We start from the raw sequence: 72,089 nt of genomic DNA, 5'->3' as shown, positions 1-72,089 counted from the left end.
GGCCTCGCATTGGGTTTGGATTTGATCTGCGTCTTTACCCATACTTGGCCAATAAAAGCCTACCCTTTGAAGTCTACGGTAAAGATTGACTTCTTCGTAGGATCCGCAAGTCTTATTATGCACTTCCTTCAACTTTCTCTAGGCTTCCTCTTGCCTGACACATCTAGACAAGGCCCCACCTGGCATACTGCGGTACAATTCTCCTCTTACCAGGGCGTAATCTTTTAGCACCCTTAATTTTGCCATGTCTTCTTCCTTCATCAAGGCCTCTTTTATAGGAATCCTCCAATCTTCCTCACATTGTTCCTCTTGGAACATTTCCTTTAACATCTCGATAATAGACTATTTCCTCTTGCTAACTTCTATCTTGGTGCTATTCCCTTCAAAAATTATTTGTGACCCTAACGTGGCCAACGCATTTTCATACCGGTTCTCATTCCTTGGGGCATGCTCTATTTCAAAAGTTGAAAACTTTTCCTCCATCCTTTGGACTGTTGTTCTATATAAGGCTAAACTGGGTTCCTTCAGGGATAAGCTTCCCTTGGTCTGGCAGACTACCAAGTTCAAATCACCCATTACTTTTAAATGCTTGATCTCTATTTCAAGAGTCGTGGCTAACCCAGTTAGGTAGGCCTCATATTCCGCCGTGTTGTTTGAACAAGGGAATTCCAATTTGAGTGAGAGTGCAACAGCTTTGTCTTCTTCATGATACAAGACTACTCCCACTCCACCTAATTGGGTGGTAGAGGACCCATCAAACTTCATCACCCATTGCTCTCTGACTTCTTCTGCCATAGCTACTTCTCTTGGGACCTCGTTGTCCAACGAGAATTCTTCTTCTCCCGGGAATTGTGCCAGCAAGTCAGCTATAGCTTGGCTCTTTATTGCTTTGGGCGTTCCCGTTTTCAAGTTGTATTGCGACAATTGTAGCAACCACTAGGATATTCTGCCAGAGAGAATCGGCTGCCACAACAAAGCTTTGATTGCACGAGACTTAGTCATCAGCCATACCTCGTAGGCCGAGAAGTAGTGGCACAGCCTTTGCAAAGCGTACACTATGGCCAAGCATGATCTTTCTGCCCTTGGATAACAAGTTTCTATATCCTTTAGGGCACAACTGATGTAGTAAACTGGTTGCTCAATGCCACCTCCATCTTCTTGGGTAATCAATGCACCTATAGCATACGAGTTGGTGGCTAGGTAGAGCAACAATGGCTTCTTGTGAATTAGGGCTTGCTTAGTGGGGACGTTCATCATAATCTACTGTAGCATTTTGAAGGCCACCTGCTATGCCTCTCCCTACTCGAAGCTTTGTCCTTTTTTGTCCCAAGAAACTTTTCAACTCCTTCATTGTGGCTGGAGGTTTCATGGTAGCTATAGTCGTAGCTTTGGCCGTGTCTACATCTATTCCTCTACAATGAACTAAGAAACCCAAGAATTTCCCGAAGGACACTCCGAATGCACACTTGAGAGGGTTCATTCTCAGTTTGAAAGCTCTACACCTTTCAAATAGGCTTCTCAAAACTTGGGCATGCTCTTCTCACTTCTTTGATTTCACTACTATGTCATCCACATAGTCCTCCAGTTTATGATGCATTATGTTGTGGAATATAGCCGTCATTGTCCGTTGATAAGTTGCACCCGCATTTTTCAACCCAAAAGGCATCACGGTGTAGTGGAAGTTGCCTATAGGTGTTCTGAAAGCAGTTTTCTCTGCATCCTTTGGTGCCATTTTGATCTGATTGTACCCATTGAACCTGTCCATGAATGAAAACATGGCGCTTCCTGCCGCAAAATCTATCAGTAAATCCATATTTTGCAGTGGGAATTCATCCTTTAGGCAAACTCTGTTGAGGTTTCTGAAATCTACGCAACACCTTATCTGCCCGTTCTTCTTTTTTACTTGCACTATGTTAGATAACCAACGCGGATGTTAAATGGGCTTAATGAATCTTGCGGCCAACAATTTCTACACCTCCTTAACTATTTGCCCTTCTATCTTAGTGTGGAATATCCTAGCCCGGGATCCAATCCTAGTATTTCACTGTAATCCCATGCGAAGACATCTTTGAATTCCTTCAGCAATAGTATCAAGTCTGATTTCTCCTTTTTTGACAGTCGTGAACTGATTGAGATGGGTCTTAGTTTCTGTGGGTTAGATCCCAGGTCAACTTCATCCAACTTTTCTTCTGCCAAAACCTGTGCATTTCTTTCTACCACGAATTCCTCGTCTTTCTCTTTACTAATTTCTTCCCCTAAGCCTTCTTGAGCCACGTAACACACTAAGCTTTTGTGTTACCCCTCTTGTTTGGGGCCCGTTTGCATTTCACACGTGGGCCCTGCGCTCCTTCAAAACTTATATACAATCCTGCCATCAGGGCCTCGGATCTGGATGCATTGTGGTGTGTCATTTGGCTCCGCAGCGAGCGCTTCCTTCCTTTTATTCCTCTAAGATAGTAACTCCCTCAAATCAGGTTCTAGGTCACCCTAGATGTCTTCCCACTTAGGAACGAAGGTGCCTCGCGGTTTTAACACTGAGCTCTCTCCAGATGGCGCTTATTGGTCGTAGAACTTAGTTTCTACTAGATGGGCTTCTACTTGCTTAAATGGCAATGGATTTGCTGCTATGCGTAGCATCCTGTCATTCAATCTCCCTTTCATGGACTGGTGGTAGGTGGACGGTACTAATCGATGCTTATGCAACCATGGCCTCCCCAAAAGCATGTGATATGAGACCTCCGTTTTTACCACGTGGAACTAAGCTATGGAAGCAATGAGGCCCACCTTCAGCCATAGCTGGATGTGGCCTCCAGTGTATTCACCCCTTTCTCCAAATCCTGTCACTTCCGTTGGGTACCCCTAAATCTTCCTCTCCGAAATTCTCGCCACTTGTAAGGTGCTTAATGGGATGGTATTTATAGAAGTGCATGTATCCACCAAGGCCTTCTTGATGGGGATTTGGTTTATAGATGCTGCCAAGTAAAGGGGCCTCTTATGATCTAAGTATCCCACCTCCATATCTTCATCACTAAAAGTGATCTCACTTAATTCCTACAGGAGAGACCTGTCAATTGTGACTTCTACTATTTGACACTCTATCCCTACTCCAGAGGCAATGCTTACCAGGGCTTCCGTGGCTATCGTTCGCTCTTTTGCTGTGAGCCCCAATTGGTCGAATAAATTCCTAAACTTGGAATTCTGTTGTAAGGTGGTAATTGCTGCGACAAGCAGGGCTGGATTCTCTTCTTCGTCCTCCCTTAGATCCGCACAAATCACAACTGCTGCTACACCATTCCCTTTGTGGTTTGGGAGTGGGTTTCTTTGAACTTCCGGCTGGGATAGCTTGAAAGTCCATGCCATGATTCTGCAGTGTACCAATCTACGGAGTGCCCAACATTCTGCGGTAGGGTGTTGCACGAAGTTGTGCAAGCAGCAGAAGCATGGGTCCCTCCACTCTTCTTTTATAGGTTCTTTGGAAACCTGATTGGGCTTGAAGACCCCGTCTGCTATCCATTTATCTAGGAGCACATCCAACGCCTTTGGGGTGCATAGTAATGGTGGAGGGGTATCGTACTCCCTCCCGTCAGCTTTCCTTTTTCTTTCGCCAGTGGATACTGCCATAGCCTGTGGGGCGTTTCTTTTGTTAGAACTTGGCTTTACTGACTGAGCAGTCTTTCTGGCCTTTTGCAATAATTTTGCAAATAGGGAGATTTCCAAGTTTTCCAAAACTGCTTTGTACTCCATGATCATGTTTGTCATACACATTTCTACCAATGTCTTTTCCTCACAATGATCATAGTAGTCAAGTGCTATGTCTCTAAACCTTTTGATCTACTCCATTAGATCCTCACCACTTCTTTGCTTGGTTGCTTGCAAGGTCGCAAGTGTTAGTGTTTCTTCTCCATGGAAGTATTTAGTGCAAAATACGTCCACCATGTAATCCCAAGTCGGGATTGATCCTGGCTTTAGACAGATGTACCAAGTATAGGCACGGTCACATAGTGATTTGGAAAATTCCTGAAGACATAAGTCCTCGTTTGCAGCGTAAGGGCCAAGAGTGTCAATAAACTTGCTTATGTGCTCGACAACACTTCCCTTCCTGCCGTCATACTGTGCAAAAACTCGTGGTTCATACCTCTCAGGGTATGGTTTACTAAGTACTTTCAATGGGTAAGGAGGTCATCGAGCATAAAATCTCTCCTTTGGCGCTCTGGCCCTCTCCTACTCTAAGAGAGCCACTACTTAAGCCATAGTGATGAAACTTTGTTCCGCATTCTGCGGAGCACCTCCAACCAGTGCCTCATCTTTGTTTGCCGCATGCTCTGGGACATGCTGACTTCCTTTCTCCTTTGTCTTATCTATTTTCAGCTGGCAAATCTCCATCATCTACTACTGTGAATGTTGTAGCTCTTGTAACACCTTAATAAAAACATTGGCATTGTCAGTGGGTACCCTTGGTTGTGGTTGGGGTTCAGCCCCCACTCCGTTGATGCCTTCAACCTAGTTGGGCTACTGTTGGTGAGGCATTGTTGGCCTAGACTCTACTTATGAGGGCACGACACTCATGTTGCACGTCGTCCTGGACTTTGGAGGCATTTGTTTACGGGGACTTCTGTTTTTTGTCCCGATCTGTCTTCCAACTCCCTAGTGGAGTCACCAATTTAAATGTGGTGGGCCTTTTGTGACTTTGGGCTAGGCTGCCTCCTGCTATACTGGGCCCAAGTATTCTAGATAAGAGAGTCGGGACCAGCCTAACTACAACTCACTTTGGTCTAGCTTTTGCGCAAACTATGCCTCGTTTGCCGAAACTTTAGTCACATACCTGTGGCAGGTGAAGTTGTCGCAGAAAAAGTTATGGCAGAATGGGGGCAACAAAAAACAATGATAAGCAAGATACATTATTGTTAAGCAAACTAAGTAAGCAATTCTCATTAAAATAAGAGAAAAGAATAAGTTGTAAGTATAATAATAAAGTCTGGAGGGGAAAAAGATATCAGTAAAGTTAGAGACAGAAGATTGTTAGTTTGCCAGATTCAATTTTGTTACGGGACTATCGCCAAGGAGGGAACCATTTCCTCAATACGGGTAACCTTGTAGGAAGATCCTGTCGCGAAAATTACACACTTTGAGGGAACGGACTTGAATGGATTATACCCAAACATATTCTTTTTCTTTAGCAGAAGGTAGGCTTTGAGAGGGAGAGAAGGAAAGAAAAGCTATTGGTGCATGCCTGCCATTCTACTCTCTTTCACTTTTTCTTTAACTCTCTGTTTCTTTTCCTCTGTTTCACTATTTCAATTTTTTCTTTTGTTTTCTTTCTTTCTTTTGTGTTTTCTTGTGCGATATGATGGTGATCACTCTTGTGGTGATTGCTACTGTTGCCGACCTCTCTACTATGCACGGCAAAGGCCCTTTATCTACTGCCTGCCGTGACTGTTTTTTTACCATTTTGCCCCTTGACAACCTTTGTCTAGTCTGGGTGTCCTTGCTGACCACCACTGGTTTGTCAGCTACCCAACCACCACCATTTACCTGTACTGACTGTGCCACTCCCCATTACCAGACAAAGAAGGCTATTTTGTTTGTTTGCTCACAACGGCATTCTAATCTACTACGGTGTGGATGTTCTCTCTTCCTATCTCTCATGGCATGCACCTAGTGGTTTCAGCTCATCCTCCCTCTTTTGAGTGATATGTCATCCTAGCAGGACATTTCCCTTAAAAGAGCTTGAGTGGGAACCCTAGAATAGGCTTCCCCTTCTCCCCACCGCCAGACAATACCTCTCTTACTTCTGACCCATGACCCACCACTCCTATATTGGCTGGGTATAGGCTAGTAGTGTCTGGATCTTGTGCGTGCTCCACTTCCTGTATATGTCCAAAACCTATCCATTGCTCATGCGTTTGCCATGGTTTGGGGCTCGCCTGTGCACTTTGCCGCCCATCCTTGACCTCTTATGGCGTGAACTATCCTCTGGACTTTCCTTCTTTGTTGGCCTACTTCTTTTCAAGGGCTGGGCCTTGCTTGGGTTTTTCTCCTTTTAGGCCATTCCTTGCTCCACTCGTAGTCCTGTTGCAATTGCTATCGTATCACTCTACTATTCTTACCACATTGTTATTTGACCCATGTCTGTTGGGCCTGTTTGGGCCTGCTGCTCATCCTTCTTTCAATGACTTTGTGGGGTCATTCATTCTACTTTTGGGATTTCTTAGCCCATTGCATTGCTTGTGGGCTCTTTTGTCCCATTTCTTTCTCCTTGGGCATCCTCAGCTCATTTCCTAATTCTACATTCTCATAGGCACTTTGCTAACTCTTTTGGGCTTCCTTTGCCCAATTACTTTATTCTTCATCCTTGGGACTCATGGGCTTTCCATCAACCCCTTTCTTTCTTACTTCATTACTTCAGGTCTATTGTGACACATTCTTGCTTTTCTTTATTACCTAATGCCCATGGGTTTACTACTTCCTTTTTTGGGCTCATCTGGGCCCATTTGCTTTTCTTAAGACCCATTTATTTATTTTATGGGCCTATGATCCATTATTCCTACCATTGATTGTTCTTTCCTATCAATTCACTAACTCTCTTCCTGGCCATATTATTGGGCTTCTTCCTGCTGCTGAGCTTTCAAAAATGAGCACCAACAATGTTAAACTTTCCATGCCGAGTTACTATATAGTCAATTAATACTTCCTCAAAAAAAAAAAAAAGTCAATTAATAAATCTAGTATGTGACTCATGCTTTTGCACGGAAATGATCAATTGTAGTTTTGTTATCAGTGTTAAGCTTGGGTTATTAAACAATTTCATGATATTGTTTTTGTCAAGTTTCTCATCATTACACATATTTTATTGTATACAGAAATATTTAATAGTAGATTCTTTATAAAAGTTATAATATATCTTCACATTATTGGCTAGGGAACCTCCATTATCTCTTTGATTATGTGGCAAAGAAAGTACGGAGAAGTGTTGGGATGTACGGTGTATGGAAAAACTACTAACCACTATAGTAAGTATCACATATTTAAAACACATGTATGCATAATATACTTTGACACGAAGGCCGCTAGGGGTCTTTCTTTTGGCAACACCATTCTATGTACAACATATAAATATTTGGATTCCCTGAGCCAGCAAGCTTCAAATGTCTTCCATTACAACTATTATTTGTCAAGGCACAAGCCTCTTTCTTATAAATATATCCTTCGCCAGTCTATTCGCAAATAAGTAAATAATTTAATGGAAGCCTTGCTCTTGCCTTCTGCATAACCTCCCATGGAACTATATCAGTGCAACGATATTCCTATATAGATCCATAAATTTCCTCTCTTTTTTTTCTTTTTTTTTTTAAGCCATGGTCTCGTATAAGGGGTGGGAAAAACCAGCAAGCAGAATTCTAAATGGTTAAATTACATGACATTAATCACTAATAATGGAGAGTTCTTGAGCAAGTAGAATGACTAAAGGGCTGTTTGGATTTGTTGTGTTCCATCACCCATCACTCAAAATTGGTGGGTCCCACAGCAGGTTGGTTTGTTTGGATTTGTTTTCAGTTTTTGTTTCCATCACTTAATTCTCTGATTTTTGAGTGATGAGTTATGGAAACTGAAAACACATTTTGGATGTTTTCAAGTTATAGAAATAGAGTTATGTGGCATTTTTTGTAATTTTACTCAATCGGATGGGACCCACCTTATGCCTTATCTCATCAATCTGACTTCATGCACTTGTGCTCTCCCCCTCTCTCTCTCATCTTTTTTTTTTCCTCTTCAAACACACATGAATCTAACCCAATTTCTTCAAATAATCCACTTTTTATCGAAACCAAACCTATCCAAGAGCTAATTATAGTAATCTAAAGCAAAATCCAACTTGAAAACACAAATTTGGTCCCAAAAACAGTTTAATTAAGCTCCAAAATTTGGAAAATTTGTAAAAAAAATAAAAAAAAAATGAAAACGATTGTTAATCCTAGAGAGAGATCAGAGCCTTCTCAGATATAAGAAGTAGAAGAACGAAGATTCAAACATCGAAAACCCTAGCTCCGATCTTAGATCAAACCAAACCAAAAGCCCAAACAAAAAAGAAAAAGGGATCTCTCTCTCTCTCCAAAATCTCCTCCCCAGCTCAGCGATTGAGATTAACTAAGAAAACAAAAGAAAGAAAACCTAACACTGCGTTTCATAGCCGAGAAAACAAAGGAAAAAATCCCACATTTTTTTTTCCACTTGAACATTAAAATTAAAAAAAATTAATTTTAGTGGGAAAACAAATGATGAATATTGTTGTCGTTGTTGTAGGCTGGCTTAGCTGGTAACGAAGATGAAGAAGAAAAAGGAAATCGTGAGAGAGGAGATCATTCGGGACAAATCAAGGAAATGGGTCACCTTTCTTCACTCTTCATTGGCGCTGCTAGGTCACGATGAAGGAGATTGCGCCGCTGATACAAGTCGCAGAGATGGGTCAAGAGGCCTTGGTGATAATGGAGATTGGCGTTCGAGCTTTTTTATCTTTATGGGTTCGGGTTTGTGTTTTGGGAGAGTAACAGGGCTGTGTTAGGATTAGTGCCCTTAGATTCTATTGTATAATGCTATGTATGATATTATGTATAACATTATGTATGACATGATGTATAACTTAATATTGTAATTGATAAAGTTGTTTTATTATAATCTAAAATAATGATAACATGAATATTGGACATTATCATATAGTCCATGAGATGCATAGTATGTGATTTATGTGAAAAGTCACAGAAGATATAAATCACAAGTTCTTTGTAAACTCAGAATTATTGTTCGTAGTCGGTGATGAAATTGGGCATTTTATCTACAAAGACTATAACATATCAACTAAGATGATTTGTCTTGATCATGGAAGTGTAAAATTCTAGTTGATATGTTTTAAGGGTTAAGACATATTGAACTGGATCGCTATGAGATTTATTATTCTCCTAACGACTGTTAAATGAATAATAAATCTCACGACTTCTATTTACATGAACTCTTAATTCTAAAAGAATAATGAACCTGATCATGAAATGTAGGTTGCTTTGATATATCAGGAGTGAGATCTAAAGTAACGGTCAAAACCTCAATATGTTGAGCAGCCACATTTAGTGTTGATGGAACATATATTCTCAAGATGGAATTCATAGTATCTTAATCGAGATATAAAATATTCCCTTGAGATAAGTTTAATGGGTTCAGTTATTCAGAGAGTTAGGCCTAACCGCTTTAGTAAGAAGTTACTAAAGTATATATTTATGAATTGGATTTCATAAATATATAATGAATAACTTTAAAGGATTAAACCGGGTACTCAAGGATAAAATGTAATAATTTATAAAGTGACAGTCTACATTCATGACTTTGTATTACTACGAATATTTTATAAATGGGTTGCATGTATAATAAAGTCTTGGGATATAATTTATAAATAAGACCTAAAGTGCAACTATATTTATATAGTGGTATTAAATATAGTTAATGGTAACTTTGGCACTTGCGTTTGGGTCATATTAATATGGGTGAAACATCTACTTCTCAACCTAAGTCGAAAGGCAAGGGTAAGAAGAAGAAGAAGAAGGATTTCACCAAGCAAGAGGGTAAACAAATTACCTTAGGGGTTGCCAACAAAGAAAAGAAAGCCAAAGGAAAATGTTTTCATTGTGGTGAGAAATGATATTAGAAGAGGAATTGTCTAAAGTTCAAAGCTGCCAAGAATAAGGGTATGAAAAGTTCCTCTCTTCTTGAAATATGTTTGGTACAGAATCCCACGAATTCCTGGTATGTGGATTCAGGTTGTACTAATCATATCTGCAATTCTTTGCAGGGGTTTCAAGAGACTAGAAAGCTGAATGAAAGGGGAGTTGTTTCTTACTTTGGCTGATGGGAGCTGGATTCCGGTTGTAACTATTGGAGTTGTTAATTATGCTTTGAGTCTAGGGTTTTAATATTGGAAGATTTTCTTTATGTACCTAATGTTCGTAGGAATTTAATTTCTGCAACTTATTTAGGTAAACATAGATATTGTGTTATCCTTAAAGGAAATGTTGTAATAAAGAAGGGTAAAGTGTTTATCTGTTCTGGCAATATTGTGGATGGTCTTTATATTTTAACTCTTGATAAACATGAATTATATAATTCTGAATTAGATAATAATTCACATGTAAAATAATTAAAGAGAAAGTTTCCTTCTACTAGTGAAGCATATCTTTGGCACTTGCGTTTGGGTCATATTAATTCAAACAGTATTCAAAGACTTATCAAAGATGGACTCTTAGGGCCCATGGACTATGATGGTTTTCCAGTTTGCGAATCTTGTTTGGAAGGTAAAATGACCAAACAACATTTTAATGCAAAAGGTAGAAGAGCCCAAGATTTGCTAGAATTAGTACATTCAGATGTATGTGGTCTCATGTCAATCCAAGCAAGAGGTGGTTATGAGTATTTCATTACTTTCACTGATGATTACTCTAGTTTTGGTTATGTGTACCTAATGAAACGGAAGTCCGAAACTTTTGAAAAGTTCAAAGAGTTTAGGGCTGAAGTTGAGAATCAATTAGGTAAACACATAAAGGTCATTCGATCTGATTGAGGTGACGAATACCTTCTTAGGAATTTCAAGGATTACTTGACTGAAAATGAGATTATATCCCAATTGACTGCACTTGGAACTCCACAACAAAATGGTGTAGTAGAAAGAAGGAATAGGACTCTTTTAGATATGGTTAGATCCATGTTGAGTTATTCGACTCTACCAATTTCCTTTTAGAGATATGCCTTAAGTACTGCAAATTATCTTCTAAATTCAGTACCTTCGAAATCTGTTCCTAAACCACCTGTAGAGTTGTGGAATGGGTGTAAGCCTAATATAAGACATCTCCATATTTGGGGTTGTCCAGTACATGTGTTAAAAGGAAAGTCTGACAAATTACAATCTAAAACAGAAGTGGTATTTTTTGTAGGGTATCCAAAAGGAACTGTTGGAGGTTTATTCTATAGTCATAAGGATAATAAAATGTTTATTAGCACAAGTACCAAATTCTTGGAAAATGACTACATGAATAATTTTACTCCTAGAAGTAGAGTTGTATTGGCTGAAATGAAAACCAATGGATGAATTAGGGATGATGTGGTTGTATTAGATACACCACAAGATACTACTCATGAGATGTCTAGTACTCAGGTGCCTCGTCGTAGTAGGAGAATTGTTCGACCTCCTATAAGATATATAGATTTGGGAGAAACTTATGAAGCTATCTCAAAAGAGGCTGAATCGGATCCTTACACTTATGAAGAAGCAATGAATGATATAGATGCACTTCATTGGGTTCGAGCTATGAAATTTGAATTAGATTCGATGAATTGTAATCAAGTTTGGGATCTTATAGAGGCGTCTAACGGCATTAAACTTGTTGGTTGCAAATGGGTTTACAAGAGGAAGAAAGGGATAGATGGAAATGTTGAAACCTTTAAAGCAAGACTAGTGGCAAAAGGGTATACACAAAAAGAAGGTATTGATTATGAAAAAACCTTTTCACCAGTAGCAATGCTTAAATTTATCAAAATTCTCTTATCCATTGATGCTCATTATGATTATGAGATTTGGCAAATAAATGTCAAGACTGCATTTTTAATGGCAATCTTGAAGAAGAAATCTATATGATACAACCGGAAGGTTTCATAGCAAAAAACCGAGAGCATATGGTATGCAAGTTGAAAAGGTCCATTTATGGACTTAAGAAAGCATCTAGGTCATGGAACATCAGATTTGATCAAGCAATCAAGTCATTTGGTTTTTAACAAAATCTTGATGAATTATGTGTGTACAAAAGACATCGAGATAAAGTAGTAATGTTCCTAGTCCTTTATGTTGATGATATTTTACTCATTAGGAATGATGTAGGGGTAATGTCATCGGTAAAGGTTTGGTTGTCAAGCCAATTTGATATGAAGGACTTGGGTGAGGCTAACTTTATTCTAGGGATCAAGCTTTGGCGAGATCGCAAGAATAAGATGTTAGGGTTATCACAAGTTGGATATATAGATAAGGTTCTAGAACGGTTTAGCATGCAAAACTCCAAGAAATGATTGCTTCCTTTTAGACTTGGAGTTCTTCTATCTGACAACTAAAGGCCTAAGACTCAAGAGGAAGAAAATATAATGAGACAAGTTCCTTATGCTTCTGCAGTGGGAAGTCTCATGTATGCCATGCTTTGTACTAGACCAGATATCTATTATTCAGTTGGCATGGTCGGCCGATATCAATCAAATCCAAGACCAAAACATTGGCAAGCTGTAAAGCATATTCTCAAGTATCTTAGGAGAACGAGAGATTATATGATTGTTTACCGGTGTGAGGATTTATTTCCCATTGGATATACAAATTCAGATTTTCAATCAGACCTTGATTTCAGAAAGTCCACTTCAAGTTATGTGTTCATCTTGGGAGGTCGAGCCATAAGTTGGAGGAGTGTTAAGTAATCTTATATTGCGGGCTCCACCATGGAAGCTGAATATGTTGCTGCTTGTGAGGTGGCAAAGCAAGTTGTTTGGCTCAAGAAATTCGTTTTTGATCTTGGTGTTGTGAGAATGGAGCAAGTTCATATCACATTGTTTTGCGACAATAGTAGAGTGGTTGCACAATCCAAAAATCCAAGGAATCATAAGAAAAGAAAGAACATTGAGAGAAAGTACCACAGCATTCGAGACATTGTTTCTCGTGAAGATGTAGTAGTAGCAAAGATTGAAAGTGCAAAGAATCTAGCGGATCCCTTTACCAAAATCTTGGCCAAAAGAACTTTCGAGTCACATTTGGAGGAGAATGGAGTTAGATTAGTGCACAATAGTCTTTAGGGCAAGTGGGAGATTGCTAGGATTAATGCCCTTAAATCCTATTGTATAATACTATGTATGACATAATGTATGACTTAATATTGTGATTGATAAAGTTGTTTTATTATAATCTAAAATAATGGTAACATGAATATTGGACATTATCATATAGTCCATGAGATGCATAGTATGTGATTTATGTGAAAAGTCACAGAAGATATAAATCACAAGTTTTTTGTAAACTCAGAATTATAGTTCGTAGTCGGTGATGAAATTAGGTATTTCATCTGCGAAGACTATAACATATCAATTAAGATGATTTGTCTTGATCATGAAAGTGTAGACTTCTAGTTGATATGTTGACATGTTTTAAGAGTTAAGACATATTGAACTGGACCGTTGTGAAATTTATTATTCTCCTAACGACTGTTAAATGAATAATAAATCTCACGACTTCTATTTACACGAACTTTTAATCCTAAAAGGATAATGGACCTAATCATGAAATGTAGGTTGCTTTGATACATTAGGAGTGAGATCTAAAGTAACGGTCAAAACATCAGTATGTTGGGCAGCCACATTTAGTGTTGACAGAACATATATTCTCAAGATAGAATTTATAGTCTCTTAATCAAGATATAAAATATTCTCTTAAAATAAGTTTAATGAATTCAGTTATTCAGAGAGTTAGGTCTAACCACTTTGGTAAGAAGTTACTAAAGTATATATTTATGAAATTGGATTTCATAAATATATAACGAATAATTTTAAATGATTAAACCGGGTACTCAAGGATAAGATGTAGTAATTTACAAAGTGGCAGTCTACATTCATGTCTTTGTATTACTACAAATATTTTATGAAGGGGTTGCATGTATAATAAAGTCTTGAGATATAATTTATAAATAAGGCCTAGAGTGCAGCTATATTTATATGGTGGTATTAAATATAGTTAATGGTAACTTTGGACTTGTCAAGAGTTGACAAAAAAGCCCAAGGCCCATTGGAGCTAGTGTCTTATTGGTCCCTTTTGGTCTCACTCCAAGCCACATACTAAAGCCCAATTGGAAAGGCTCAAAAGGCTAGCCCGATTAGATAATCAGTTATAAGGAGAGAAACATATATAATTTATATATGTGAAAAAGAGAGACATTAGTGTGAAATGGTGTGCATGTGAGAGTGAGACATTCTATCATTCTCCCTTAGAAACTGATTGAGAGACCACACTTCTTGGACGTAAAGTGGAATTGGAGTGAAGATTAAAAGTATTCCCGAGTACTTTTGATTCTTGTTTTGAATTTCACCACACCAAGGTACGCTCTCTTGTTCTAGAATTCTGAAATTTACATAGTACATGTTATCAATTGCGAATGAAGTAGATCCATTAATTTTTCGCTGCGTATGTTTTGTATGTGATGCAAACATGTATTTTCCATTAGGCTAAAGGGGTGAAGGGGAAATGAAAAGTGAAGAAAATGGTGGGGAATGAGGGTGAGGCGGGGTAGGCTAATGGAAGTCTCTAACCAAGTGCTCAAGTATGGGTCCCATAAAAGGTACAAATATTTGAGTGATAAGAAGTTGAAAACAGTGTGACAAATGTGCAGTGTTTAGGAAATTGGGGTATTTTAAGTGATAAGTGATGAGTGACGAAAATTGATTGAGGAGTGATGAGTGATGGTTTTTTTAAAAACCAAACAGCCTCTAATTTGTCAAGTTTTTGGACTACGAAATGCGAGCATAGACCTAGTATATATAAAAAAAAAATTGTGAAACATAGACTACCTAAGCATAGAACCAATCAATAGTCCTTTGCAATTGGTTAACCTGTCAAATTGTTAAAACTTGACTCCCCATTAGTGACTTGCTTATGTGGCTATTAAGTGACATGCTGGCGTGCTGATATATCTATTTTTTGTTCTACCAAATCAGCCCTCAAAACAACAACGTTTCAAAGAAAGCACAAAACACAATTCTCTTACAACCCCATTACACCAAAACTCAACTCAATTCCCAAATCAAACATAGATCTTTGTCTAAGTAGTCACTAACCCGTGCAATGCACGAGAAAGTTTTATATCAAAAAAATTCCAAACTTAGAATTCAATCAACATACCTCATATTCAAACTGATCCTTTTAATTTAATCATAATATGCGAAATAGGTTCGTTGAAGAGTTGGTTAACTGTATGGCTTCAAGACACCTCAGTCCTCACTATCAACCATTGAACAAAAGTTTCAGAGAATTCAAGTCCTACCCAAGAAAATAGGATTTTTATGAATCCTTATATCTACATAAATCATAATCCAATTTATCCAAAATTACTGTATCTGAAAATTCAACTAAAAATTTTCTCAAATTTGAATCACATACACAAACCAAAATTCAATATACATATAGTTCAAAAGAAACCAATGCCGAAAAACCCATTCCCGTCTTTCTTTTCCTTCACTGCTTCTTCTATAAGTGGGTTTGTAAATCTCATTGATTGTGCCATTCTTTTCGTTTTTCATCATCATTCAATCTTAATCAAAACCAATAATCCAAATATCTTAATCAAAGACAAAATGCTATAATCACACGCACATATATCATACCAAGACCTCAAAATGATTTATATACAGAGATATAGCATGTTATGAATATATCATATAATAACTTTTATACAATTAGAATTTGACATAATCAATTGTGAACTTGAACTATTACAACTCTTTCTAGAATAAAGTAGAATCAATTTGTAACTTATGCATGTTATTTGAAAAGCGAAAACAATTACTTGTACATGGTGAATCATATGCATTTTCTGGTTTAAGTCTTAGACCAGTTCATTACTTCAATTCTATGTAAATATTTTAGTTTTAATCTAGTCTTAGGCTACCAATCCTAAAGCTAATTATCAACAAAGCTCCTAATTTTATCTTTGCTTTTAACTCTAGATTCCTCTATGAGTTGGACCAACGCCTTGAGCAAATTTTAAAGTCCGCATCTTTGGCTAAAATTAATCTCCCATTTGATCGGGGGAGCATAAGAAAATCCTAATACAAACTGTGTGCCTCCACCTGTAGAAAAGGATCACTGAGATACTGGCTCTTAGTAGGAGCTGGTGATTTCCAGCTCTCCCCATCTGGCTACCATCAGCCAGCTCTTTACGTTGTTGTCATGCAAAATGAATCTTCATTTGCTTCAATTGGCATTAAAGTAATAACTTCATCAGCTCCAATAAAACCCCCTCAATTTGCTACCATGAAAAGTGTGAATTACCTAAATGTGCTTTCAATCTTAAATCCCATTTACACAAATTTTTCCTGTTCAAAAATACTTGCCATGTTTGGGTTTAAGTAACACCCACCATGCTTGGTTTGTTAATTGTCAATAGCATTTTTGGTTTGTCACATGGGTGGTGAGTCAATGTGTTAGTGATTCCTTTGACAACTAAAAACCATGAAGTTGACTTAAACTAATGTAAAAGTATAACTATCAAATTATCAAAAAAGAAAAATGCAAAAGTGAGTGAGACATTTTGTCAAACACATGGTGTACATGTTTAAAATGGGAATGAAAGGATAGTTTAACAACATGAATCCACCAAAAAAATATAGAAAAATGCAAAAGTAAGTGAGACATTTTGTGAAACACATAGTGTACATATTCTAAATGGGAATGAAAGGATAGTTTAACAACATGAATCCACCCACAAAAACACAGAACTGTCAAAGGAAGTTTCAACTTTCAATTCTATGTAAATATTCTCATGAGAATAATCTAATTTTACGTCAATGTTATAAAAAATCAAGCCACATACATATTGTTCTAATCATGTAGAAATTAATGATCTCCTCCATGTGCTTTTTTTTTTAAAGAAGTATTGGGTTTTGTAATTTCTATTTGATGGGAAAAAAGAGATTTATTATGTGTAAAAATGTGGAAGCTCTAAAAAAGGTCAAAGGCTTTGATTTTATACCCAAAAAGCAAAATAAAGATGGTGTGTGGGTGCTTTTTTTTCTTGGACACAGGCTCAAGTATGAACAAGGATCCTGGGCCCAATACTTATTGTTTTAAGGGACTAGGCTTGGTTCACCGCAGCTAAATGGGGCTAATTACAAACTAAGTTGTGCGCAAGTCACATAAAGCTTCTCAAGGCAAAAATGCGATTTCTCCTAAGCAACAAAATACCATTATAAGTGTTTTAGTGTCATAAAATGACCTTTTACTCTTACGAAACAAGTAAAATAATTATTCATAATATTCACAACGAGAAAGAGATTGAAATAGAATATTTAAGGCTTATCTTTTATTGTGTAAACATTTAAAAGAGTTCCTTCACTTGGTACCCCGGAGATACTATCATGGTACCCCAGACGTACTGTAGTGGTACCCCAGACGTACTAGGCTTTTAATTCTAGAATGCTGATTCTCAGAACTATACGTATTATGTAATAGAGTTTTGTCATTTCCCCTTGCCTCTATAGGTCCTGCATAAGAACACACTATACAATGCACATATCTTCAAATAATTGTTAGTTTCTTAGGTTAGGATATACATTTTAATACATATACATATATGTAAATGAATTTCATAAGAATGAGTCAGCCACGAGAACTCTGGCCCCAATTCTCACAGACTTAGTGCTTTTGCACAAGACTTGTGGGATTTGGAACTCAAATCCAAGTGGCTTTGCTTGGGCATTGCCTTCCAAGATAGTGAGGTGAGGATGATTTTTTGGGAGAGAGAGATGTCTGATGTGTGCATGTTTTGGCATATGTTTCTTTGGAGGCTAAGTGATATTGTGAATGATCTCAAGGATATTGTACAAATTCCTCCACCTTGGCTCTCTTATTTTCTTTCTTTCTTTCTCCTCCTTGCTGGGCTATTAAAGCTCTAATTTGAACCTTTGAACTCTCCCTTTTCCCTCCATCTGAATCCCTCTTTTCCCCCTATATGCTATGCCTTAGTGTTCCTTTTATAATGGACATGGTCTAGTACCTCGGGCGAGGACGTCATTGGCCTGCTAGATAAAACCATGTCCTCTAGAACCTGAAAAGGTGCATTGGGCAGAGGTTTAGCTTATTTAGACAATTATAACTCAAAAGGGGCATTTGGCTTTAGCTATAAATGAAAGATTCCTTCTTGGAAAGTCAAATGAGTGGGTGAACTACTCAATGCAATGGATGGCATCTTTGGTTGAAAGTGAGAATTGAGAGGAAATTGTGGGGAGGTGTCATGCACATGGGGGAACTGAGTTTTTCCATTGGTTCATGCATTCCAAGCAAATATATGAACCAAGGGAAACCTTTAGGATCCTCCTTTCACTAGAAATCACTCCCCTACTGACCAAACCACTTCTCCCTTACTTTCCACTCCAGATCCCACAGGCTTAGAGCATGGGTTACAAAGAAAATTCCTATTTTGCTGAATTTTTTAATGGATTTTTTGCTAGAAATCTGAACATACATCTTGGTTTTCCCATGTGTTAGCCATGGTCTTCTTCTCAGGGCTTCAAAAGGACACATCAAGGTCCTAAGGCCTTGATGTTCTTCTTGCTGCATATCACTCTTATAGTGATGTCTCTAAATCTCCTAATATTAAACTTGGTTGTAGAGATTCTTGTTGTAACGTAATTAAATCTATTAAAATGTTAACCAAAAGTAAAGAAAATGATGATTTACTATTAACAATGATAAGTAAAGTTGAAGACCCTAATTTACAGAAAGAATATTTTGATAAGTTTATGAAAAACATAACAAAAGATGAAAAGGTTATAAAACCTAAATCTACGATAAGTTTTGAAGAAACTCTAAAAAGATTTAATAAAAATAAATCAAAAGAGATAACTGTTAATGATCTTCAACATGAAATAAAAACTGTTAAACAAGAAATAATTCAGTTAAGAAATGATGTTAAAACTATTAAACATGATAATGATCATCTTAAACAAGAATTGTTAATTCTAAAGATTGATAAAAATATGGATAAACACCAATCTGATGATGATGAGCAAAAAGATGGAGATGAATCCGATCAACAAGCTTCTCCTTCTAGTAACGTTTCTGATCGTGTCTTGATTAATTTGATTGATAATCAATTGTCTCTTGTTAAACATATGCTGCCCAAATGGTACACTAAGGTCAAAATTGTTGTTGCTCATGATTATGCTTTTGATGCTGTTGCTATGATTGATTTTGGTGCTGATGTTAATTGTATTCAAGAAGGGCTGATTCCTTCTAGATATTTTGAAAAATCTACTGAAAGATTAGTTTCTTCTAATGGAACTAAAATGAAAATCAAGTATGAATTGAACAATGCTTATGTTTGCCATGATAATGTTTGCTTTAAGATTCCCTCTGTGCTTGTTAAAAATGTGACTGATAAAGTGATTCTTGGTTTACCTTTTATTAACTCTTTATACCCTTTTCTTACTGAAGATAATGGAATTACTACTGATCCTTTTGGACAAAAAGTAAAATTCAAATTTTGTTCAAAGAATGAAACTTGTGATTCTTTTAATCTGATCCATGCTAAAGTCAAACACCTTAACTTCCTTCAACAAGAAGTTAGGTACAAGAAAATTGTTGATCAACTCTCTGATAAATTACTTCAATCCAAAATTGTTAATTTTCAAAAAATATTATTGAGTGATGTTTGTTCTGAAATTCCTAATGCTTTTTGGCACAGAAAGAAACATATTGTTAACTTACCTTATGCTAAAGATTTTAGTGAAAAGAATATTCCTACTAAAGCTCGTCTTATTCAAATGAATGCTGAAACTGTTGAATTTTGTAAAAATGAGATCAATGATTTTCTCAAGAAAAAACTTATTAGGAACAGCAAGGCTCCTTGGTCTTGCGCTGCTTTCTATGTTCATAAAAATGCTAAGCTTGAGAGAGGCACCCCTTGCCTTGTGATTAACTACAAACCTTTGAACAATGTCTTAGAGTGGATCAGGTACCCTATCCTCAATAAGAACGATCTTGTTCATAAGCTGAGTGATACTGTAATATTCTCCAAATTTGAGATGAAATCTAGATTTTGGCAAGTTCAAATTAGTGAGAAGGATAGGTATAAAACTGCTTTTACCACACCTTTTGGTCACTATGAGTGGAATGTTATGCATTTTGGTCTCAAAAATGCTCCTAGTGAATTCCAAAACATTATGAATGATATCTTCAATTCTTTCAGCCATTTCACTATTGTTTACATTGATGATGTTTTGATCTTCTCCAAATCTATTAATGAACACTGGAAACATTTGTACTCGTTTCTAGACACTATCAAAAGAAATGGTCTTGTTGTCTCTGCTAAAAAAACTCAAACTGTTTCAAACCAAAGTCAGATTTCTCTGTTATGATATTTTCGAAGGACAGATCCATCCTATTGATAGAGCCATTCAATTTGCTGATAAATTTCCTGATGAAATTATTGATAAAACTCAACTTCAAAGATTTCTTGGTTCCTTAAATTATGTTGCTGATTTTTACAGAAATCTAAGGAAACAATGTAAACCACTTTTTGATCGGTTACAAAGTAATCCTCCTCCTTGAACTGATATTCATACTTCTCTTCTTAAACAAATCAAATCCCATGTTAAAAATATGCCTTGTCTTGGTATCCCAACTGTTAATGCCTTCAAAATTATTGAAACTGACGCCTCTGACATTGGTTATAGAGGTATTCTGAAACAAAGAGTTTCACCTGATTATTCTGAGCAAATTGTTCGCTTCTACTCTAGAGTCTGGAATGCTGCACAATTAAATTATAGTACTATAAAGAAAGAAATTTTATCTATAGTTCTATGTATTTCAAAATTTCAAAGTGATTAATTTAATCAGAAGTTTTTGCTAAGAATTGATTGCAAAAGCGCCAAATACGTTATTGAAAAATATGTTGAAAATATTGCTTCAAAACATATTTTTGCTAGATGGCAAGCTATTTTAAGTGTTTTTTATTTTCATATTGAATATATTAAAGGTTCTCAAAACTCTATTCCTAATTTTCTTACCCGTGAATTCCTGCAGTGCCACAATGGCAAGTAGAGGATCCAAAGATAAAGGTCCTGCAGCTACACCCAACCAAATTGTTAAAAAAGAGCCTGTCTCCCCTAGAGAAATGGATAACCGTTTTACCACCTTAGGATCAATTCCTAAGCCTAATTATTCCTCTGTTTTGGCCTCTGCTTATGATCCCTATCCTCTAACCCCTATTCACCAACCTGTCCAAACTATTTACCCAAGACAAGCCAATGCCCCCCAGTATGTTAAAAAACAATATTCCCAAAACTTGTTTTTTGTTCAACCAAACAGAGCGGCAATCAAGAATCCACTCCATATTGCAAAAGGTTACTTCCCACCTTTATTCCACTGGATTCCTAAGCACGGTGGTAAAAAGTTAGAATTTTATTCTGACATTTTAAGCCAAGAAGATGCCACTGTTATTAAAACCATTTTTGATTTAAATGATAAATCCAAAATTATTTACCACAGTGTTTACTTGAAAAGTATTGCTACTAAAGCCAGTTGGGGACACTCCCCTGCCTCTACAAAGAGACTCCCTAAGCACTCCGTTCCATATTCATACCATGATTTCATTGACGCTTGGTTCAGATTCATGCTTCACCAAAATGAAACAATGACTCATTCATGGTTTATTAACTTTGATAAAGAATTTGACAACAATGCTGATTTGCCTATTTGGTTCATCCGTTGGTGGAATCAATTTGGTCCTGATATTGATATCTTCTCCAAACCTCTTGTTGACTGTTTCAATTTTTGGAAACAAAGCTTTAAGGTAAATGCTCATAATGCCAAATTTCCTGCCCTTCTCCACTTTGTTAAACGTTTCAGAATCCCCTGGATTCTAAAGTGGCAATATGAGAAAGAAGGTGATATTCTTACTAGACATTGGTATGTTAAATGGTGGGACAAGTTTGGTTACGTTTCACAAATACTGGACACTGCTTACTGGAGACCACCTCCCAAGCATCTAATCTCTAGCACCCAGTCTACTTCCAAGGCTCCCTCTACTTCACAAGCCTCGGATATTGATAACTTGAGTAAAGATGATCTATATGCCTTTCTCAAGAAAAAGATTGAAGAAGAGAAGGAGGCTGAAAACAAAAATTCTGAAGAAGAAGGATCTGTTGCCGAAAGCCCTTATTACCCTTACCCCCAACCTTATCCAAAAGATTGGTTTGGGCATGATGAAGAATATGATGAAAATACTCCTGACCTAGGAGCCTGTTGATTCCCATATTTTTCTGGCCTGCACAATGGCTACTGATGTTACAATATTTACTCAAAGAGTAAAAATATTTACTGCTGCTTTCCATGATTACAATGATTCCTTTATTGACTACTTTTGGCACTACCAGCCAAACTGCTTTTGGTCTCAAAAGACGACTTGATTCCTTCTGCAAATTACGCTCCTGATACCCTTCACGGGTCCTGATATGAATAGTAAAAAATCACTATTCACTTTGTACTATTCACTGCTTTATTTACCTATATAAGGGGGGTTGTTCCTTATTGAAAAACTCAGAATTCTCTTGTAGGATTTCCTTTAGAACTCTCTCTAGGACTTCCCTTAGTTCAGAATACCTCACTGATTACACAAAGCTTGTAACTAGAACCAGAACTAGCTTTCAAGCCTTGTACTACTATCCATGTTGATTACTATCCTTGTTGATCATTGTAATCTTGTAACTACTACTACTATAAGTGTTTTGAAGTACATTCAATAAACACTTCTGTTTTCAATACTTTGAATTATTTTTGATATACAACTACTTGGCTAGTTCTACCGCTTTACTTTCAATTATCATTTACTTTGAATAAACACTTCTGTTTTCAATACTTTGAATTATTTTTAATATACAACTGCTTGGTTGGTTCTACCGCCTTACTTTCAATTATCATTTACTTTGAATTATTCTATCTATCTGTTATCTGTTGTGCTTCCTCCTTCTGCGTTGTCGTCCTTCTTTTGTAAATTAGGGTCTTCAATTTTACATATCATTTTTAATAGTAAATCATCATTTTCTTTACTTTTGGTTAACATTTTAACAGATTTAATCACGTTACAACAAGAATCTCTACAACCAAGTTTAATATTAGGAGATTTAGAAACATCACTACAAGAGTGATAATCAGAATCAGATGAGGAGGAGAAATCCTCTTCAAAGGAATCAGTTGAAGCAGCAGATTCAAGAATCTGAAATAGTTCATTTTGATCATTATTATTAATGTTTAACATGTTCAACTTATTTTTCAATTTACCAGGTTCTTGGTTACAGTCTTTACTGAAATGGCCAAATTTGCCACAGTTAAAGCATATACCTTTACCTGATCTCTGTTTATCATGTTTTCGAAAAGCTGATTTGTTTTTAGCATAAAAATCATTGGGTTTAACAAAGTGGGTTCTGTATCTTTTATGCTTTTTATGGGAATAACTTTTGTAAACCTTATCATGTTTACTTTTTCCTTTTTGCCTAGAATGAGCAATAGGAGGTAAACCATATTATTCATAGAAATTATCCATTTCATATTTAGCTTTCTTTTTATCTTCTAACAGTTGTTTTAACCATTTTTCATCATTGCACATATTAATTCCAAGTTTTTTTAATAGTGCTGAAAATATCACCATAAGTTAAATTATCAAAATCAATAGAATCATTCTTACCAATTAATTCATTTTTGACCTTATGAGCAAAGATAGGAGGTAGACCGTCAATAAACCTCTCTTTCCAATAAGGCTTCGTAGAGTCTTTTCTGAGCATGACTCTGGAAATAAACACATCTTGGTACCATCTATAATCAGACATAGTAGGACATCTCAAATTATTCAAATAATCAGAAATTTAAGACAAAATATTAGATGAAGTACCAACAAAATGTTTAAGAATTGTGTAAACCAAAGTATTGACACCATCAGGAACACCATGGTTAATATTTTCATCAAAAATGGGCATACCATCAGTATTTCTTTTAACAGCATGTTTAATAGACTCTCTGGATTCTTCTGTGAGATGTGAGTCCCACGAACCTCGAAGAAAACCAGTAAAGCCAGATGCAAGCAAATCAACAATATCAAGGTGATCAAGATTGTCATGGTTATTCATGTATGCAATACCAACCATAGACATGTGAGCCATTTTGTTAATAATTTCTTGTTCGGACAAACCATCAATATTCCATTCATAAATTTGTTCGGACAAGCCATTTTGTTAAATTCTTTCTCCAAACTACAAATCAAGAGGAGTAGGTTTAGAATACCAATTTTTTGTAAAAGACGTGGGATTGGGTTTTCCAACAAATCTTTTAATTTCAAGTAAACTTAAACCATCATCAAAAGCATTTTTTAAAGAATCAGAAGATAATGAGTCAAAACTTGTGTCTTCATCAAAAACAATTTCTTTCTCATTTCTTGAAATAGCACAAGCAGCGCTTCTAGAAGTAGAAGTTTGCTCAGTTTTGACTTTTAAATCAGCAAGCATTTTTTCAATTTTTTCAACAGTTGATCCTTGGGAGTTAACTAAATCAAAAGTCTTATTCTGAGAAGTTTTAAAACCAATAGTTTTTCTTTGACTAGGTAAATCAATCAAAGGTTTCTCAGGTTTTAGAACAGCAGTTTTTTCAACAATTTTTTCTTCAATACGGTCAAGCTGTTGACCAATAATATGCAAAGATTCATTAGCAAAATTGTTTTGTTCAATAATGGCAGAAACAGGGGTTAAATCATCAGCAATTTTGAAAGGGGAGGCTTTTACCTCAGTGCTTTCTTTATCATTTTTGCAAGTAATCAAAACAGTTTCAAGGGGTGGATGACTGGATTTAACAATGGTTTTATCTGGTTTGACAAAAGCAGATTTTCTTATTACGTTCAAGTAATTGGTATGAACCTCATTTCTTGAAACATAATAATTCTCAAGATAATCAAAAAACAAAATATGTTGTTTTAACAAATTCATTTTTTCTCTCCATTTCCTTTTGATTCTATCTTTTCCAGACTGAGCAAAAGTACTTTGGTAATACTTCATTTTATCACGGTTTGCTTTAGAAAAGAATTCATTATTAAAGCAACCATATCAATTTGAAAAGCAGGGATTTCAAAATCCATATCCATTCGATTAATCACATGTAATTGATTTTCAAAATCAAGGTTTTCAATAGGTGGAAAATCATATCTAGAAGAAGCATAAGATTTAGCATCTTCTTCTTCTTTGTTAATATCAGAAGGAAATTCAGGTTTTGTTGAATAATAAGTATTGCTAACTTGGGAATTGTTGCTAGCAACTCCTTTTAGCTTCAAATCACGTGGTTCAAAATTCTTTTTCAAAAATTCATCAACATCAGAATTTCTCTTAACAAAACTTTCAGATCCAGCAAAGGACTTTCTTCCTTCGTTGATTCTTAAAGGTTTGTTAGTAGGAAAACATTTGCTATCATCAAAAAATATTCTAACAGTTCCATCAGTATATTGTGCAATTTTAGTAAGATCAAGTTCATCAAAAACAGGTTTAACAGGTGGTGCTACTTGTTCCAAAGTCCATTCTCTGGGAAGAGTAATATCTTGCCATTGAATCATTTTAGGGACTTGGATCTTAGCATCAGGGGTGGAACATTGAATTAACATAGTTTTTCCAGCAGGATTACGTCCTTTAGACTGAGGAGTTAGTTGGGAATCAAGCAATCTATAAAAAATTCGGTAAATAAGATTAAAAGGTCTACTACCATCCTCCATATCATAACCAGAAGTTAATATGTTCAAAGTTAAAGTTTTAATAATATTAGGATCATCCAAAGCAAGAGCAAAATCAAGATAACAATCAAAGTAGACAGGACCATCATACAAAGAAGCAGTAATCATGCCAAGAATGCTATCATTAAATTTCTTAAATCTAGCATCATGTAATCACATAAGCACAGAAGCATCAATTCCTTTTCTGGTTAAAGGTTTAACAGCAACTTGAACCAAACCAATGTGTAAATATTTAAGATTTTTCTTGGACAAAAACTCATTAATATTTTTCTTGGAAAATAAACAACATTTTTCATGAGTTTTAGAAATAGAAAAGGTTTGTTCAACAGTTCTAGCTCTATATTCAGAGAAAATACTTTTTTCAGTCCAATTTAGATCATAAACAGTTTTAGTAGAAATCTTAGGGATATTCCATTTTCTAAAATCTGGGTACTCACTTTCTCCAACAGTGAGGTCTTCTTCATTCACAATATCAGGAGGACAACCAGTCCTAGAGCTAACAGAGGAGTCGGATCTCCACATACTATCAATATCTATCTTAGTTATAACACTCAATTATCATGTTTTTCTCACAACCGTTGCATTTCATAACACATACCGTTCATCAACCCTATTCCTCTCACGCCCTCACACTCTTCTGGCTTCACGGGCCTTACTGTTCGGATCTGGGATGTTTTGCAATGGTGGTGGTGCCAACGATCGTAAGATCGACACAACAACGAAGTATCACAAGTTCAGGTAGACACGAACAAAATATGAAAGACACAATAACACTATCGGCCAAGGAAAGAATGGCTCTGATACCATAAAGGGGGAAGGACGATAGCGCAGAAGGCGGAAGCACAACAGACAACAGATATATAGAATAATTCAAAGAAATTCAAAGAAAATGATAATTGAAAATAAGGCGGTAGAACTAGCCAAGCAGTTGTATATCAAAATAATTCAAAGTATTGAAAACAGAAGTGTTTTTTGAATGTACTTCAAAACACTTGCAGTAGTAGTAGTCACAAGATTACAATGATCAATAGGGATAGTAGTACAAGGCTTGAAAGCTAGTCCTGGTTCTAGTTATAAGCTTTGTGTAATCAGTGAGATATTCTGAACTAAGAGAAGTCCAAGAGAGAGTTCTAAAGGAAATCTTAGAAGAGAATTCTAAGTTTAACAATAAGGAACAACCCCCCTTATATAAGTGAATAAAGCAATAAATAGTGAAAAGTAAATAGTGACTTTTTATTATTGATTTCAAGACCCGTGAGGGGTATCAGGAGCGCCATTTGCGAAAGGAATCTGTTCGGCTTTTGAGACCGAAAGTAGTTTGGCTGGTAGTGCCAAAAGTAGTCAATAAAGGAATCATTGTCATCATGGAAAGCAGCAGTAAATATTTTTACTCTTGAGTGAATATTGTAACATCAGTAGCCGTTGTGCGAGCCAGACAAATATGGGAATCAACAGGCTCCTAGGTCAGGAGCATTTTCATCATAAAGGGGGATAGGACGACAGAGCAGAAGGTGGAAGCACAACAAATAACAGATATATAGAATAATTCAAAGAAATTCAAAGTAAATGATAATTGAAAATAAGGCGGTAGAACCAGCCAAGCAGTTGTATATCAAAATAATTCAAAGTATTGAAAACAGAAGTGTTTATTGAATGTACTTCAAAACACTTACAATAGTAGTAGTCACAAGATTACAATGATCAACAGGGATAGTAATCAACAGGGATAGTAGTACAAGGCTTGAAAGCTAGTCCTGGTTCTTGTTACAAGTTTTGTGTAATCAGTGAGATATTCTGAACTAAGGGAAGTCCTAAAGAGAGTCCTAAAGAGAGTTCTAAAGGAAATCCTAGAAGAGAATTCTGAGTTTACAATAAGAGACAACCCCCCTTAAAAAGTAAATAAAGCAGTGAATAGTACAAAGTGAATAGTGACATTTTTACTATTCATATCAGAACCTGTGAGGGGCATCAGGAGCAACAGTAACGTAAAATCTGGAAGGAATCAGTTTAGCTTTGGAGCCGAAAGTAGTTTGGCATGTTGTGCCCAAAATATTAGTGGAAATATCAGCAATTATGAAGGTAGCAGGTAAATAGCTTTAACCTTGGGAAAAAACCTTATCTTGGAAAGTCAACAAAAGAGGAAAGCTGCGGCAATGTTGGAACATAGTGGTGGTGCCAAAATGGTTTGGCATATGGAATCAATAAGTAAATAGTCAACAAGGAATCATTGTTATTAAGAAAGCATCTTCGGCAAATAGTAACTAGTGAATATTGTAGCATCATCTGGCTAGGCAAATAAGAAAGTCTTGTTCTAGGATCATTATGCTTCTAGGTAGAAGCTGCATCAGACGGGTAACCAGCATAAGGGTCCCATAGAGAAGGTTCCCATGGGGGATCATCATTGCATTCATGTTCATGATAAGTTGAATATTGGTTGCAGAAACCACAATACATTAATGGTTTATAAACAGGATCTCTTGTGAGAAATATTCTTGGATCATCATGTTCTGCCCATTGTAAATGTCGGACAACCGAAGAATAAGGTCTATTAAGGAAAGCAGAGATTCTATCTGTACAACCAAAGAAATGGTAGTCTTTCCATAATTCTTCAGAGACATCTAGAATTCGATTATTGAAGTAACTTCTCCAACATTCAGCAAGAGCGTAGGGATGCTTATGTGAAACATGAGCATTTCCTTGTGTCTTTCGTATTCTGTCCGTGTCTACCTGAACTTGTGATACTTCGTTGTTGTGTTGATCTTACCATCATTGGTGCCACCACCATTGTAAAACGTCCCAGATCTGAACAGTAAGGCCCGTGAGGCCAGGAGAGCGTGAGGGCATGAAAGGAACAGGGTTGATGAATGGTATGTGTTACGAAATGCAACGGTTGTGAGAAAAACATGATAATTGAGTGTTATAACTAAGATAGATATTGATAGTATGTGGAGATCCGACTCCTCTGTTAGCTCTAGGATTGGTTGTCCTCCTGATATTGTGAATGAAGAAGACCTCATTGTTAGAGAAAGTGAGTACCCAGATTTTAGAAAATGGAATAGCCCTAAGATTTATACTAAAACTGTTTATGATCTAAATTGGACTGAAAAAAGTATTTTCTCTGAATATAGAGCTAGAACTGTTGAACAAACCTTTTCTATTTCTAAAAATCATGAAAAATGTTGTTTATTTTTCAAGAAAAATATTAATGAGTTTTTGTCCAAGAAAAATCTTAAATATTTACACATTGGTTTAGTTCAAGTTGCTGTTAAACCTTTAACCAGAAAAGGAATTGATGCTTCTGTGCTTATGTGTTTACGTGATGCTAGATTTAAGAAATTTAATGATAGCATTCCTGTCATGATTACTGCTTCTTTGTATGATGGTCCTGTTTACTTTGATTGTTATCCTAATCTTGCTCTTGCTTTGGATGATCCTAATATTATTAAAGCTTTAACTTTGACCATATTGACTTTTGGTTATGATATGGATGATGGTAGTAGACCTTTTACTCTTACTTACCAAATTTTTTATAGATTGCTTGATTCCCAGCTAACTCCTCAGTCTAGAAGACGTAATCCTGCTGGAAAAATTATGTTGATTCAATGTTCCACCCCTAATGCTAAGATCCAAGTCCCTAAAATGATTCAATGGCAAGATATTACTCTTCCCAGAGAATAGATTTTGGAACAAGTAGCACCACCTATTAAGCCTGTTTTTGATGAACTTGATCTTACTAAAATTGCATAATATACTGATGGAACTATTAAAATATTTTTTGATGATACCAAATGTTTTCCTACTAACAAAATTATTGAAAAAACTGCTGTTCTAAAACCTGAGAAACCTTTGATTGATTTACCCAATCAAAGAAAAACTATTGATTTTAAAACTTCTCAGAGTAATACTTTTGATTTAGTAAACTCCCAAGGATCAACTATTGAAAAAATTGACAACATGCTTGCTGATTTAAAAGTCAAAACCGAGCAAACTTCTACTTCTAGAAGCGCTGCTTGTGCTATTTCAAGAAATGAGAAAGAAATTGTTTCTGATGAAGACACAAGTTCTGACTCATTATCTTCTAATTCTTTAAAAAATGTTTTTGATGATGGTTTAAGTTTTCCTGAAATTAAAAGATTTGTTTGAAAACCCAATGCCACGTCTTTTACAAAAAATTGGTATTCTAAACCTACTCCTCCTGATTTACAGTTTGAAGAAAGATCTAATCAAACTCAATTTTCTGTTTCTGCTAAAAAACTTTATGAATGGAATATTGATGGTTTGTCTAAACAAGAAATTATTAACAAAATGGCTCACATGTCTATGGTTGGTATTGCATACATGAATAACCATGACAATCTTAATCACCCTGATATTGTTGATTTTCTTGCATCTGGCTTTACTGGTTTTCTTCGAGCTTGGTGGGACTCACATCTCACAGAAGAATCCAGAGAGTCTATTAAACATGCTGTTAAAAGAAATACTGATGGTATGCCCATTTTTGATGAAAATATTAACCATGGTGTTCCTGATGGTGTCAATACTTTGGTTTACACAATTCTTAAACATTTTGTTGGTACTCCATCTAATATTTCGTCTTAAATTTCTGATTATTTGAATAATTTGAGATGTCCTACTATGTCTGATTATAGATGGTACCAAGATGTGTTTATTTCCAGAGTCATGCTCAGAAAAGACTCTACGAAGCCTTATTGGAAAGAGAGGTTTATTGACGGTCTACCTCCTATCTTTGCTCATAAGGTAAAAAATGAATTAATTGGTAAGAATGATTCTATTGATTTTGATAATTTAACTTATGGTGATATTTTCAGCACTATTAAAAAAACTTGGAATTAATATGTGCAATGATGAAAAATGGTTAAAACAACTGTTAGAAGATAAAAAGAAAGCTAAATATGAAATGGGTAATTTTTGTGAACAATATGGTTTACCTCCTATTGCCCATTCCAGGTAAAAAGGAAAAAGTAAACATGATAAGGTTTACAAAAGTTATTCCCATAAAAAGCATAAAAGATACAGGAACCCACTTTGTTAAACCCAATGATTTTTATACTAAAAACAAATCTGCTTCTCGAAAACATAATGAAGAAAGATCAGGTAAAGGTAAATACTTTAACTGTGGCAAATTTGGCCATTTCAGTAAAGACTGTAACCAAAAGCCTGGTAAATTGAAAAACAAGTTGAACATGTTAAATATTAATAATAATGATAAAAATGAACTTTTTCAGATTCTTGAATCTGTTGCTTCAACTGATTCCTTTGAAGAGGATTTCTCCTCCTCATCTGATTCTGATTATCACTCTTGTAGTGATGTTTCTAAATCCTCTCATATTAAACTTGGTTGTAGAGATTTTTGTTGTAATGTGATTAAATCTGTTAAAATGTTAACCAAAAGTAAAGAAAATGATGATTTACTGTTAACAATGATAAGTAAAATTGAAGACCCTAATCTACAGAAAGATTATCTTGATAAGTTTATGAAAAACTTAACAAAAGATGAAAAGGTTATAAAACCTAAATCTACGATAAGTTTTGAAAAAACTCTAAAAAGATTTAATAAAAGTAAATCAAAAGAGATAACTGTTAATGATCTTCAATATGAAATAAAAACTATTAAACAAGAAATAATTCAGTTAAAAAATGATGTAAAAACTATTAAACATGATAATGATCATCTTAAACAAAAATTGTTAACTCTAAAGATTGATAAAAACATGGATAAACACCAATCTGATGATGATGAGCAAAAAGACGGAGATAAATCCGATCAACAAGCTTCTCCTTCTAGTAATGTTTTTGATCGTGTCTTGATTAATTTGATTGCTAATCAATTGTCTCTTGTTAAACATATGCTGCCCAAATGGTACACTAAGATCAAAATTGTTGTTGCTCATTATTATGCTTTTGATGTTGTTGCTATGATTGATTCTGGTGCTGATGTTAATTGTATTAAAAAATGACTGATTCCTTCTAAATATTTTGAAAAGTCTACTGAAAGATTAGTTTCTGCTAATGGAATTAAAATGAAAATCAAGTATGAATTGAACAATGCTCATGTTTGCCATAATAATGTTTGCTTTAAAATTCCCTCTGTGCTTATTAAAAACATGACTGATAAAGTGATTCTTGGTTTACCTTTTATTAACTCTTTATATCCTTTTCTTACTGAAGATGATGGAATTACTACTGATCCTTCTGGACAAAAAGTAAAATTTAAATTTTGTTCAAAGTATGAAACTCATACTGACAATGCTTTTAATCTTATTAATAAATATCTTAACTTCATTAAATAAGAAGATAGTTCTAAGAAAATAGGTGGACAACTCTCTGATAATTTGTTGCCAACAATAATTGCTAATTGTCACAAAGTCTTGACGAATGGTAGTTACCCTGACAATATTGATGTCTTTCTTGTTGACTTGCATAATGACAAAAACTTTAGTGAAAAGAATATCTTCACCAAAGAATGTCCTACGAATACTACAATTCAAAAAAGAATCCTTAGCACTAGACTTTTGACCAAGTCTTTAGAATGGATCAAGTATGTCTGGAACAAGTCTTCTCCCTACCCCAATATTTCCAACAATGATCATTGTCATTCTAAAGCTTATTATCCTACACAACTAAGATATATTACTATTATACTCTGGCTTTTGAAACATATTTTTCAAAAGGATTTTACTGATAATATTTACTCTCATTTTCCTAAAAAATATTCTATAGTTAAACTATTAACTATGGCCAACTGGCTTAACATCTTCTCCCTTACTTGGCAGGAGAAAGTAAGATTTAATACTACCACTACTAAGTGGAATATTATGACTTCTTCGGCAGGGAAGAGGAACAAGGGGAAAGCACCTGCACAGGACTTTCCTCAAGAAAAAAGGTTCCCAGTGGGACATCCTTTTGTAATGCATGAAGGCGCATCTTCTGGAGTAAAATCCAGTAATGCAACATCCCTTCAGGAATTTGTCCCGGTAGAGGTGACATATTCCAGTGGTGATATCATATTAATCTTACAAGAAGTATTGAACAGAGAATTGCAATTCCATAATGGAGTCTATAGTCTTTCCATAAAATCACTTTCTATAGTGATTTCCACGATGGCGTACATGAAGTTTTTGTTGTGTTCCACAACGTGGAGGATGCCTATTTACTCGTTGAGGGTACCTTTGTGCTTGCACAAGACTATTCCCTATGCGCCTTGGCTGTGTTCTAATATCAAAATTTGTTTGATAATTACCACCTTCATCACTTTCATTATCTGATGACACCTCAATATCTTCTGCATCTTCCCCACTATCCTCATTTGAGGCATCTTCCTCAGAGTCTGTTACAGATGCCTCTTCCTCAGAGTTCAGAGCACATGCCCATGTATTTGGTGGTGTGCAAAAATCACCAACATGAAGGGATGGTTGGGAAGGTTGTTCATAGCTAAACTGGCTATCTTGGCCATAATTCTATTGCCCAGAATAGTATGGAGGTGGCGATGGATGATAAGAGGGAGGTGTTGAACTAGGCTGGGGATAGTGGTCATAGCTAAGCAAACCCTCTAATCCTTGTCCTATGGAAGTGGATAATCCAATCTGTTGATATAATGACATACAATACTCGTTGATATTAATTGGATTATACTCATTGAAGGTGGTAGGCTCATTATGGGCAGATGTGGATGGCCCAGCTTGGGTAGAGGTGGATGGTCCAGCTTGCTACCACATAAAAGGAAAAAAAAGGAAAAAAAAAATTATTAGTGCAGCTTGGGTAGACGTGGATGGTCTAGCTACATCATTTCTGCGTTGTCTACCCTGTCTTCCTTGGTGCCTCTATCGTCGCCCAAAGTGTGTCACCCTCTCAGTAGGGACGGAGGAAATATCTGCTTCCATCGATAACTTCACTCGAGTAAGGCCCTCTACTATTGCCGGAAGGACTTGTTGTGCAGTCAGGTCAGCCCTCCCTTAGTTTGCAACAGCCGAAGTTAACATATCATTAATTTCCGTTTGCTGTCACATAAAAGGGAAAAAAAATTATTAGTGCAGTATTATTGAAAAAGCAAACATAATAATTTGTTATCAATATTAGTGTAGTATTGAAAATGCTAAAATAATAACCTGGTACATATGGGCAGCCGCCTCTGGTGTCGTAAATAAGTGACCATGTTGGTAGTACCATGTTGTGTAGTCCACACCTACATGAAAATTGTCATCCCCAACTATATTTTGAGCTCGCTCGTTCCAAAGTCAATAGTAATGTGCATGATGCGTACACCAATCAACACCAGACTTTCCTGTCAACTTTACACAATGCACAGATTTATCAAAATTGTCAGTAGGCCACTTTGGACATCTTTGCAACCATCCAAATTGTTGCATGACTCTCTCTGGATGGTAATACTCAACAATTTGGAAGCATAGCAATAGCGTTGTTGTAAGCCATATATGTTTTTCTGCAAGACACCATGGATGCAAATAATTATCGTACGATGTCCAAACAACCTGCAATTCCAATTACAATAACTATGTTATAATCAATCAAGACAATAATATAACTAGTAAATTAACCATTGATGCATTGTGACAAGATATATTACCTAATCCTTATTATGTGTGTCGTGATTAGAATGGTACGCATGTAGAACATGCATTGGTGTGTGAGTATACGTTCTCTTCGTATCCCACCTATACACAATTAATGATTGTCACTGATTTAGGGTTTGGAAGTATCAAGGATAAACACTACAGTATACTATATTGTATAGAAATAGAAAGTAAATATTATACCTGCAACCGCATGGGTCGTCACCATTTAAATTTATTGGAATTATTGGAATTGGGGTCAGATATGGAAGATGCTCCCATGCCCATAATTGTAATATGAAACAGGACCTACAACCTCCGTGCTTTTTTTAATAGAAGCAGTACACAGCTCTTTATAAAGGAAAGCAAGTGTCCTAAGTACGTCCACAACATTTTTATTTTTACAATATTTTTACAACAAATCATAGGTGGTTAGCTGTTGCTGGTTTAAATTTGAACCTAACGCCAAATCATTGCTGGTTTAATTTTTACAACAAATCATTGCTGGTTTAAGCCCAATCAATTAATTTTACCAAAAACAAATAACTCGGCCCTTTACAAAATTTTAAACAAAATAAGTTTCTTCTTACCTAGCAGTTAATGCACGCATCAAAGACACTAAAAAAAAAAAAAAAAAAAAAAATTTAAAACCTTCAACAAATACAGAAACAAAAAGATAATTGCATAGGTATCCATTTATTAGACATTGCTATAGACTATTTCGAAGTCTACAACAGTCTGCATGCATTATGGAGCATACATTATCAATTGAACGTGTGGTCTTCAGCGACACCAAAAAATGGACTTAACAATTCAAATCCTTGGGGCCTTCAAAGTATACTTCATCGCTATGGTGAACTCACGTAGCATGTACATTGTCTAACCATACTTTTATTTTATTTTATTTTATTTTATTTAAAGATGTTTCAATTTATAACGTAAACTCCTAATAATTACTTACTTTCTTCTGTCATCAAACAAAGACACCGCCGGCACCAGTCCACCAGTTTAAGCAACAAACTCGCTTTACTTTTAGCCAATTTAAAAAGATGACTCAACTTAGACGTATCCCGCTCATCAAATAATAAATAAATACTTTACTATTTCTGCATTCAACGATTTCGTTTGATGTACTAGTTACCAAACTAGTGCGTATATAAAATGCCATAGAAACATTTTTGTAAATACATGTTATATAAAAAAAAATTTATTAAATACAGCTGTAGACATTATTTCAAATAACACTATCATAGTGTTATAATTAAAAAAAATAAAAAAAAAACCTTTCTTAGTCATAGAGCTAACCATTTAAAGCCTTGGAGATAAGTGGGCCTTGAGAGGATTCTTCATCACCATAGTGAATTCCTGCTTCTCTGACAAATCAATCTCATCACCATCAACAGCTTTCCACTCAAAATTACAAACCAAATTGGCCACAAAATACTCCAAATGCAGTATTGCCAAACCAGAAGCAGGACACATCCTCCTCCCCGCACCAAATGGCATCATCTTAATCTCTCTGCTTCCAGTTATATCAAACGCTTCTCCTCCACCATCATCACCACTCAAGAATCTCTCAGGCTTAAACTCCATAGGATCTTCCCAAACCCTAGAGTCCCACCCCATTTCTGCCACCATGAAATTCAAAGTAGCATTCTTTGGTACCAAATACCCATCCAAAACCACATCCTCAGTCACTGCATGTGGCAACACAAAATGCCCAGGTGGGTGTCTCCTTAAACCCTCCAAAACCACTGCTTTCAAATAAGGCATCTTGTTCAAATCCTCTTCTTTCACTTCCTTTTCTCCATCACCAACAACATCTTTAATCTCCACAAAAAGCCTCTCTTGGATTTGTGGGTATTTCACCAAATTCGCCATAATCCACTCCAATGCTGTGGATGTAGTATCTGTACCCCCGTTTAGAAACTCCGAGCACAAACTAACCATTTCCTCCTCTGAAAGCTTTCTCTTCTCCTCTGGTAACTCCAAGTCCAACAACGTATCCACATACGACACAACAAACTCATCATCACCATCATTATTTTTGTCTTCTTTCGCTTTGCTCTGTCTTTCTTGCTTCACTTTCCTCCTCCTAGCTTCTACCAAAGGCCTTAGTACAGCTTCTTGGTCTCTCCGAAGTTGAAACAACTCTTCCCAGCGCTTACGAAATACAATCCTTCCAACACTGGGCCAAAAATTGAGTATAGTAAACCGACCAAAGCTCAAAAGCAAGCGACGCTGAACCTCCTCGATTTTCTTAATCTGGGTTTCTCCGAGTTTGTCTCCGAAACACATAAGCACCAACAAACAAAACATGGAGTATTGGAAATCTCCTTTAACAACAATCTGTTTACCGGATTTAGACTGAGAATCAAGGCGGTTGAGGAGGATATCCAAAACCCACTTGCGCGCGTGGGAGTAGGATTTCACGCGTGAAGGGTGGAGAATCTCCGAACTGAGATTGCGACGAAAGAGTCGCCATGTGGGACCGTAATAAGCAGAGCTGATATTGTGTTGGTTACTAGAGACGACCGCGTTTGTTGGTAGAGGAGTTGGGCGGTCAGCAAAAACGGCACCGTTTTGGACGAGAGCTTTGTGAGCGAAAGAGCGGTTGGCAACGAAGATAGCCGGGCGAAAGCCTATGTAAATGGTGATGATGGGTCCGTACTTGGCATGGAGTTTGCGGATGATGTGTTCGAGTTCAGAGAAGGGTTTGCGGAGCCATAGGAAGTTGCCAATGATGGGAAAGGTGTAGGGTCCAGGAGGGAGCTTATTGTTTTCAGAAACTTTGTTGTTGGTGGTGATGAGGTTGAGGAGAGATTTGAGAAGGGCTGAGATGCAGAGAGAGATAACGATGATGAACCAGGTCTCCATGTTTGATTAGAGCGTGTGTGGCTTTTTAGTGTTTAAAGGAGCTAATAAATATAAAGGGTTAACCATTTCTTAAAAGGAATGAGGACAAAAGAGGAGCAAGCAAATTTGATTGTTGCGGACTAGCTTACTAGGTACTAGAAGTAGCCAGCAAGGACAATTATCTTTTTTGGGTTGTGTCCGTGAGGTGCCTTTAACGACACATTTTGAATAATTTGTTGTGTAGCTTTTCTTTCCTTTTCGACAATTTTTCAATTTTTGGTAATTTATTTTTATTTTTCTTAGTAATTTAATTTTTTTGACAATATTTTTTATCTTTTTAACTGAAACAAAAAAAAAAAAAAAAATCAGTATCGTACGGTGCTAGTTGACATTTCTCATCCTTTTTTAGAGAGAAAAAAATTGAAGAGGAAGACAATTATTGAGGGAGAAAAACTAAGTCCCGTTTTATAAACATATATTTTTACACATTTTTTATCCACATATATTATTAAAAAATACAAACTAATTACTAGAACAACAACGTCAAACGACCTCTCAAAATCTGGTTTTTTTTTTTTTTTTTAAACTGAAAACGGGAATTAAGCACAAGCTTGTTATAGGAAAGACTTTTTCACACACGGTCTAACAGCGATTTTTATAAACTGAAAAAGTGAGTCATTACACCGTATGTGAAACAGTGAAAAAAACACAGCCCATTATTGAATTAAAATATATATATATATATATATATATATATATGAAAGGAAGTTCAATTTTGTTATAAAAAGTTTACATATTTGCTAATAAAATGTGATTAGTAGGGTAAATGTCTTAATTGTTTTGGTTTTCTATTTAAAGCTAGACCCATTAAATTGTTTTGATTTTCTATTTTTGCCACCTTGGTCCCACGAAAAATGCCTTATACATAATGTTTTTATTAATAAATTTTACAGCTGTTAAGGTTTTTTTTTTTTTTTCTTTTTTTAAGAAGATCAACTGTTGAGTTTGTGGTGGACATAACTGAGAATAATGAAATCACGATTATTTCTTCATCACTCAAGCAATAATTATAAAATTTGTTGCGAAAAAAATTTATGTATGCAGTATTATTGTACTTTCCTCCTTTTTATTATTTGAAAAATTTTTAAGTAGTCTCGGAGTATAGTAAAATGGTACTATCTTTTCTCACATTCACGATGAACCCCACCATGAATTTAATAAGCAAACCCTACCATAAATGTGAGAGGAGGGAGCACCATTCTCCATGTTCCGGGAGTACATAAAAATAGGGACAGAAAAACTTATCCGTAGTCTATTTCAATATTCAAAATATTTGTCTTTCAATTCTCTCTCGCAAGTGTACTCCACCAAAGAAATGTACCCTACTTTTTTTTCTTTTTATTATTACTTTTTTGTGGTTTTAGCCAAAATGGTGTTGGAATTGCACTTAGGACTAAAATCACAACTTAAAGTACCTGCATTTCCAACTATATATATATATATATATATATATATATATATATATATATATATATATATATATATATATATTATTATTATTATTTTTTTTTTTTTTTTTTTTTTTTACTCCTCCCATTTTGGAGGATAATTAAGAAGTTAACTATTTGAGGAAGAAGACCATGAACTGAAGTCTAGATAAGACATCGGTCCTTACTGGCCAAAAGAAAGTCTAAATAATTAGCATAGAAATCTTTCTTAGCATAGAAATCTTTGTTGTCATGCAGTACGAAAAGGGGATTTTTTTTTTTTTTTTTCTTTGCTAAATATGCAGGATGGGATTCAAATTTTAAAGCGTTTGGTATCTTAAAACATTATTAGAGCATTCTCATTAACACTCTCAAATGCTATAAATGTTATTTTTTAGCATCTAAACCCCAAAATACCCTCTCCATCAAAACTGGTATATGCTATAAAATTTACAATCTTGCTACAGTGCACTCTCATTTTTAAGAGTGCACTGTAACTATATTGTAAAATAAAAAATGGTTTTTTATGCACCCAACGACTCTTTCTCATTTCTCATTCTCTTTCCTCTCTCACTTCTTTCATCTCTGTTATTTGTTCTCTATTCTCTATTCTCTCTTCTCTCTTCTCTCTTCGTGGTTCATGGTTTGTTGTGCTCGTCGCTGATCTATTTGTTCTCAGTCACTTGATCTCTCTACTCTTCGTTTGCAACATCGCTAGCACATCGCCGATTTCTCTACTCTCAATCACTCAATCTCTCTATGCTTTGGCCGCAAAGCCACTAGGTTGCCGCTGCTTCCGATTCGCCCTCCCACTCGCCCTTACCGGTTTAGATCTATGATTATCTCTCTCTAATGCCTTGGGTTCCGATTTGTAGGTTGTGGGTTTGTACAGGGGTTCTAATTTGGGCATATTTTGGTGGGTTTGGGATTTGGTTTTGGATGGGTATGGTTTGTGGTGGGCCGGTGGTGGTGGGTTTGCTTTTTTTTTTTTTTTTTTTCCTGCTGTGGTTGGTGGTGATGAGTGGATGTGGTGGTTGTGGGTGGATGTGGAGGTTTCTTTCTGCTGTGATTTTTTTTTTTGGTTAGTGGTGGTTGTGGTATGGGTGGTGGGTTTTGTGGTGATTGTTGGTAGTGTGGTGCCGGTGGTGCTGTGAGAAAGAGAGAGACAGAGGAGAGAGAGGAAAAATAAAAAATTATTGAAAAATAATAATAAAAAAAAACAATGTTTAAATGAAATGGTAAAAAAATAGAAGTTTTGATATAAGTTGTATTGTGAAGTGTTGTGTTATATGTTATAAAATTGGGTTTTGAGATGGTAAATGCTAAATTTTTTAAAAGTGTTGATGGGAATGCTCTTATAGACTTTATTTCAAAGTTGACGTTGACATTTTACCTTTGGAATGTGTAGAATATTCGTGCATCATGGAATACATATCCATTATCCAATTCGGGTGGAGCTTGTGTCTAGTGGCCAGTGCCACTAGACACGTTGCAATATAGACACGTGTCCATATTCTAGCGGGTCCAGTGGCCATTGGTCACTGGATATAAGTCGAACCCAATTCTTCATGCTTGCAAAATTTCAAAATAATTAAAGATTAATAATCATGTTATCAATCAATTTTTTAAATTCAAGTTTTTGTAATTTAAAATAATGTATAAAAGATGAGTTTATGAATCAAATGGTAAATAACATCCGATTAATATGAAAATTGGCATGATTGTTAAGAACATATAAAACATATAATTCAATAGTGTAATTTTCAAAATATGAATTTTTTAACAAGTTATTGGGTGGTGTAATATTGTTTAGAATTACACCAGGTGTAACTTAAACTCAATTCATATATATATACACACAAACACTAGCTTCATCACATGCGCTTTGCCATGCGATGAGGCTTTTAATTTTTTTGGTCCAATGTCATAATTTTCTCTTTTTTTAAAAAAAAATGGATAAGTTTGTTTTGAAAACATTGATTAGTAGAAGTGTGTCTTATTTTGTAAGCATTTTAAGTGGAATTGGAGATATATTTTTACTGGGTTGTACTCAAATTTTTTTCTTGTTAAACGTAAGGTTTAGGGGTATTTCTAAACTATATAAAAGTCTAGTCCGAAGAGGAGAACCTTCTTTTATATATATAGACTACCAATTGTAGGTGTAGGTGTGTCTTATTTTGTAAGCATTTTAAGTGGAATTTGAGATATATTTTTACTGTGTTGTACTCAAATTTTTTTCTTGTTAAACGTAAGGTTTAGGATTATTCTGAATCATATAAAAGTCCAATCTGAAAAGGAGAACCTTCTTATATATATATAGACTACCAATTGTAGGTGTAGTCTTCAGCTACAACATAAAATGGACCTGTTAACCATTGAAATCCTATGGGAGATGGATGGACCTTCAAAGGATATTCCATTGTGGTAAACTCCTGTGGCAAGCACATCTTCTAACCATACTTGATGGTGACAAATTAAAAGCTTAGCATGCCTAGCTAAATATGAGCCACACCAATACTCCGAAGAATATGGTAAAATAAAGTTTACTCAACAAATTAAATTAGACTTTACTCTTAGCCAAATCAGAAAGTTGAACAGCCTTATCCATTTCCCGCTCATCAAAATGAAGATCTTCAAATGACTGACAATGGTTTCCCCTTAACAATAACACCAAAATTATAAATACGGTACCATTCCAGCCATTTTGTTTGAAGTATATTCACTATATTCTACGGAGCATGGTTAGCAAAATATGGTACATCATTCGTGTACGACATTGTAAGTATGCAAACAGGTATACTACAGCATTATAAGGTTGAATTTATTCAACCATGTATTGGCTTTATTCCGTAACAAATTTGCTTGTAATTAAGTATTTAGAAACCATGTATTTAGGTGGGAATTATGTAAGGATTGTGTGTGAGAAAGTGTGAAGAATTGATCAAGAGTATGCATCAAAGAGGCAACTCGCAACTAGAGCTCGCGACTAGCCACCCGCCGGAATCAGACACACGTGAGGAGCATGCAAAAAGTTGAAGGGTCAGGACAGCTGGATCACTACAAGACAAAAAGTACAGTCTGACCATTCTGTTTTCTAGCGGCTAGAACTCGTGACTCATCCCAGTCGCAAGTGACTTGCCAGATCACCCTATTTTGCAAAAAATATGACTTTTCACATTCCTTCTCATGCCTTATTATAAATACCCTTATACCCATGAAATGCAGAGAGCTTCTAGAGAGAATTTTGAATGAGAAATCCTAGAGATAAACAAGATTGAGTCATCCAAAATCTTACACGTTTGATTCTCCAAATTCTTCTACTCTCATCCTCTCTATTGTCATACCCTTAAAAGGATCTTTAGCCAAATCCTTACCTCACCACATTCATAGTTGTTAGAAAGTTTTTGGTGCTTGAGAACTAGTTCAAGAGAGAACCAATTCATTTGTTTGATGCAATGGACTAATTGTGGGATCCAGTAAGCTAGAGAAGACAAGATTAGGTGTAATCCTGTTAAAGCAAGAAGCTTGGAGGGCTAAGGTGTATCGGGTAGATTAGGCTTAGAGGGTCTATTGCTATTCATATATCCCAACTGATTATCTAGTTAATCATTTTACTGCTTGGAGGGCAACGGAGAGGTTTTTTACAGAGTACTTTGGTTTTCTCTTCGATAACACGTGCCGGTGTTATCTTACGTTTTCTTCTCTCTATCCCTTACTCTTTGCTTTTAATTACTAGTGAGTTGTGATCAAAATATGGCTTAGAGTAGTTTGCACATTTGGGTATAGCTTATATTTATATTTCCGCACATATATTGTTTGAATATAAGCTTGTGAAGTAAAATTTGAATTTGGGGTCTAAACATTCAGAAGTATTTTATACACTAAGTGAACTTTCAATTGGTATCAGAGCGGGTACACTTTGACGGATTTTTACATCCTTAATGTGATCCTTGACTCCTAGGATGGATAGGTCCCAGTCCCTCAATGCACCTCATTTCTTTGATGGGAGTAATTATGCATTTTGGAAAGTGCGCATGCATGCATTTTTGTGCTCCATTGATAAGAGCGTGTGGGATGTTGTTGAGAATGGTTGGACTTGGCCGGAGGCTGCCAAATTTACTTGGGATAAGGCAGCTCTCACAGCGGCCAATGCTAATAGTAAAGCACTTAATTCTATAGTTTGTGGTGTCTCACCAGATGAATTTCACAGGATTTCTCATGTGTCGATTGCCAAGGAGACATGGCAAATTTTGGATACCACCTACGAAGGCACCAAGAAGGTGAAGGATACCAAGCTTCAAATACTTACCACTCGATTTGAAGAATTGAAGATGAGTGAAGATGAACCATTCGATTCATTCTATGGAAAGTTGAATGAAGTGGTAATTGGAAAATTGAACTTGGGCAAGAAGATGGAAAACTCCAAAGTAGTGAGATAGATCCTTAGATCATTGCCGAAGAGCTTTTGTGTCAAGGTGACCACTATTGAGGAGAGCAAGGATCTTGATGAGATAAAGGTCCAAGAACTTATCGGTTTCCTTTAAACATATGAGCTGTCTCTACCATCTTAATGGAAGAGCAAATCCCTTACTCTTAAGACAATTAATGAGAGAATTGAAGCTCAAGATTCCTCGGATGAGAACAAGGTTGAAAAAGAAGTGGCATACCTTGTAAAGAAATTTCACAAGTTCTTGAAATTCAAAAGGGATGGGAAGTCCTTTGAGAAAATAAAATTCTCCAATTTCAAGAAAGACAAGAAGGAATTCAAAAAGAAGGATTCTAAAAACTCTTCTCCTTCTTAAGCAATCACCTGCTATGAGTGCAAAGGGCATTCATGTGACGAAAGAATGCCCCGCCTATTTGTAGGCAAAGGCTAAAGTTTTTGCTACAACCATTAGTGATTCGGATAGCTCGAACTCCAATTCAGAAGGAAGCTGTGATGGGGAAAAAACTACTCTGCCTTCATGACCATTGCACTCATAGACTCTTCGGAAGATATAAGTAATCTAGTGGTAGAGCTTGGTGAGCACACTGTAGTGGAGTCTATGGGCGTTGGAGATGAATTTGATGATGATGAAGAAGAATGCATCTATGAAGGAACAAATAGATTGCAAGAATCCTACAATGCACTTCTTGAAAAGTGTGGAGAATATGCAAGAGTGGCTAAAGCATCCATTAGAAAGATGAAGAAAGCTGAACAGGATTACAAAAGCCTCCTCGTACAGTACAAAGAAACCAAGTGTGAAGTTGAAGGGTTGAATGGAGAGCTAATGAATGCCTACTGTAGGATAAAGTTTCTTGAGCTTGAGGTCATTCAAGCAAATGCCAAAGTGGAGTGTGTTGCTTCCAAGAAACTTGATGAAGTCCTTGCCTATCAAAAGCCATTTTCAGATAAAAGCGGCTTAGGGTGTACAAGAGAAAGTAGCCCAAGCTCTAAGGTGTCGAAGCAAATGAAGTTTGTTAAAGCCAAAGAACCATTGGTGACAACCCCTCTTGTTGAAAATGTAAAAGATGAAAAGAAGCCAATTGTGATGAATCAAAAGGTTTTGACAAAGGCTCCAAATCCAATTGTGGCAAAGCCTAAGGCAAAAGGAAAGCCTCTTCCTAAGGCACAAAGAAGTTCTCAAGCACAACACTATTGCCATCAATGTGGAATCCAAGGGCATACTAAACCGAATGGCTACAAGCTCCAAGCATTGAAGAATGCGGATCTTCAAAAGCCAAGAAGACAAGGAAAAGGCAATGGGAAGCCCAAACAACCAAAAGGGCAAGAAGAGAACCCATTATGAGCGATGTGATGAAGATGATTAACACCATCACCTCATGTTTGACCAACTTCACCTTAAAGTTTGAGAATCATGGCTCAAATACCTGATCCTTAAAGGATATCACCCCAAATGCACATGATGTGTGGGTGAAGAAGGGTAATCATGCATAAGCGTTATAACATGTCCATGCATTAATTCTTTCAATATAATGTGACGTTATTGATTGTGTGCTTATTTTTCCATTTTAGCATGCTTCTATTATTTTTTATGTTTAATAGCTTTGGTTGGTTTTTTTTTTTTTTTTGAAAGAGAGTTCCAACCTATGGCATCCGCTCCTGATGATAGCTCTTTATCATCAGACCAAGACACCAATCAGTTTTTGGTGTAGGCGGGGATTGAACTCCAGATCTCTTATTCAACCATCAGAGTTTTTACCAGTTAAGCTAGCTTTGGTTGGTTGTTGATTGTTTGTTTTTTTATCATTCTTTACCTGCTTTGTATCAAAAATCCAAAAACACATAAAAAGTATAAAATCTAAAATGTTTAATCGGCATTGTTGTGTTTTGTCACATGTATAAAATCTAAAACCCAGTTTTTTGTTCTTTATGCACTTGTATCTTAGTAGGAAACATCTTGACATCAATATTATTGTTGTAAATAGATCTTCAAACTTGTTATGAATGATGAGTCAATAGTTTTGTTGATCTTGAGACATGCGTAAACTTGTGCCTATATCTCTTCCCACTTTCTTTTTTTCTTTTTTGCTTAAAAGCCCAACTAATCTCAAATCTCGAAAATAGATGCATGAGCTGCAAAAGCCGTCGTACATACTAGTATTTGACTAGGAAAAAGAGAAAGCAACATGTACTTAAAATTTAATTTCAATAGAAAAATGTTAAAAAGGAATATCAATTTTGTTATAGAAAGTTTTCAAATTTTTTAATAAAATATGATTGGTATGCTTTTCTATATAAAGCTAGACACAATAATTGTTTTGGTTTTTTAAGAAAGTATACTTAATTGTTTTGATTTTCTATTTTTGCCACCTTGGTTCCACCAAAATTTCCTTATACAATTTTTTTTTTCCAAAAATTTTACAATTATTATTATTATATTAACAGTAATTTTAAAATGGTACGTCAAAATATGCCGATACCAAAATATTACATTTCAATAAACAATCTGAAACAGTATTTAGAACATTGCAACAGAGTACCAAACTAGTACATAGAATCCATGGAACCATTTTAGTGAAAATTCATTAAATACAATACTAGAAATTATTCAAAAAAGTAACACACATATCTTGTGTATCATGGACATGCAGTAGCCTTTTTATGGCCTATAGGTCCAAGGCACCAATAGGATCCCACACACCAATAAAACCCATTTGAGATAGTGTCTCATTGCATACACCTAATACACAGGACCCTCTCATTATCTTACCTATTAATTTTTGTAGTCTTCAACTGCAACAGAAAATAGACCTATAACCATTCAAAGAATTGGAGATAAGTGGGCCTTGAGCGGATTATTCATCACCATAGTGAACTCCTGCTTCTCTGACAAATCAACCTCATCACCTTCAACAGCTTTCCACTCAAAATTGCAAACCAAATTGGCCACAAAATACTCCAAATGCAGTATTGCCAAACTAGAACCAGGACAAATCCTCCTCCCCACACCAAATGGCATCATCTTTATCTCCCTGCTTCCTGTTATATCAAACACTTCTCCTCCACCATCACCACCACTCAAGAATCTCTCGGGTTTAAAAGCCATAGGATCCTCCCAAACCTTCGGGTCCCACCCCATCTCTGCTACCATGAAATTCAAAGTAGCATTCTTTGGTACCAAATAGCCATCCAAAACCACATCCTCAGTCACTGCATGTGGCACCACAAAATGCCCAGGTGGGTGTCTCCTTAAACCCTCCAAAACTACTGCTTTCAAATAAGGCATCTTATTCAAATCCTCTTCTTTCACCTCCTTTCCTCTTTCACCAACAACCCCTTTAATCTCCACAATAAGCCTCTCTTGGATGTGTGGGTTTTTCACCAAATTCGCCATAATCCACTCCAATGCAGTTGATGTAGTATCCGTACCCGCGTCAAGAAATTCCGAACACAAACTAACCATTTCCTCCTCTTCAAGCTTCCTCTTTTCCTCTGGTAACTCCAATTCCAACAACGTATCCACATACGACAAAACAAACGCATCATCATTATCTTTGTCTTCTTTAAATTTGCTCTATTTTCCTTGCTTCACTTTCCTCCTTGCTTTTATCATAGGAATTAACACAGCATTTCGGTCTCTCTGAATTTCAAGCAACTCTTCCCAACGCTTGCGGAATATCATCTTACTAAAACTTGGCAAAAAATTGAGTATTCTAAACCTACCAAAACTCAATAGTAAGCGACGCTGAACATCTTCAATTTTTTTAATCTGGGATTCATCTAGTTTATCTCCAAAACACATAAGAACCAACGGACAAAACATGCAGTATTGGAAATGGTCTTTAACAACAATTGGTTCACTGGATTTGGAATAAGAACCAAGGCGGTTGAGTAGAATATCCAAAACCCACTTGGGTGCATGAGAGTAGGATTTAACGCGCGAAGGGTGGAGAATCTGCGAACTGAGATTGGGGCAGAAGAGCCGCCACTTGGGGCGTAAGAAGCAGAGTTTATATTGTGCTGGTTACTAGATATGAGGGCGTTTGTAGGGAGAGCAGGTGGGCGGTCAGCGAATATGGCACCGTTTTGAACAAGAGCTTTGTGCGCGAGAGAGCGGTTGGCAATGAAGATTGCTGGGCGGAAGCCAATGTAAATGGTGATTATTAACATGTATAATGTTGTGGACTTTAGGCCCAACTAGTTTACTTGTATAACACTCTTATTTGTACTACACTCATATTTACTTGTACTGCACTCATATGCCTCCTATATAAAGACACTCATGTATATTCTTTCTAGAAGAAATACAATACAATCATTCAGTATTTCTAACATGGTATCAGAGCCATTGCTTTGACCTTTTCTTAGCAGTCTTGTCTTTATTGATGGTACTCTATTCTCAACATCGCTTCCATCATCACAGCAATCGACGCAGTTTTTCGCCATAGAACCTCCGACGTCTTCCGGTCGTTGTCCTTGGGTTCCAAACCTGCAGCCGCCGTCGTTGAGGAGTACCACACCACACAGACCACTGCACTTACTATCTTCGTCGTGCATCTTGCTCCAATAAATATTTTTCAAGTACCACAGTGATTGCCTCTTCCCGATCTACTCAATCGTGGAAGCCTCGCAGTAATCGGAGCCTGCACGCGCCCTCACGCATTATCCAAATCTTCTACACTAAAGCTCACGTGCCGAAATTCTTCCTCACACGCCACCACGCGCTCACACGCACTGCACGCGCCAAACTTGCACCTACTGACATTAGCCCTAGGTGACGTCATCACTGCCACGTCATCGCTGACATCATCATCCATCTGCGCTGCTGACGTCACCCGCCACGTCATCGTTGACCCGCGTTGACTTTGACTTGAAGGTTGACTTTGACCGTTGACTTTTCTCTAGGGTTGACTTTTTTGCAGTCCAGGTACTCCTTACCCATTTTTTCGCGTAAATTTCATTTTTGCAATCCATTTTCGCATATTTTACTTCTAAATGAAGAATAAGGACAGGTTTTCTTCCTTTTGCAACAATCATCGCCGACAATCCAACAAACGTTTTTGCAATTTTTGCAAACGTTTTGGCCATAACATTGAAACTTGCTATCAGCGCAATAAATCAGCTGTTTCAATTTCTACTGCCACTATTGCTAACATTGAGAGTGTCCAACCAATGGCTCCCGTTTCTGCACAGTCTAAGTCTTCAAGTCACACTTTTACCAAGTCCACAGATGACCTTAAAAACATCATCGCCAATGTCATTCATATGGTTGGTAATGCATCTTATTCCTCTTCTCTCTCAGCTTTATCCGGTATGTCTCCTTCCTCTTGGCTTATGGATTCTGCTTGTTGCAATCACATAACACCTTAGTTGTCCTTATTTTATGAACTTAAACCTGCGTCACACCCTCTTACTATTCCCACAGCAAATGGATCCACAATGTCTGGTCATAATATAGGTTCCGTTTCAACCTCCAACCTCTCAGTTTCTAGGGTCTTTAATGTTCCTGACCTTTCTTACAATTTGTTTTTTGTGGGCCAATTAGCTGAGTTGGGTTATCGAATTATATTTGATTATTCTAGGTGTATTGTGCAGGATCCAAGGACGGAACAGGAGCTAGGGACCGGTCCCAGAGTTGGGCGTATATTTCCCATGGATAACCTTCATCTTCCACTTATTGCTCCTGTTTCTATTGCTACAGCTGCTGCAGTTTCTTATATTCCTTCCCTTGCACTTTGGCATACTTGTCTTGGTCACACATCTTCTTCTCGTGTACGACAATTGGCTTCTAGAGGTTTGTTAGGTTCAGTGTCTACAGAAAATTTTGATTGTGTTTCATGTCAGTTAGGAAAACAATCAGCTTTGCCTTTCAATACTAGTGAATCAATATCCACTGATATCTTTGACCTTATTCATTCTGATATTTGGGGACCTTCCTCTATCTCTAGTATTGGTGGATCTCAATATTTTGTTGTCTTTGTTGATGATTACTCTCGCTATAGCTGGATTTTTAATATGAAACATCGTTCTGAATTATTGCAAGTATATTCTAATTTTGCAAAAATGGTTGAAACTCAATTTTCCAAACGAATCAAAATTTTTTGATCTGATAATGCTCTTGAGTACACTCAATATGCTTTCCAAGTTGCTTTGCATTCCTATGGCATTGTTCATCAACTAACTTGTCCAGGTACCTCTCAGCAAAATGCTAGAGCCGAACAAAAACTTCGTCATATTCTTGACACTATTCGTGCTCTTCTTTTCTCTGCCAAAGTTCTTGCTCCTTTTTGGGGCGAAGCTGCTCTTCATGCTATTAATCGCATTCCTAGTCCTGCCATCCAAAATCAAACTCCATATGAGCGCCTTTTTGGGTCACCTCCAGACTATCACCACCTTCGCTCATTCGACTCTGCTTGTTTCGTTCTTCTTCAGCCACATGAGCATAATAAACTTGAGCCTCGGTCAAGACTTTGTTGTTTTCTTGGCTATGGCGAAACTCAAAAGGGGTATCGGTGTTATGATCCTATTTCTCATCATCTTCGTATCTCCCGCAATGTTGTCTTTTGGGAACATCACCTCTTTGTTGAGCTCTCTCACTTCCGTGCTTCTCTATCTTCCTCTTCTGTCTTAGATCTATTTCTAGATAAGACACATATTCCTTCCGTAGTTGCTCCTAACCCTCCTATAGCTGATCCTAATCCTCTTGTAGCTGCTCTTGATTCTTCTATTGACTTCTCTGTCCAACCATCAGATATCATTGATCCCTTTCCTAGTTCCCCCTTTAATGAACAGGTGGAAGATGAACAGGTTGAAGACGAGCTACCCAACTCTGATCTTGGGTCCCCTGCTCCTACTCCACCTGAAGATCATGCACAAGACATTCCACCTCGTCACTCAACTCAGGTAAGGTCTATTCCTGCACATTTACTTGACTATCATTGTTACACTGCCTTTGCTCCACTGCACGAGCCTCACACTTATCGTGAGGCTTCCACTGACCCTTTATGGCAGATTGCAATGAAAGAGGAACTTGATGCATTATCTAAAACCATATTTGGGACTTGGTCACTCTCCCCCCTGGAAAATCTGTGGTTGGTTGTAAGTGGATCTACAAAATTAAAACTCGCTCTGATGGGTCCATTGAGCGCTACAACGCTCGTCTTGTTGCAAAAGGTTTTACACAAGAGTATGGGATTGATTATGAAGAGACCTTTGCTCCGGTTGCTCATATCACATCTGTTTGTGCCCTCTTAGCTGTTGTTGTTGCCAGTAAATGGGATCTTTTCCGGATGGATGTCAAAAATGCATTCCTTAATGGGAATTTAAGTAAAGAAGTTTATATGCAACCTCCTCCTGGTCTCTCTGTTGAATCAAACAAGGTTTGTCACCTTCGATGTGCACTTTATGGCCTTAAACAAGATCCACGAGCTTGGTTTGCCAAATTCAGCTCTACCATCTCTCACTTGGGTTACATGGCCAGTCATTATGATTCTGCCTTATTTCTTCGTCGCACTGACAAAGGCACTATCTTACTTCTCCTGTATGTGGATGATATGATCATAACTGGTGATGACCTCAGTAGCATTCAAAAACTTAAGGATTTTCTCAGTCAGCAGTTTGAGATGAAAGATCTTGGACATCTCAGCTACTTCTTGGTTCTTGAAATCACTCATTCTACAGATGGAGTTTACATTACTCAAGCCAAGTATGCCTCTGAACTCTTGTCTAGAGCTGGACTTACTGATAGCAAGACTGTTGACACTCCAGTTGAGCTTAATGCACATCTGACTCCCTCAGGGGGGAAACCATTGTCTAATCCCTCTCTTTACAAATGCTTAGTTGGCAGCCTAGTTTATCTTACTGTTACTCGTCCAGACATTTTCTATGTTGTTCACCAGGTGAGCCAATATATGTCTGCTCCACAATCAACTCACTATGCTGCTGTTCTGCACATTCTTCGATACCTAAAGGGCACTCTCTTCCATGGTCTTTTCTACTCTGCTCAATCTCCTCGTATTCTTCGTGCATTTTCTGATGCTAATTGGGCAGGAGATCCCACTGATCACAGGTCTACCACTGGTTATTGTTTTCTTCTTGGTTCTTCTCTGATTTCTTTGCGAAGCAAGAAACAAACTCATGTGGCCCGTTCCAGTACTGAAGCAGAATATCGTGCCCTTGCTGATACCACATCTAAGTTTCTTTGGCTACAATGGCTTCTCAAAGACTTAGGTGTGTCTACATCCTCTGCTACTCCTCTTTATTGTGACAACAATAGTGCCATTCATGTTGCTCACAATGATGTCTTCCATGAACGGACTAAACACATCGAGATCGATTGTCATTTTATCCGTTATCATCTTGTTCATGGTGCTCTCAAGCTAATATTAGTCTCCTCTATAGATCAACTTACAGATGTCTTCACCAAGTCACATCTTACGGGACGCCTTCGTACTTTGGTTGACAACCTCAAGTTGGTCTCACATCCACCTTAAGTTTGAGGGGGGCTGTTAACATGTATAATGTTGTGGGCTTTAGGCCCAACTAGTTTACTTATATAGCACTCTTACTTGTACTACACTCATTTACTTGTACTGCACTCATATGCCTCCTATATAAAGGCACTCATGTATATTCTTTCTGGGAGAAATACAATACAATCATTCAATATTTCTAACAGTGATGATGGGTCCATACTTGGCATGGAGTTTGCGGATTATGTGTTCGAGTTCAGAGAAGGGTTTGCAGAGCATCAGAAAGTTGCTGAGTATTGGGATGTTAAAGGGTCCAGGAGGAAGCTTATTTCTTTTCTGGATGAGAAGGTGAAGAGGGATTTGAGAATGGCTAAGACGCAGAGAGAGACAAGGATGATGAAGCAGGTTTCCATTTTCTTTTCCTTATGGGTGGGAAAACAAAGTCACAGAAATTTGATTTCCAGTTTAACTGGTTTGTGGGTAAGTTTAAAAGGAATGGATTGTACAACATGTGGAAGAGGTCAAAAAAGGAAAATGTTAAAAGGAGTATTAAGTTTGTTATTAAAAGTTTACAATTTTTTTTTTTTTTTTGAGAATCTGAAACTTTACAAATTTGATGATAAATGAGATTGGTGTGATAAATTTCTTAGCTATTTTGGTTTCCTATTTAAAGATGAAACGTTAATATTTTTTTTTTATACAAGATAGAATTTCTACTCTAACTTAATCTAAGTGCATATGTGTGTGAAGCTCCCTTTTGGAGACTTGAACCCTGGCCCTTACCCCCCACATCCCACAAACACTTATACTTGTGGAGTGACCACCGCACCAAGGATGCGCAGTGGTAAGGTGGAAATGTTAATTAAAAAGTTGAAACAGTTTTTTTTTTAATTATTATAAAATTTAGAAAGTTTTTATATATTAATTTATAAAATATTTTATCTAATAAAATTTATAGCATTTTTTTATATATATACAAAATAGAATTCTACTCTAACCTAATCTAAGTGTATATGTGTGTGAAACTCCCTCTTGGAGATTTGAACTTCGGTTCTTGTCCCCCACACCACAAAAGCACTTATACTTGTTGAATGACCATTACATCAAGGGTGTGCGGCGGTAAATTTATAGTGTTCTTAACATTATTTTTACTGAAAAACTAGGATACAATACAACATAATTTAAATAAATAACAATATCAAAATATTTCAAAATTGATTTAAATGTATAACAAACAAAAAATAACTCTAGAATCACATTATATTTTCATAATTGGCAATGTGACAAGTTGTTAATCATAGATGGTAAAGTGATAGCGGTGACCCCATATGAGAATTAGTAAAAATGTTGTAACTATAGCAGTACTCTTATTTATAAGTGAAGCTTTAGTGTGTGTGTATATAAAACATCTTATTTCATTCATTTTCTTGAGTTCCACAAGTTATTTAGGAAAAAGGAATGATAATTTAAAATAAGAAAAAAAAAATCTTAATTCAATAGAAAAAAGTAAACAAAAAAAGTTTCTTGTATGTGTTTAAATTCTTTATATAGTAAATTATTATTTTTCATTAAAATGTGTAAAAGTAATAAAATTAGGACTAATTTTATAACAAACTTCATTATTTTATATTATTTTAACGTAAATATCTACAATTTTTCACTCCAAAATGGTTACTCTATGGATTAAAATTATATTGCTCTTTCCTATGAAGGATTAAAATTATTTGAGTAATATTTTTATAAGTTTTTTAATATATATATATATATATATATATATATATATATATGACTAGTATAATAAACCTAGCAAATAAACACAATTTTTTATCTTTCAATGGGTTTTTTAATATTAAAATATTACTAAACTTTCGTAATAATGACATTTTATTGTTTAGATTAGTTGTTTTATTTCAGAATACTAAGTAATTTTAACATACACAGACACGGAGAGAAGGGATAAGGTCTGAAAGACACTAATAGTGGTATATATTTGAAAGGACCTCGTTTAGATTAGCCTTAAGTATTATAACTAGTCAGTAACTTGTGCAATGCATATACAAATTTAATATGGACAAAGTTTAGCTACACAATTGGTTGTAGCTTAAGGCTACAAACCCATTCAATAAAATAAATATTACAACATATTTTGAAAATCTAACTGTTGAATTGCATATTCTTTATGCTCCTACTACACATTTTAAATTTTTTGTTAATCGGATATTATTTATTATATGATCTATAAGCTTATATTTTGTGCATAATTTTAAAATACAAAAACTTGCAATTTAAAAAATTTATTAATAACGTAGCTATTGATTTTTAATTTTCTTGAAATTTTGCAAGTATGGAGAATATAAGAAGAAGATGTAATCCAATTGTGGATTTGTCAAAATTCATTACTATTTAAAAAGATATTAAGTAAGTTTTTAGCCTAAGGTTACAACTAATTTTGTAGCTAAACTTTATCCATTTAATATTATATGAATTTTTCTATCTATTATTTGTTTCTAAATATGAAATTTAATAATTATGATAGTTATTAATGGACTTTTATTACAACCGCATTTGTAGATGGATACATTTTCTCTTAGCATTAGGCACCTATTTTATATTCTAGCATGCATTATTAGACATTTAATATGTAAATAAATATTGAGCATTTATATCAAATTCCAATTTTTTTTTCTAAATATGAAATATGATGATCATGATCATGATAGTTATTAATCAAAATTTATTATAATTATAAATATTTTTTGGTACAAGATAGAAATTTGACTCTAACTTAATTTAAGTGTATATGTGTGTGAAGCTCCCTTTTGAAGATTTGAACTCCGGCTCTTTCCCCCACACTCCACAAGTACTTATACTTGTAAAGTGACCACCGCACCAAGGATGCGCGGTAGTATTATAATTATATATTGAACTATACAATTTAGCATTAATTTACTATGAGTGTATTTGTATTTTGCATTATATATTCTATAATATTTTTGAAAATTATGTCCATCCATGTAAAGAAAATATGATACGCTAAAATTGAAATGAACATTTTTGTTTTATTTGAATACTATTTGACTTTAATTTGAAAATTATATAGTTAAGATAAGAATCAATCATTATTCTAAAGAAAAACATATTATAGTCAATCTTATTCTACTTTATAATAAATAAAAAATATTATTTAGAAGAAGGAAATTTTTATTTTTATTTTGATATAAAACATAAAATCTATATTTTGAATCTTTGACATATTATATTCACATATGTATTGTACGGGCAAGATTTGGATCCTCGGCCCAAATAGTTACAGGACTAAGGTCCAAATAGCCCGACACAATGAATTTGTAGAAAATGAGCTTGAAGACTGGGATTCAACAGAATGGTCAACGCGCACAATAAATCAACGACAACAGGAAAATAAAGAAAATTGGACTGTATGCAAAGAAAATTGCTCCTCGGTAAAGTCTGAGGAGCATAGTTATTCAATATATTCCTTTTCACTTGGTTACAATTTCTGTTCTAAGTTGTTACAGTATCTTTTCCACCATTTTTTCAGATCCCTTTCCTCTAGAGGGTCTCTCCCATTATATAGCCCCCCTTGGGATGATCTTGGCCCTTCAGTTGTTGGTCGCCCAAGCCATTACTAGAGTGCTTGTCCCATCATGCCCCTTACCAAACCCCTTATGAGTTGCGTCAACCAAAATAGCACTATTCAGGGGTTTTCTCCACTAAATGCGACCAAGAGGTTTGGTAGAAAGTATTAAATGTGATAGCAAACATCATCCCTTCAGTCAGGAGTGGCCCCTTCCCCAAACCTGGTGGCATTGTAAATTACATCTATTTTTTCAAATTTTTATTATTTTAGAATAAGTCTCTACAAGAAACATGTCATTTTATTTATTTTATTCTTAATTTAAATGTGGAAACTAATAAAGAGAAAAATTGTTATATTAGAATTATTATTTTTATTAAGTTAATTCGATTGTCTATACTTTTAATTAATACTTTCTTATTATTATAAAGCATGAAAACGTGCTTAAGACTATTTATATGTTTTGGATATTGTTTAGCAAATATTATGAGTTATCATATATATTTATTTTTATAAAATTTTAAAATTACTAATTAAATTATTTAGAATTTCTTCATTAGGACCACAGACTGACGCACTTGTTTTTTGTTTATAAAATTAAATTGTTACGTGTCAAATTAAGAAAAATAAAAATAGGTAAGATAGAGCCTTTTATATTATATTATACTAGTCGCTAACCCGTATTATGCCTTGCTATGTACGGGAACCTATCTATTTATGATGTAGACTAAAATAATTTTATAAAATCTTAAATTGATTAAGAAACTACACTATTGCATGATTTGCTCTTGTATGACTTTAATTTGTGTTACAATTTGATGAAGAAGTCATTGCTTTAACATGCAATGACTTACAAAGTTTGAGTTTGAGTTTGAGTTTGAATTTAAGTTTGACTTGTTAGAAAGATAGAGTTTCACTCCTTGTTAAGTTTGGATTAAACAAAAATAATTTTGTTTTAAAAAAAATGATAATTATGAGTTTGAGTTTAAGTTTGGACTTATTAAAGAGATAGAGTTTTACTCCTTGTTAAGTTTGAATTAAACAAATATAATTTTATTTCAATAAAATGATAATTTTATTTAAATATTGTGCTGACGTGGAAAATTGTGAGAGTTTCAGAGTTTTTGGTTATATATATATATATATATATATATATATATATATATATATATATTATAAATTATAAGACATAAAATGTTGTTGTAAGTAACGCTAATATGACTCTTTTCTGATGAGCTTTCAATGGTGTCTGTGAGGACCCAAAGATCCAAAGACCCAAGGATCCAAAGAGCTGAAGACCTGGAGACATACTGAAAGGTATAATGAGTAGAAGAGAATAAAAGTAATCTGCCCAAGGATGAAGTGGGATGGCCGGGCAAAGGACGAAAAAGAGATTGATGATATATGGGGCATATTGCAAATATCTGGGAGGGGTTGGATAACTATGAGCATTGCATTGAATGTTCTACACCAACCATTCTGGCCGCATTGAATAAGGAATACCAGCTTTATCCGCTGCATTAATGTAGAAATGACCTGAACAATACAAAGCACAGAGATAAAGTTTCTCTCCATTACCGACTACAAGGGAATGGACAGGTGTCAATAGAAGGGGTTGAGTAGATGGAGAGGTGTAGGGCTGAGATAATAAGGGCAAAGGGTATAAATAAGAGAGGAGAGATACAGAAAGGGGGACGGAAAAAAAAGCTTTGTTGTTGCTACCCTCTCTACAAATTCATTGTATTTGGATCTTTAGTCATGAAACGTTGTTGTGGTTGTTAAGTTTGTTACATGATTTTTGGTCCTTACAATTGGCGCCGTCTGTGGGAACAATAAAGTGAGACGTCCTGGTTTAAAGGTATATGGCAGAGGCAAGTCAAGAAAGGGAAGAATCAGTAAGTTCACAAAGGAGAAACCTAACCGTAAATATACAACAGGGAGTAGGAAAGAAACACACCCTAGGTGTGGTGGTGGACTCGCATCGTAGTGGTCAGGTGGCTGGGCAACGATCACCGATCGAGAGGCAAATATCTCGCGATGATATGTTGCAGCAAATGCAGTCCGAGATAGATTACCTGTGCAGGTGCTTAGATCGTAAGAAGCGGGGGAGAAAGAGCTCTTCTTACTCTTCCAGTGATAGTTTTGAGGAAAAACTTGGAGGAAAGGAACTTCCAGTACTTGAGTCTCTTCACAGTGAGGCCCGTTTGAGTACTTCTCAGGTGTTAGGACAAAGAGGCAGAAGGAGACACAAGGTGAAAGTGGAGCATACCACGGTGAGGGGAATGATGCAATGGGTAAAGCTTTGAGGCAAATTTCTAAATCTCCTTTTGTGGCCAGGATAAATAAGGGAAAACTCCCCCGCAGGTTTTCTCAACTTATATTTACTATTTACAATGGAAGGACTGATCCTATAGAACACGTCATTCATTTTAATCAAAAGATGGCTGTCTATTCGAATAATGAAGCGTTGATGTGCAGAGTTTTTCCCTCCAGTTTGGGACCAATGGCCATGCAGTGGTTTGATTCTTTGGCAAAAAGTTCCCTATCGTCCTTTGAAGAATTGACAAGGGCATTCGGGGCACGGTTTATAACTTGTAGTAGAATCCCAAAACCCTTGGATGTACTACTATCTATGGCCATGAGGGAAGGAGAAACGCTCAAAACTTATTCTGATCGATATTAGGAAATGTATAATGAAATTGACGGAGATGTTGAAAATGTGGCTGTAAGAACTTTTAAGGTGAGGCTTCCCACGGAGCATGGATTGAGGAAGTCCTTGACAATGAAGGTAGCTGTAGATATGCGCCAGCTTATGGACCGAATAGATAAATATAAATGGGTGGAAGAGGATCAGATTCAAAGCAAAGGAAAAGTGAAGGTATATCAGGAAAAGAAAGATCTTCGAGGAGTGGGGTTTCAAGGCAGTCGGCCTAGGCAAGACTTTCCAAGTCGTCCATTGCCCGCCGAAACTCCTTTGGTTAATTCATTGTTCAAGGAGCCTATACATCACATATTGGAGAAAATTCGACATGAACCGTACTTTAGACCACCCAACAAGATGAGTGGAAATGCATCTACGAGGAATCAAAATCTTTATTGTCATTATCATCAAGACAAGGGACATACCACAGAAGAATGTCGGACATTGTGTGATCATTTGAACCAATTAGCCAAAGCGAGAAAGATCAATCATTTCTTGTCTAGACCGGACGGGCAAGTGGGACAACAAGGTACGTGAATGTATTGGGGAAATACTCCTCAGCCAGCTTTAGGCACCATTAATGTTATTTTGGCGCAGCCGAGAAGAGAAGCTGGGGATCCTTCACGGATCATGTCCGTGCATATTAGTTTTGGAAATGAAGTCATGGAGGAAAACAACCAACTGGTTAAAAGAATAAGGTTCTCGGCGAGGCCAGTATTGGGTTTCTTTGAAGAAGATAAGGAGGGCACGTATCAACCCTATGAAGATGCATTGGTAGTAACTATTCATATCGGGGGATACGATGTGAAACGAGTCTTGGTGGATGATGGAAGTGGTGCGAAAATAATGTATCTTGTCTTGTTTAATGGTTTAAAGTTGAAAGAAGAGGATTTGGAGAAGTATGATTCCCCGTTAGTAGGCTTTGACGGGAAACAAGTAATTCCACAGGGGATGACTAGGCTGCCTGTACAGGTGGAGGATACCGAGGTCCAAGTTAACTTCATAGTCGTCAGGGCATATTCACCTTACACAGCTATTTTGGCTAGGCCTTGGCTTCATGCAATGGGGGCAGTTTCTTCAACTTTGCACGTAATGGTGAAATATCCTATCCAAGGAATGGTGGGAATATTACACGGCAGCTAGTCGGTAGCCAGGCAATGTCTGATGTCTGCAAGTATTAGAACAGGGCAAGGTTTATCAACGGGGGCGACTCCGGAAGCATTATAGCAATTAAAGAAATCTGCTCAGGAAGTAAGTGTCAGTGGGGATAGAGGTTCTGCCAAAGAGCTAGACAAGATATTTATAGGAGAAGATAAGGAAAAATATTTTCAGGTGGGATCACAATTACCAGTGCTGGAAAGGGAGGAATTAGTTCAATTCCTACAGGATAACATTGACATTTTTTCATGGACGACCTATGACGTCTCAGGAATTGATCCAGAATTCATTTGTCACCATTTAAATGTTAGTCCCAACGCAGTGCCCCAAAAGTAGCCTCTTTGGTGTGCGTCCCAAGAGCATGCTGAGGCAGTTAAAGAGGAGGTTAACAAGTTAAAGCAAGCGGGGGCAATTAAAGAAATTTTTTATCCTAAGTGGCTGGCCAACACTGTTGTAGTTAAAAAGAAGAACGGAAAATGGAGAGTTTGCGTTGATTTCACTGATCTAAACAAGGCATGTCCAAAGGATCCTTTTCCTATTCCGAGAATTGATCAGTTGGTGGATGCAACTATTGGGGACCCCCAGATGAGTTTCCTGGATGCTTTTCAGGGTTATCATCAAATCCCTATGTCATTGAGTGATCAGGAGAAGATAGCTTTTCGTGCTCCTAATGGCAATTATCATTATCGAGTAATGCCGTTTGGTCTTAAGAATGCAGGCTCCACTTATCAGAGGATGGTAACTAGAATGTTTGAGTCACAATTGGGGCGTAATATGGAGGCATATATCGATGACATGGTGATCAAGAGTAAGAAAGTGGGAGACCATTTGAAGGACTTACACGAAACTTTCTCAGTCCTTAGGAAGTATAAATTGCGTTTAAATGCGTCCAAGTATTCTTTTGGAGTTAGCTCGGGAAAGTTCCTCGGGTACATGATAACGCACCGGGGAATTGAAGTTAATCCTGATCAAATCAAGGCTATCTTAGGGTTGCATCCTCCTCAGAATCCTAAGGAGGTACAAAAGCTAGCTGGAATGTTTGCGGCCTTGAATCGGTTTATATCACGGTCTACGAATAGGTGCCAACCTTTTTACCGCCTTTTGCATAAATGGAAAGATTTCCAGTGGACAGATGAGTGTAATTTGGCTTTTGAGGATTTGAAGCAATACTTGACAAATCCACCGATACTATCACGGTCGAAAAAGGAAGAGGTGTTGTATGCCTATCTGGCCGTCACGGACTATGCTGTAAGTCTTGTCCTAATACGGAATGATGATGGGGTTCAAAAACCAATCTATTATATTAGTAAATCCTTGCAAGAGGCCAAGCGGCGATATTTACCTTTGGAAAAGGCTCTTCTAGCTGTTGTACATGCAACAAGGAAGCTTCCCCATTATTTTCAAACTCATACGATAGTGGTACTTACCCAATTGCCTTTGCAGGCTATCATGAGGAAATCTGACTACACTGGTCGCGTGGCTAAATGAGGAACTAAACTTGGAGCCTATGATGTTAAGTATATGCCCAGGACGGCTATTAAAGGGCAGGTTCTTGCCGATTTCGTGGCTGAATTCATAGAAAGTGACATTAAGCAAGAAGATGTTATGCTAGCCGTAATGTCTATTGGGCTTGGGAATGTCCTTCTTTGGGAAGTCTATACAGATGGGGCGTCAAATCGAAAGGGAGCTGGGATTGGAATTGTGCTGATTACTCTTGAGAAGTTAGTTATGGAAAAGTCATTAAGGCTTGGATTTATAGCCACTAATAATGAGGCCGAGTATGAAGCTCTCTTGGCAGGCGCTCAAATGGTTAGGCATCTGGGAGGAGAAATAGTGGAGTTATATTGTGATTCCAGATTAGTTATCGGACAAGTTAATGGATAGTTTAAGGCAAGAGATGAAAGAATGAAAAAAATACCTCAAACTATCCATTAACTTGTCCGACAACTAATCTGGAATCACAATATAACTCCACTATTTTTCCTCCCAGATGCCTAACCATTTGAGCGCCTGCCAAGAGAGCTTCATACTCGGTCTCATTATTAGTGGCTATAAATCCAAGCCTTAATGACTTTTCCATAATTAACTTCTCAGGAGTAATCAACACAATTCCAATCCTGGCTCCCTTTCAATTTGACGACCGATCCGTATAGACTTCCTAAAGAGGGACATTCCAGATTAGTGCCCTTAAATCCTATTGTATGATGCTATGTATGATATTATATATGACATTATGTATAGCATGATGTATGACTTAATACTGTGATTGATAAAGTTATTTTATTATTATCTAAAATAATGGTAATATGAATATGGGATATTATCATATAGTACATGAGATGCATTGTATGTGATTTATGTGAAAAGTCACAGAAGATGTAAATCACAAGTTCTTTGTAAATTCAGAATTTATAGTTCGTAGTCGGTGATGAAATTGGGCATTTCATTTGCGAAAATTATAACGTATCAACTAAGATGATTTGTTTTGATCATGGAAGTGGAGACTTCTAGTTGATATGTTGATATATTTTAAGAGTTAAAACATATTGAACAGGACCGCTGTGAGATTTATTATTCTCCTAATGACTTTCAAATTAATAATAAATCTCACGACTTCTATTTGCATGAACTCTTAATCCTGAGAGAATAATGGACCTGATCATGAAGTGTAGGTTGCTTTGATATATCAGTAGTGAGATCTGAAGTGACGGTCAAAATCTCAGTATGTTGGGCAGTCACATTTAGTGTTGATGGAACATATATTCTCAAGATGGAATTCATAGTCTCTTGATGGAGATATAAAATATTCCCTTGAGATAAGTTTAATGGGTTCAGTTATTCAGAGAGTTAGGCCTAACCACTTTAATAAGAAATTACTAAAGTATATATTTATGAAAGTGGATTTTATAAATATATAATGAATAACTTTAAAGGATTAAACCGGGTACTCAAGGATTAAACCGGGTACTCAAGGATAAGATGTAGTAATTTACAAAGTGGCAGTCTACATTTATGACTTTGTGTTACTACGAATATTTTATGAAGCGGTTGCATGTATAATAAAGTCTTGGGATATAATTTATTAATAAGGCCTAGAGTGAAATTATATTTATATAGTGGTATTAAATATAATTAATAGTAATTTTGGACTTGTCAAGAGTTGACGGAAAGCCCAAGGCCCATTGAAACTAGTGTCTTATCGGTCCTTTTTGGTCCCACTCCAAGCCAGACAATAAAGCCCAAATGGGAAGGCCAAATAGGCCAGCCCAATTAGATAATCAGTTAGTTATAAAGGGAGAAACATACAAAATTTTTATTAGTGAAAAAAGAGAAATAAGAAACGGTGTGTGAGAGAGTGTAAGACACACTTTCATTCTCCCCTTGAAAACTGATTGAGAGACCATACATCTTGGGCGTAAAGTGGAATTGGAGTGAAGATTAAAAGTGTTCCCAAGTACTTCTAATCTTTGTTTTGAATTTCTCCACACCAAGGTACGCCATCTTGTTCTTAAATTCTGAAATTTACATAGTGCACGTTATCAATCATAAATGAAATAGATCCTTATTTATTGCTTCCACTATGTGTTTTGTATGAGATACAAAACCAGAATTTTTCCTTCAATTGATATTAAAGCCAGGTTTTCATATCATGATTGCATAACGTGTGATTGAATTTTAGAATTATAGAAAACTGTTATCTTTGTGTTTTCAAATTTCTGCATAAAGATATTGTTCCATAAATCTTGTGTGCATTGATAAATATTTGTGATATATTGTTCTGCATGTGCACGGATTGGTCATTGATTCTATAACCATTAATAGAAGAATATGATTGAATATTAATGTTTTATAGCAATTGCAATCTGTACGGGCACATTCAAAATGATAACCACATATTACATTCAATACATGTTCCATACAGATGGGGTAGGTGGTTATTGAAATGTGGAAGTTATGCAACTGTCAAATAACTTTGGATTGTCATTGCACTGTTTGGCTTGGACTTAATGCAATTGCATGAATTATTTCATGGCTTGACTTTAATGCATGGCTTGTTTTTTATGGCATGGCTTGGTCTTTAATTGCTTGGCTTAGATTTTTTCATGCCATGGTTTATACGGGTTGGTTGCCACATGCATGAGAAGCAAGTTATTGCAAGTTAGAATAAGACAATTTGATGGCCCACGGTTGAATTGACTTTTGTCCAAATGCATTGCCTTTGTGTGCAAATGCTTTATGGCCATGGAAAAAATAGAATCCATATATACAAAGGATTCCACCATCTGAAAGTACAATATATATTACGTATATAAATTCATATATTATTTTATATATAATGTAGTATGGATTTTTAAATGTAATAAGCGTTTTTTATTACGTTATATATATTTATATATGTTAATGTTAGTTTAATGAAATTTATTCCTAATGAGATTAGGATTATGTTTTTCACGTGTCTAGCATTATTAAGGTTCTTGACCTTAAAAACCTTTATTTTAAAATATCTAGTAGGAGAGAGATACAAGGGTTGGATCTTATGGCCTCCATTGTTGGTTCATAGTAGTATGAAATATATACTTTGTCTTTGCCTCGAGCTTAGCATTTCATGCGGAGAGTATTTATTTCATGGTCCTACAAGATTGAATTTCCTGGTTTATAGTAGTTTGATAAACACCTTGTCTTAGCTTTGAGCTTTGCATTCCATGCGAAGGGTGTTTTATCATGGTACTACAAAATAAGTCTGTTAAAGGGATGAAATGTGGTTACACATGATTCTAGACAATGGTATACACTAGACTAAATATTATAGTATCCTCTATGCTGAGTTCTTACTATTATTACTTAGAGACTAAATGTAAAACGAAATATTATTAGTGTTTTGATAAGAGTTATCATGATAGCACTAATAATGAGAATAGTTCTCAATCAATCATAGTATTTTATGTTCACTCTATGCTGAGGGATATTGAATATGAGATTAGGTTGTCGTTGTATATATTATTTTATGGTTTTATTAAGGTTCTATATTATATGTTTAAATGCTAAATTGATAATGTCCAGTTTACTTATTATATTCATGTTTATTATTTTCAGATTTTATCATGGCATCATTTAGCCCACTTGTTTCTATTCTTAACCAAAACAAACTGACTGGATCCAACTATGTTGACTGAAAAAGAAATTTGGACATTGTTCTTACTGCTGAAGAGCACAAATATGTGCTTACTCAACCATGTCCTAACTTTCCTTCATTAGATGCTCCTCTTGAGGAAAAACAGCGATATGATCGTTGGCAGAAATCTAATGAGATGGCCAAGTGCTATATCCTAGCATCTATCTTAAATGTTCTACAGCATCAAATGCAGGATATAGAACTTGCTTCAGACATAATGCATAGTCTGAAGGAGATATTTGGTGAGCAAGGCCGTTCTGCAAGGCAAGAAACCATAAGGCAAATTTATAATACCAAAATGGCTGCAGGAAGTTCAGTGAGGGAGCATTGTCTTAGGATGATTATTAATCTGAACACATTAGAAGTTTTAGGTGCCGACATTGATGGAGAATCCCAAGTGGATATGATACTCCAGTCACTACCAGAATCATTCAAGGAATTCAGACTCAATTATAATATGAACAAAAAGATTTATTCTTTGTCTGAATTAATGAATGAGTTAGTGGCGACGGAAGGTATCTTTGGTACTTCTAGTGTTGAAGTCAATGTGGGTGAAGCTTCTACTTCTCAACCTAAGTCGAAAGACAAGGGTAAGAAGAAGAAGAAGAAGGACTTCATTAAGAAAGATGGTAAACAAATTGCCTTAGGAGTTGCCAACAAAGGAAAGAAAACCAAAGGAAAGTATTTCCATTGTGGTGAGAAAGGACATTGGAAAAGGAATTGTCCAACATTCAAGGCTGCCAAGAATAAGGGTATGAAAAATTCATTTCTTCTTGAAATATGTTTGGTACAGAATCCAACAAATTCCTGGTGTGTGGATTCAGGTTGTACTAATCATATTTGCAATTCTTTGCAGGGGTTCCAAGAGACTAGAAAGTTGAATGAAGGAGAACTATTTCTTACTTTGGCTGATGGGAGCAAGATTCCAATTGAAGCTGTTGGAGTGTTTAATTTGTGTTTTAAGTCTAGAGTTTTAATATTGGAAGACTGTTTGTATGTACCTAATGTTCGTAGGAATTTAATTTCTGCAACTTACTTAGGTAAACATGAATATTGTGTTATCCTGAAAGACAATGTTGTAATAAAGAAGGATAAAGTGTTTATCTGTTCTGGCAATATTGTAGATGGTCTTTATATTTTAATTCCTGATAAGCATGAATTATACAATTCTGAATTAGATAGTAACTCTCATGTGAAATCATTAAAGAGAAAGTTTCCTTCTACTAGTGATGTATATCTATAACACTTGTGTTTAGGTCATATTAATTCAAGTAGGATTCAAAGACTAATCAAAGATGGACTTTTACAACCCATGGACTTTGATGGTTTTCCAGTTTGCAAATCTTGTTTGGAAGGTGAGATGACCAAATGACATTTTAATGCAAAGGGTTGAAGAGCCCAAGATTTGCTAGAACTAGTACATTCAGATGTATGTGGTCCTATGTCAATCCAAGCAAGAGGTGGCTATAAGTATTTCATTACTTTCACTGATGATTACTCTAGATTTGGTTATGTGTACCTAATGAAACGGAAGTCCGAAGCCTTTGAAAAGTTCAAAGAGTTTAGGGCTAAAGTTGAGAATCAATTGGGTAAACACATAAAGGTCATTCGATCTGATCGAGGTGGCGAATACCTTCTTGGTGATTTCAAGGATTACTTGACTGAAAATGGGATTATATCCCAGTTGACTGCACCTGAAACTCCACAACAAAATGGTGTAGCAGAAAGAAGGAATAGGACTCTTTTAGATATGGTTAGATCCATGTTGAGTTATTCGACTCTTCCAATTTTCTTTTGGGGATATGCCTTAAATACTGCAATGTATCTTCAGAATTTAGTACCTTCGAAGTCTATTCCTAAAACACCTGTAGAGTTGTGGAATGGGCATAAGCCTAGTATGAAACATCTCCACATTTGGGGTTATCCAGCACATGTGTTGAAAGGAAAGCCTGATAAGTTACAGTCTAAAACAGAAGTGGTATTTTTTGTAGGGTATCCAAAGGAACAAGTGGAGGTTTATTCTATGGTCATAAGGATAATAAAGTGTTTGTTAGCACAAAGCCAAATTCTTGGAAAATGACTATATGAATAATTTTACTCCTAGAAGTAGAGTTGTCTTGGCTGAAATGAATGAACCTGTAGTTGAACAACCAATAGATGAAACTAGGGATGATGTGACTGTATTAGATACACCACAAAATACTACTCATGAGATGCCTAGTATACAAGTGCCTCATCGTAGTGGGAGAATTGTTCGGCCTCCTATAAGATTCATAGGTTTGGGAGAAACTTATGAGGCTATCTCAGAAGAGGTTGAACCAGATCCTTACACTTATGATGAAGCAATGAATGATATAGATGCACATCATTGGGTCCAAGCTATGAAATCTGAATTGGATTTTATGGATTCCAATCATGTATGGGATCTTGTAAAGGTGCCCAACAGCATTAAACCTGTTGGTTGCAAATGGGTTTACAAGAGAAAGAGAGGGATAGATGGAAAGGTTGAAACCTTTAAAGCAAGACTAGTGGCGAAAGGGTATACACAAAAAGAAGGTATTGATTATGATGAAACTTTTTCGCCAGTAGCCATGCTTAAATCTATCAGAATTCTCTTATCCATTGCTGCTCATTATGATTATGAGATTTGGCAAATGAATGTCAAGACTGCATTTCTTAATGGCAATCTTGAAGAAGAAATATACATGTTGCAACCGGAAGGTTTTATAGCAAAGAACCAAGAGCATATGGTATGTAAGTTGAATAGGTCCATTTATGGACTTAAACAAGCATCTAGGTCATGGAACATCAGATTTGATCAAGCAATCAAGTCATTTGATTTTGAACAAAATCTTGATAAACCATGTGTGTACACAAGACATCAAGACAAAGTAGTAATGTTCCTAGTGCTTTATGTTAATGATATTCTACTCATTGGGGATGTAGGAGTAATGTCATCGGTTAAAGTTTGGTTGTCAAGCCAATTCGATATGAAGGACTTGGGTGAGGCTAACTTTTTTCTAAGGATCAAGCTTTGGCGAGATCACAAGAATAAGATGTTAAGCTTATCACAAGCTAGATATATAGATAAGGTCCTAGAACGGTTTAGCATGCAAAACTCCAAGGAATGATTGCTTCCTTTTAGACATGGAGTTCCTCTGTTTGATGACCAAAGGCCTAAGACTCAAGAGAAAGAAAATATGATGAGACAAGTTCCTTATGCTTCTGCAATGGGAAGTCTCATGTATGCCATGCTTTGTACTAGACCAGATATTTGTTATTCAGTTGGCATGGTCAGTCGATATCAATCAAATTCAGGACCAAAACATTGGCAAGTTGTAAAGCATATTCTCAATTATCTTAGGAGAACGAGAGATTATATGCTTGTTTACCATAGTGAGGATTTGATTCTCATTGGCTATACAGATTCAGATTTTCAATCGGATCTAGATTTCAAAAAATCCACTTCAGGATGTGTTTTCACCTTGGGAGGTGGAGCCATAAGTTGGAGGAGCGTTAAGCAATCTTGTATTGCGAACTCCACCATGGAAGCCGAGTACGTTGCTGCTTGTGAAGCAGCAAAGGAGGCTGTTTGGCTTAAGAAATTCCTTTCTGATCTTGGTGTTGTGAGAATGGAGCAAGTTCCCATCACATTGTTTTGTGACAATAGTGGAGCGGTTGCACAATCCAAAGATCCAAGAAATCACAAGAAAGGAAAGCACATTGAGAGGAAGTACCACATCATTCGAGACATTGTTGCTCGTGGAGATGTTGTGGTAGCAAAGATTGAAAGTGCAAATAATCTAGCAGATCCTTTTACCAAAACCTTGCCTCAAAGGACTTTCGAGTCACATTTGGAGGGAATGAGAGTTAGATTAGTGCACAATAGTCTTTAAGGCAAGTGGGAGATTGTTAGGATTAGTGCCCTTAAATCCTATTGTATAATGCTATGTATGACATTATGTATGACTTAATATTATGATTGATAAAGTTATTTTATTATTATCTAAAATAATGGTAGCATGAATATGGGACATTATCATATAGTCCATAAGATGCATTGTATGTGATTTATGTGAAAAGTCACAGAAGATGTAAATCACAAGTTCTTTGTAAACTCAAAATTTATAGTTCGTAGTTAGTGATGAAATTGGGCATTTCATCTGCGAAGACTATAACGTGTCAACTAAGATGATTTGTCTTGATCATGGAAGTGGAGACTTCTAGTTGCTATGTTGATATGTTTTAAGAGTTAAAACATATTGAACAGGACCGCTGTGAGATTTATTATTCTCCTAATGACTGTCAAATGAATAATAAATCTCACGACTTCTATTTGCATGAACTCTTAATCCTAAGAGAATAATGGATCTGATCATAAAGTGTAGGTTGCTTTGATATATCAGGAGTGAGATCTGAAATGACGGTCAAAACCTCAGTATGTTGGGCAACCACATTTAGTGTTGATGGAACACATATTCTCAAGATGGAATTCATAGTCTCTTGATGGATATATAAAATATTCCCTTGAGATAAGTTTAATGGGTTCAGTTATTCAGAGAGTTAGGCCTAACCACTTTAGTAAGAAATTACTAAAGTATATATTTATGAAATTGGATTTCATAAATATATAATAAATAACTTTAAAGGATTAAACCGGGTACTCAAGGATAAGATGTAGTAATTTACAAAGTGGCAGTCTACATTTATGACTTTGTGTTACTACGAATATTTTATGAAGGAGTTGCATATATAATAAAGTATTGGGATATAATTTATCAATAAGGCCTAGAGTGCAATTATATTTATATAGTGGTATTAAATATAATTAATGGTAACTTTGGACTTATCAAGAGTTGACGGAAAAGCCCAAGACCCATTGGAGCTAGTGTCTTATTAGTCCCTTGTAGTCCCACTCCAAGCCACACAATAACGCCCAATTGGAAATGCCCAATAGGCCAGCCCAATTAGATAATCAGTTAGTTATAAAGGGAGAAACATATAGAATTTTTATTAGTGAAAAAAGAGAAATAAGAAACGGTGTGTGAGAGAGTGTAAGACACACTTTTATTCTCCCCTTGAAAACTGATTGACAGACCACACATCTTGGGCGTAAAGTGGAATTGGAGTGAAGATTAAAAGTGTTCCCAAGTGCTTCTAATCTTTGTTTTGAATTTCTCCACACCAAGATACGCCATCTTGTTCTTAAATTATAAAATTTACATAGTGCACGTTATCAATCATGAATGAAATAGATCCTTATTTGTTGCTTCCGCTATGTGCTTTGTATGAGAGACAAAACCAGAATTTTTCCTTCAAATTACACATGGCTATGCAGGATTTTCCTGTAACATATTGATTTGGTGAAGTAAAGGCAACCAAAGAGCAGCAACAGGACCAAATGCCAATGGAGTAGGCCTAAACAGGGACAAATCTAAATTCTAAATGAACTTTTTGTTGTGATAATAGATAAAGTAATTCTTAGATACTCTCAAACCATGGAGAATGGTATTTCTTCCACTCACATTTATAGTGAGGTCTATTCATTAAATTCATGATAGGGTCCAATATGAAAAAATGACCTAATATCTTCGTACTCCAAAAATACTTAAGAATTTTTTAAGTGCTGACTTGACTATTGCTTTAGTTGTTAGATATTTGGAGAGGAAACTTGGTATTTGTCATGGTGTTTTGGCAAGTTTAAGCCATTTGATTAATTTTTCACTGCTTTATTCTTTAACCAGTCGTATTTCTTCAAGTGATGCCACATTTTATCTTTTTTTTTTCTTGGGTAAATTTTCGAACTTTAAAGTTTTTTGGAATACATCTTTATATTTTGAAATGCAATGAATTAAGTTTTTATACACAAGAATATATATATATATATATATATATATATATATATATATATATATATATATCCCACAACAACCACAACAATACTTTAGAATGCGCCAATATTATAATTAGTATATGAATTGAAATGGTTATTGATAAATCATATGGTTGCACGGTTGATTCGAATAATGACTATGAATAGTCAACTAAAAGACACAAATGTCATGCTGACCATTGGTGCACGATGATTAAATCAAATATTTTACTTTTAGATAAGAAATTTAAGTGGATTTTAGTGAAGTTTCATTCACATTCCTCTCGCCTTACACTTCATTTTCTTTTTAAAGTTGCTTTCCTATGATAACTTTTGATCTCTTGATTCTAGCTATTGTTATTTTGTTAGAATATTAATTTAAAAATAAATTTATCATTTTATAATTATTCAAAAAATTTAAAATTTATTATAGTATATCAAAGTAAATGATCTTAAATTATAAAAAATTTTGATAGTTTTTCGTATTATATGGAGGAACAGCACAGATCTTAGAGCATAATAGGTTCGGCTTTTAGTGGTTTCTCAAGCTTGAGTCATCATTGTTTTTATTGGTTGATGACATGCAGATCATTTGATGGACTACCTTTGTGGTAGTTGAGTCATGAGTGGCGTGGCTTTATGATAACCGAGTTACCATATGGCATGGTCTTATAATGACCAAGTTGAATAGATGATGTGGATTTCTACACCTGAATCAACTATCGAAATTCTACACGGAACGTACCGAAAATTATTAGATACTCTAATAATATAATAGCGATGCTTTAACCTCCTAAATTCATGATAGGTCTTACTATTTGCATTTGTATCAGCACTATTTGTTTCATATTTTAGCGGCTTATAATAGCAACATTAATCTTATTATTATTTTATATATGTACCCTGCTCTATTTTTTTTTTTTTTTTTTTTTGGGTTTTTAACAGGTTTGTTCGGCCAGCTTATGTGCACCTCAATTAATTTCCCATTCGGGATGGAAGCCTGCCACTGATCACAAAGTGTTACAACTGCTGGGATTCGAACGAGGAACAAAATCAGTTGAACCCAAGAGCCTTATCGACAAGTCACTGCCCACACTACTCACTTGGTGATTGTACCTTGCCCTATATCACTACTTATAGTCTACATATAACACGTCACATGCGCACACACTTGCAGCAGCATTAAGCATTATCAGCCAATGAGCACCCCTTTTTCACTCCACCATTTACGTGTTTTCAAGGATCACAAGTCAACCAACTTTTACTCCATGTCAGAAAATTTCGAGTCTGAGTCGGATCCAATTTTGCCTTGTCTATGAAATATAGGCAACTATAACATAAAATGGACCTAGTAGTAGGTACATTTTCCTCCCTTTTGCTACAACATAAAATGGACCTAACCATTCAAATCCTCAAGGATAAATGGGCCTTCAAAGGATACTTCTTGTGAACACACACGTGTGTGTGTACACATATATATATATATATATATATATATATTTTTTTTTTTTTTTTTTTTGTAGTTGTTGATAATTCCATAATTATAACGAGGACTGAGGAACTCCATGAAGTGTTCTTCTAAGCATACTTGATTGTTTTATTTTTATTTTACTTTTTGATAAATAAAGATAAATGTATAGAAAAGAGAGCAAACGAAGGACCAATCATACTTGATAGTGACTTCAAAGCTTAGCAGCACCATTTAATACTCGAAGAACATGATAAAAGAAGTTTACGGAACAAACTCACTTTACTCTTTGGCAAATGGAAAACATGACCAACCTTGACATATCCCCCTCGTCAGAGCGAAGAGCTTCAAATGACTGACAACAAATCTCCCTCAGCAACAAGAATAACACCAAAATCATAAATTCATTACCATTTCGTTTCAAGTATATTCACTATACTGTACTGATTACCAAACTAGTACTTCAAACGAAATCGCTTAGAAACATTTTACTGAAAATTCATTAAATACAGCGATAGACTTTTTATTTCGAAAGAAACACTAGCATCTTAGAGATAAGTGGGCCTTGAGAGGAATCTTCATCACCATAGTGAACTCCTGCTTCTCTGTCAAATCAACATCGTCACCCTCCACAGCTTTCCACTCAAAATTCCAAACCAAATTGGCCACAAAATACTCCAA

At 35.9% G+C, this 72,089-nt stretch overlaps 5 protein-coding genes and 1 pseudogene across 5 annotated transcripts in view; 2 read left to right on the top strand and 4 right to left on the bottom strand.

Moving 5' to 3' along the window:
- Positions 1-342: 342 nt before the first annotated feature.
- LOC142620303 (uncharacterized) lies at positions 343-795 on the bottom strand. The gene has a single exon (XM_075793695.1). The coding sequence runs from the start codon at positions 793-795 to the stop codon at positions 343-345; it is 453 nt and encodes a 150-aa protein (XP_075649810.1).
- A 34,594-nt stretch (positions 796-35,389) lies between these two features.
- LOC142619383 (cytochrome P450 89A2-like) lies at positions 35,390-37,117 on the bottom strand. The gene has a single exon (XM_075792471.1). The coding sequence runs from the start codon at positions 37,058-37,060 to the stop codon at positions 35,492-35,494; it is 1,569 nt and encodes a 522-aa protein (XP_075648586.1). The 5' UTR covers positions 37,061-37,117; the 3' UTR covers positions 35,390-35,491.
- Positions 37,118-42,488: 5,371 nt separating this feature from the next.
- On the top strand, positions 42,489-42,965 carry LOC142620302 (uncharacterized). Its single transcript, XM_075793693.1, has one exon. The coding sequence runs from the start codon at positions 42,489-42,491 to the stop codon at positions 42,963-42,965; it is 477 nt and encodes a 158-aa protein (XP_075649808.1).
- Positions 42,966-45,791: 2,826 nt separating this feature from the next.
- On the bottom strand, positions 45,792-51,854 carry LOC142618282 (cytochrome P450 89A2-like; annotated as a pseudogene).
- A 5,868-nt stretch (positions 51,855-57,722) lies between these two features.
- Positions 57,723-58,274, top strand: LOC142620301 (uncharacterized). Its single transcript, XM_075793692.1, has one exon. The coding sequence runs from the start codon at positions 57,723-57,725 to the stop codon at positions 58,272-58,274; it is 552 nt and encodes a 183-aa protein (XP_075649807.1).
- Positions 58,275-71,665: 13,391 nt separating this feature from the next.
- LOC142618360 (cytochrome P450 89A2-like) overlaps positions 71,666-72,089 on the bottom strand; it is a 1,915-nt gene continuing 1,491 nt past the window's right edge. The window contains exon 1 of the mRNA XM_075791282.1: positions 71,666-72,089. This exon is cut by the window's right edge and continues 1,491 nt beyond it. Coding sequence (XP_075647397.1) covers positions 71,949-72,089 — 141 coding nt within the window. The 3' untranslated portion in view covers positions 71,666-71,948.

The sequence above is a fragment of the Castanea sativa genome, chromosome 12 (assembly GCF_040712315.1).
Source record: "Castanea sativa cultivar Marrone di Chiusa Pesio chromosome 12, ASM4071231v1".
In the NCBI taxonomy this organism is placed as follows: Eukaryota; Viridiplantae; Streptophyta; class Magnoliopsida; order Fagales; family Fagaceae; genus Castanea; species Castanea sativa.
This window is presented reverse-complemented; position numbering and strand designations above follow the sequence as displayed.

Excerpts from the sequence above, each read along its gene's own strand:
- LOC142620303 (XM_075793695.1), bottom strand. The coding sequence starts at position 795 with ATGGCAGAAGAAGTCAGAGAGCAATGGGTGATGAAGTTTGATGGGTCC.
- LOC142619383 (XM_075792471.1), bottom strand. The coding sequence starts at position 37,060 with ATGGAGACCTGGTTCATCATCGTTATCTCTCTCTGCATCTCAGCCCTT.
- LOC142620302 (XM_075793693.1), top strand. The coding sequence starts at position 42,489 with ATGGATAGGTCCCAGTCCCTCAATGCACCTCATTTCTTTGATGGGAGT.
- LOC142620301 (XM_075793692.1), top strand. The coding sequence starts at position 57,723 with ATGTATAATGAAATTGACGGAGATGTTGAAAATGTGGCTGTAAGAACT.